The sequence below is a fragment of the Myxocyprinus asiaticus genome, chromosome 6 (assembly GCF_019703515.2).
Source record: "Myxocyprinus asiaticus isolate MX2 ecotype Aquarium Trade chromosome 6, UBuf_Myxa_2, whole genome shotgun sequence".
Classification (NCBI taxonomy): domain Eukaryota; kingdom Metazoa; phylum Chordata; class Actinopteri; order Cypriniformes; family Catostomidae; genus Myxocyprinus; species Myxocyprinus asiaticus.
In genome coordinates, this window is record NC_059349.1 from 31,393,311 (window position 1) to 31,458,743 (window position 65,433).

Below are 65,433 nucleotides of genomic sequence, written 5' to 3' on the forward strand. Positions count from 1 at the left end.
GAAAACAATGATGAGGACGTTCTTGTAAGCATGCAGACACAATATGAGTCCTATAGATATATATCTGATTTATACTGTTATTTATTTATTTATGTACTTATTTATTTGTCTACCTATGTATGATTTATTTTATACGGTTTTGATTCAGTTCAGTGATCTGTCATGCCACCCTCATATTGTGAATATGTTGTACTGTATGAATAAACATTACATTTGCATACATACGATGAACAATGAATCAATTCTGGAAACTTTTTTTGTCTTTAAATGTATTAGAGAATGTGTGTAAACAGTTTATTGACAAATGCTAAGATTCACAGAAGGGCAAGATATGCGCATGTGGACTGCACTTATTTCTTTCTTTTCAAGAGATGTAATAAAGACAAGGTGAAAACTTTAGAAAGCAAGCATGAGATAAAAATATCCCTAATTTCATTATTTTATATTAATTCAGTCAGTGACTTCACACGCAGCAAACTGCATATGCACCTCATAAGGACGCTAGTTTCATGTCTAAATGATCTAAAAATATGTCAAGTAAACTTTACACATAACCCAGCAAATATTTTGAAAATACAGTGCTTATTTCTTGCTAGAAATGGAGTCATAAATTGGGGAAAAATTGAAAAACTGGGCATTTCAAAATGAATAACTTTCACCTGCTCCACCAGACACCATGTTTATTCTTTTAACCAAGTAGCAAACTACACACATAGGAGTTTTGGAAATCAAAGACAGCATAGGTAGATGTTGTTATGTAGATGTTTTTACTACTAACCGATGGTAAAACATTTGTGGAAGGTTCTTACAATACGCGAAATGGACATATATTTATTTAATTATCCATGGAACTGCCAGTCTGGCTGCTCTTTTCATGTGCAAGTGATATAAATATCAAGAAAGTTGTCCCTTCTGCTTAAATTGTTGACTACTTGTTAAACAACACTAACTTATTAATCAGGTCACAAATGTAAATAAATAAATAAATAAACAAAATTAGGGCCCTATTTCCCAAATGCACAGTAAGGCTAAGCAGATTGTAGAGATCATTTTGTGCAAATCATCTCCCAAAAACATCCTCACTAAGTAGTAGCCTATACTTGAAAATTGTTGTAGATCTACGACCATTGGTCATCGTAATGAGACAGACCAATCTGAGGGAGCAAAGAAGCCACCGAAGCTGCACCTTTCTGCTGCGCGCTCTAATACTTAAGGCAGCACTAAATTTGTGTCGAGTAAAAGTCCAGAGAGAAAAAAAAACAACAACAAAAAAAAAAAACAAAAAAAAAAAAAACAGAGACGTGGCTTTTGTCGCATTTTCGCTTGTAACTTCAGTGGATGCAGTGGATGCTCCCGAAAAATTAAACAAGTCCAGGTACGACACGATCCCTGATAAGTGGATACGATAAATCTAAAAATAATTTTGGAGAAGATGCAACGCTACCTCAGATACTCTCTCGCTCGCTCTCTCTCTCTCTCTCTCTCTCTCTCTGTATGTATATATATATATATATATATATATATATATATATATATATATATATATATATATATATATATATTTTTTTTTTTTTTTTTTTTTTTTTATATATATCTTGGTGGAGGGTCTCTGGTTAAAATGGACCAATCCCAGCTGTTGTGGTCTGCGTTGACTCGACGCGTTGTTAAATTTTTGGAGAGGTGCAGGACCAGGAATGCCTTATAGCTCGGCGTAGGTTCGACGCTCAAGTAAAAATAGGCCATATATACCAGTGAGCCTCCTATAATCAATAGCTTATCCTTGTCATTTACATAATTACACACACGGAAGGTGAAAAGATAGGACTTCTGTGTCCAAGCAGTCTCCACTAACCCTAGGAAGCTTGCCTTGCACCTTTTGAAATGGATTTGTAAAAAAAAAATAAAATAAAAAAAATAAAAAAAAAAGGCTCATGTGAAGGGTAGACCGAGTACAGTTGTAATACTTTTTTCTTTTTGCTGTACTGCACAAATACGGAGATTAATAAGCATGCCATTTTTTCACATGCGAAAGCCTATCTTTATTTGTCTACTAACAAAATAAATGCCAAAAACCTGCGTATTCATTTTTCTACCATTAGTGTTTGAAGACAATAAGGGCTTTTGTTACAACTGTGCCCAGGCCAGGTACACATGCACACACATGCAAACCAACCAAAATACTAATCATATTTTAGGACTAAAAAAAAAAAAAAACACTGCACTTTTACACTGCACTCTATCTATCTATCTATCTATTTATCTTATTGTATTTGTTTATTTTTTGCTTATTAAGCTTTCTGGCTAAATAAAAACAACAACAACCACAAAAAAATAAATAAATAAATAAAAAAAATAACAAACAAAAAAAACTCTGCTGGACGCCACTTATGAAAACACCTCACTAATCTGAAACAGCCTGCGGGCAGCCATATTCTCAGATTAACGCAGGAAAAATCAATTAGTCTAGGACGTAGTGAATCAATAATCTTCTTAATCTCCGAGAGGATAAACGTAATAATGTTTATAGGCGATGTTTTACGCATTTGAGAGGATTATTACAGAATCACACGACTTTATCGCTTATTGTCGCTACATTCCCTAGTTCCAGATCCGTGAAACCGATGCTGTTAATCTAGGATCAAATATGAGTCGTGAATTGATGGGTTTAATCTAAGTTAACTAACTATTTAAGTATCCAGAATTCTGTTATTCGATTAAGAAGCATTAATTCAGTGGATACGCCGAATCTGACACATCTGTTTTTATTTATTTATTTATTTATTGCTGATATTGCAAGAATAAACCAGTGACTTTCTTAGAAGTTAGAGAACAATAGAGCCCCGATTAAACGTGTTGATGTGACACTTAAGAAAGAGCACTTTATTTGTTCATTGTTCTGAATGAAGGAATCTCTCCACGCACCACGACTGCCGTTCTAATTTGTCTGGCAAGCTGGAGTACGAGCGCTCAGTGTGCTGTTGCTGCTCCTGTTGCTCTGGCGCATGTGGCTGGATTCCCAGGGATCCCCAGTGTTTTGCAGCTTGCGCTTCTAAACATCTATGACCCTTCAAAGAGGCTCCTGTCGTAAATGGTTGTCTACCAGTCAGTCTTTTTGAATACCAGGTCACTAAATGTAAAGTGTAAGAAGAACGAAAGCCACTTGACAGGCGCATGGACAAAGTGTGGTGCCTTTTATCGTTTTACATTATCCAACCCCCAATACACACTTGTACCACGCACGTAGCTATTGTTTCAACAATTGTTTGCTATTTGTTGTTGAATTATGATATATATATATATATATATATATATATATATATATATATATATATATATATATATATATATATATATTAAAGGTCATAGATTAACGTAGAACTATCAAACCCTTATTACTTTGTCATTGATTGATCATTTAATCTGCCATTTTATCTAATCCTTCGTCTAATCCTGTTTGACACTAGAGATTACACAGATTAGCGGTAATTCTCCAATGAAATTCTTTGACGTTTTTTCCTTTCATTAATCCACGTTTTCTTAAATAACTCAAACATTATTATTATTTTGTTATTAATATTTTAATTTTTATTATTGTTGTTATCATTATAATCAACAATTGTTTGGTTTTCAAATAATCTATTTAATGCTTAAACAATTTTGAACGTGTCATTTCTTGCCCTTTGTAGCCTTTTCTGGCCTCGTGAACTAATGCATAATGATCAATGAAAAAAGACGTCTCATTTATAATGCTCATCGTTGTAATGTCTGTTCAGAAAATCCATGTGTTGCTATTCCCATGCAAGCCCAATGTCTGCAGCGCCCACAGCCGCTGAGATATGTGACACTGGTTAATTGATATCGCAAAAGTGACGGTCACGGTCCTGTCTGCGCTTTATTAGAGAATGACTGGCTTTGCTAAACAACCGGTGGGCGCTCAGGTGCCACTTGTGTCGCTCCACAGTGGACTCAGGTGCACCGTTCGAATGTATGTGCACTTTATGCACTTTAAGTGATAAGTGACCTATATAAATTATTTATGTTATATAATCTGATGAAAAACAATATTGGACTAAATATTTTATTTGTACCTCTTCGATTTGTAAACTTTCTCCATCCTCCAGTTTTATATATATATATATATATATATATATATATATATATATATATATATATATATATATATATATAATAAATTCGTGTTTTAGCATGCAAGCTGTACGGCTGCTCTGTTCATTCACTGCCGGCAGTGGGTCTCTTTGAGTGCAGAGAGCGCAAGTGGTGTGATTCCCACGAATTGTCCCTCGCGTTGCAGCTTGCAGCGGGGTGCAACAACCATACACTCACCAGACCCTTTTTTTCTCTTTTACTAACAAAGTGACCCCCCTCCATCTTTATTTGAATAGCAGAGAATAAGCGTTGTTTATGGGCTCCAACCAGTTAGCATCTCAGGTACCAGCATAATTTGTTGTGAGGTGTCTTACAAACCTCCTCATTGGCGACCACTGTGAGGCACCCTCTTTTAGTGCCAGTACCAGCCCCCTAATAAAACCATACCCGCTGCCTGTCGTTTTTCCGCTGGTACTTTAATTCTTGTTTGTTATTCAAGGACTTCTATAATGATGTCTCGTGTTAAAACAAACAAACAAACATAAAAGAACCCACTTTATTTATATGCCCAAAACTCACTAGTTTCTATAGGAAATCTAACGGTAAATGTGCGCCGCTCCCAAACTTTTACCTAATCTTCCTTGTATATGATCCTTTATTTAAATCCAATTGATAAAATTAGTTAGTAAAAAGTATGGCTAAGACAATAAACGTTATTTTACTATGACAAGCAACGTTTTGATGTTTTTTTTTTTTTTTTTTTTTTTTTTCTGAGACAATTCATATGTTTACTTTTTTATTTTTTTAAATGACTTTTGATTCTTATTTCTTGTTCTTTATTGTTTATTATTATTATTATTATTATTATTATTATTATTATTATTATTATTATTATTATGTATCTTGTATTTTTTTAATCATTTTTATGTCATTTGATTTTTGGATTGCCATTGTGTATGAAATGTGATATATAAATAAACTTGTCTTGCCTTGTATTTTGTATTTTAAGTTTTACGTTAACATTCAATTCAATTTAAAGCTGTTCTTCTATTCATATATTAACGGTGGTTGATAAAGTTGATTAAACATGGAAAAAAAGCACAAACTTGATCACTCTTTCCAGAAGATAACATGGACACAATCTTCACTGAAACACTGCACTTTGATCGGCCTACTTGTGAAAACACCTGTTAGAAATAACAGCCGCACAATGCAGTAAATCTGCACATTGAATTGGAATGTTATCTCGGCTAAACGATAAATAACGATAAACTTTTTACATAAGAGAGACAATCATGTCATTTGTGATTCTGCTAATATCTCTTGTTCATTTCGTAGACTTATTCTCAATTTAAAATCTTAATTCAGTGTGGATCATTTTTATGTTTGTTTTCCTTTCAAGATGTTTCTTTCTGCCTGTTTTAGAACATGTATTGTCACAGATAAGTTTTTCAGGGTGACTACGGGTTGTTCTTATTGAAAGCTAAAAACACCCCCGCTTTACCACTGAAGCTCTCATCTTTTTCTAGTGATTGTTTCTTGAGCAGGCGAGTGCTATTCTTTACCCTTTCTGTCTCTTAAATGACAGCTCTTTTCACTGACATCACTCATACACCAATGCTGTATTGTATGGATCTAGTGGACAATCAATGAGGCTTTAACATAGCTGCATGACTTGATAATTAAGAGCCCAATGGAAGGGGCTATGCTGCACGCGAATGGTGAACGCTTGAATAGAAGACGTGGTTACCTGCTTAAAGATGAGCCTCAAGGTGACAGGGTCAACAGTACCTATTCCCTGACCCCTTAATTACACGTGATATCTGTGTGCACTTTATCCATTAATTCTTAATGGTAGAAAGACAAACGGGCAGACATAAACAACATTTAAGTGAGTACACACCATGTCCCTTAACCACTCTGCTATTACTTATCTCTCTCTCTCTGTCTGTTTGTTCAACATCTGGGGAACTGAGGAGTTACCCAATTCACATAAGAACTGGAAAATTGATAGAGAAGTCACACATGCAAACTGGTTATATTTGAAAGAAATACATTTGATATATTCCTGCAGTGCAGTTATATAGGCCTAATAACATGGCGGGCTTTTATGTATTATTTCTGTATTGTCTCTAAAATGTTTAATTTTCCAAAATCACATAGCCTACATATTTAATTTAAGTCGATAATAGAGTGTTAAACCTCCCATTGTCTTGGGGTCATTTTTGACCCAGGACAGGTAGAATACGTTACAAATATCGCATAGTTTTTGGTACTGGAACCAAACGGTGTGACTTTGTCAAAACGATCAAACCAAACCAAATAAATGGAAAATGTATTTTTTATATATATAATTGTTTTAGAGGTCAATTTTGACCTGTATAGGAAGAACCTGTTGTGACCTTTTACACTCGGACTTACTGGAAGTTATACAGCTTTAAATCGTTTTTTTGCACATCTATGAATCAAATCTGACCTCAAAATATTCCACATTTTTTCAAATTTAGCCCCCAGTTCAATACTGTTCTCTAGCTTCCCAACCTGCTCCACTGGGAACTGCATCTTTCCTACAAATTGCATACTTTGTACACATGCACATTTATTCACAAACACAGAGTATTTTTACAGTTCTGAACAGGTAATATGTTATGTTTACTAACATGATTTTATATGGTAGAGTAAAAATTACGGCACCTTCTTAAACCCCTGTAACACTGTAACAATCTATTTGACATTAGTGGGAAAGAATGGATTTGTTGCAATGGATGTGCAAAGTGGGCACATTTTGACTGCCGGAAAAGGCAATAGAGGTTCTTTTGTGAAATTGTAAACAAAATTGTAACTCTAAAATATACATTGTTGATTTTCTAAAAGCAGAATGATTCGGAAGATTTGTGTAATGTAGTTCATTTGTTATAAAGTGCCAACAGTGATTGAAATAGATGTAAATTTAGACATCCTTGGCCAAGTTTTGCCAAGTTTATATATAAATATATATAAATCTTTAAACATTGTTATTTCATTAATATTCAGTGCATATAATGTTTTCCACTATCACTATACACTTTAGGACAACGATATAACAGATTTTTCTAAAGGGGGGGGGGGGGGGGTCTTTAGTGCCATTGTACACTAATCAAGAATTTATGCATTTTGAATGGTTTTCAGTATGGTTAAAAAAAATATCCGTATAAAGGAGGGTGCAGTTTTTTTTAAGACAATAGGAGTGTTAAATAATATAAAACTATTGAAAACAGGCAGGACAGACAGCCTATAGGCCTACGTGTTATTTTTGTTTTATTCATGTTAAACTGATTCTGATCACTTGGTTTGACTAGGACATAGATGGATGGAAAGAATATTTTTTATGATACAGTTGTCAATATGGGCAGTAAAAAAGTACTCCCAATCGCTTTGTCGTCAATTTAGGACCATGTCCTGTCTATGTTTTGGGCTCAGGGGGCGTGTACTGGGGGGGTGGCCTGTAAATATGCCTTACCCTAAGGTGAGCTGCCTCAGCTGCAGGCGCTGGGGATGCTTAGCGCTGATTGGTTGGCTCTTACGGTCAATGGCACGCGACTATGGATGTAGTTATAAGAGTCCTCGCGTGCCGCCTTTCAAACTGAACCAACTCTTGAGCATCAACAGGAAAGATCGAAGAGTCGGCGATTGTTGTTACTGGGCAACACCAACACAGCACAAAAATGGACAATGTGTTGGATCCATTCACAGGCTTAGATTCATTCTCCTCCCCTTATTTCGACGACGATGACTTCTTCACGGACCAGTCGTCGAGGGACCACTTGGACACAGACGAGTTTTTGGACGAGGATGTCGACTTTCTCACAAATCAAATCCAAGAATATTATAAGGACAGTCGGATATCACAGGATGGAGATTATTGTGATGTTGGCAACTTCTCTTTTTCCTCTTCGTCTTCGACTTTCTCATACGGATGCGCTGACAGCACCTCGGAGCTGTCCCCTCACAGAGGAGACGGTCCCTTATTAAAGAGGCGAAGGCGCATGAGATCCGAAGGAGAGATGCAACAGTTGCGTCAAGCTGCCAACGTACGGGAGCGACGGAGAATGCAATCCATTAACGATGCTTTCGAGGGACTGAGATCTCACATCCCTACTTTACCATACGAGAAAAGACTCTCAAAAGTTGACACTTTACGACTTGCAATAGGCTATATAAATTTCCTTGCAGAACTTGTGCAGTCTGACATGCCGATCCGGAACCCAAATAGTGACTCTTTAAACCAACCCAAAAAAGTCATAATTTGCCACAGAGGAACAAGTATGTATAATTATCATTATTATTATATTCTTTATTTCTATTATTATTATTATTATTATTATTATTATTATACTAAAACAACTCTTTCCTAGGATCCCCATCTCCAAATGATCCGGACTACGGGTTGCCTCCTCTCGCGGGACACTCTCTTTCATGGACTGATGAGAAGCAGCTAAAAGACCAGAACATCATTAGAACAGCGAAAGTATGGACACCAGAGGACCCAAGAAAGTTGCACTTGAAATCATCTATAAACAACATTGAGAATGAACCCCCCTGTAATTTCATTTCCTAAAGCAGTGCCGTTATTGTAACTACTGAATACACGTTGTGTACAACTGAATTGTGTGGATATATTTTGTGTTTTTGTAACATATTATTATCGTGACTATCTGTATTTCAGCTTTTCAGTCTGAATTGAACATAAAGCCATTGGCAATCATTTTGTGTCGTACATATTTAATTGTTTTAATATATATTTTTCTTCTAATTTAATACGGATTGTATGCTAAACAAAAAATATTTTTTTATACAAACGAAATGCGTAAAAATGCGTCTATATTTATACTGATGACTTAATAAATTTGTCTATCTTACTTTCATGTGTTTGTATCTTTGACTTTTATGGAAAATAAAACATGATATATAAACCAGTTCCTAACACCAACATAGACCCCAAAAATCAAGCTTGACATGAATTAATTGTAACCTCCTGTCCTGTTTGGTTACAGACTGTTTGCTCTAATTCTTCATTTTTAGTAGGGCGTGGTTAAAAAGTCTGATTCAAAATTAAATTAATTTGGGCAAACAGACATCATGTGGTACACAATTTAATTATGATATTAGGTATACACCATGATAGCATAAATATGACAAAAAAATTGAATATGATAAATATGATGATGACAGGCCATCCTTTTTTTGCATAACAATGAGGGGACCAGAGTCAAATCGTGCGATTAACTGTAACTAAAACCTGATTTTTTTTAATAAATGTGAGGTGTGACGCTTTTGATATACTGAACAAAAGCTGACTGTTATAATTTAGCATTATGGAAATTTGACGGACCCTCGCTGTGACTCTGACAGTTTGGGTGAATAAAATAAATAAATAAATAAATAAATAAATAAATAAATAAATAAATAAAATGGAGAGGAACGAGTATGTTTAAACGTGTGGGACCAACTTGTTAAAAGAGGCATGACGTTTCCTTGTGCCTTGGGCAGTTGGCCTGGGTACACTGCAGGTGCTCCAAGGCAAAACATTTCCCATGGTATCCACTTGTGTCCTGTGGAACCATTTGTCTCTACGTCAGCTCTCGCAGTTATTAAGAGGTAGCCCAAACACATGCTCATGTCCACATGTCCAATGTAAACTCGCGAAGAGCGCTTGGAGGCCAATATTACTAATGGACTGGGACTGGGATCACAGGTATTTATTTAATACTACTATTATTTAACGTTTCAGTTAAACGTATAATGTAATGTTTGTTCTTAATTGTAGGGTACGCTGTATCCCATTATTAATACATACACTGTCACAGTGTATGCAATGAGTTAATTATTAAACGCATTGGTTAACAACGTCAAAATAATAATAATAATAATAATAATAATGTTTACGTTATTTATTTACTACCCTACTGTGTTTGTTGTTGCCGTGTGAAGTGTATTATATGGGGACATCTATTTGGTATTAGTGTCAACAATATTTTGCAATCCCCACTAACTTTCCTAATTAATTAAATTAAATCTTAACTGATCGACATAATCAAACCTTTCCACGTATTACCGCCTCATTAAACGCGTAGATTACTACTGTCTAGGGCGCAGGACTAAAACCGTGTAATCCCATTATACTCATTAGAAAGTCAAATGTTAGCAAGTCAGACTTAATCAAGACAAAGGACCCCAGACGTCTTCTGGCGATTTCAGCTAGACTATTTACCCGTGGTAACATTTCAATTTGATTAGGGGAGGAGGACAGAGACAAAAATACTGCTATCATTGTATTTTGGCAACTCATGCTACTCAAAGAGAGTGTTTTCAAAGCAGGCACAGTACAAAACCCTTAAAGCATCTTTTGGAAGAGCGCCGATGGAGCGGAAGAAAAAGGCTGATGCACTGAATCTTTTGAGGGTTCTATTTAGTCACTTTGGGGTTTTGGCTTGGCAAAGCTTAAATGCACCCATTTATTGCTTGTCAGGTTTATACCCATTATTTTGTGTTCCAAAGACCCACAGACCCTTTTGAAAAGTCACCATGTGGTAAAACAGTCCGCAACTGTGGATACTCATGGATTGGTAAATGGTATTGTGTGGAGTTCTAATAACGTATAAAAATGCACAAGTCAAATTGTAGTACAGGGCGATCTCATGTAGGCTATGCGCAGTTTGAAATGTGCAGTTTAAAATCAAATCAAATGAATGAATAAATGAACAAACAACCGGAATTATCCAATTAAATAAAGTTTTGCCTGTGTGCGTCAAAGCAGAAAGCACTATTTTTTAGGAATACTTTAGGAAAAGATCCTGCAAATCTGCCATCGCCACCATCATCATAAATGTTAAGCTCATTATGTAGTCCACACCTAAATATCAAGAAAAGTGAAATGATCCTGCTTGGTTTATAACTATCAATGTCATCTTTTTTATATCCTACAATCCGCACTAAGCCTAAATGAGTTACTGGGAACAGCGCCTATCAAGATTCTCATAAGCTTTAAATCTAATCATATTCGGATTATCGCCGACCAAAAATATGGAGGATAAGGCTGCAAATCTTTGAGTCTTCCGCGTTTTCATTAGTGAATGGCAACAGTGGCATTGGGGTGCCAGCTGCCAGCATAAACAAACACCAGTTGATTCCCCTTTACCCAAACCTTTTAAAGCCTTCTAAATCCCGCATGTCCAAGTCGCCTCTGGGGGTACAGTGATCCTCAACAACAAACACTATTTGTCAAAAAAATATTACCTCTGGAGGGCACAGGTGCGCGGGCTAACAGGTGCTTGAATCTGGGTGAGAAAGTCAGGCTCATCAAGCACCCCGGGTACAGGGGGACTTTGTTGCCAAAGGACAGACTGTCCATGCATGCGCCCCTAGTTTTTACACGATGCCGAGGCTCCAGACAATTGCAATGATATCTTTGTTGCAAAGACTGTGTCCTAGGCTTTAACAAATCCGTCGCTGTCGAGTTTCTCTTCTATGCAAGTGGTATTTCAAACTTGCTCATTTTATGCGTCTGGGTCCTGGACAGCAGCTGCTTAAAACAAGCAAAGAGAGAGGCCCGTCTCCGTCTACAACGCCTCCAAGACGTGTTGGCATGGTACTCTTGTCTTTAATGTAACATTACCCTTTGTCTTTGCACAATATGGGAACAGTAAAGCATAACGTGTGTTATTATAAAACACAATTTCAATTATACACATAGGGCTTCAACGCGAGCCAGCAAACAGTTTTGTTTAGCCCTCCAAGTCCACGGGCTACAGACGCATTGCCTTGATCAAGCCATTTAATTTAGGTCCACCAATTTTTCACGTACAGAAAAAGGACTGAAGCGCTGCCTCCAAAGGACATCGATGGCTTTGCCATCACCTGGCGTTTAGAACTGTTCAATTGAGACAATGTGGGGTAATGTGAAGTGAGTCCGTTAACATAAGGCCCTCACCATCTCGCTCCATTGCTTTCTCTTGTTAATACCTCATTACCCGGATTTAACAAATCCTCAATTGCATATGTTTGGTGTCTCCATATTTTGATCCGTACGATTAAGCAGATGTTACGACTGAAAACTGAAAAGTCCAAGGCTACTCATGTCTGAAAGAAGAGCGGGACTAACAAAGAGCCTTGGAGAGCTTCAGAGAGACATTTACGACCAACAAACAGACTTCAGCCTGCTCTGTTTAAGCCATTGTGTCGTTTTTTAATAATTAAGGTTAATAAGAATAGGTTTGAATACTATGAATGCCAGGACCACAGGTCCGGGGTGACATGATGAATGAGGTGCTTGATTTTTGCCAAGCTTGAGAGCCCTGCTCTTGGACCTTCAAGCTGATAGAAAATATTGTCATTTCTTTAATTAACAGCATGACTTTCATTCAGAACATAGCCGGGTGGTGAAAAGCTTATGTTGTAATGAAACACACTGCGTGGTTGCTGCAATGCCTCAGAAAATAAAGAGCAAGTCAATGCCCATGCGCGCTTTGGTTTGTGCGCACGTAGACTACTCCATCTAAATCAAATAAAGGGAACCTTTCCAACTTTTAAAAGACCACGTTTTACCTTTATTATTGCCTTTGCTGCTGTATCCATTAAGCATATGGTGCGAAAGCAGCAGCCTTTGTACTGACAAAACCCTCGACACCGCAACCGGTGTCTATTGCGAATCATTTAACTTTTTAGCAGCCAAACAGAACCCAGGGAAACAAGTGCACAAAAGCGCGCACGCGTGCAGGATTTTAAAGAAAAATAAAATATTGTTCAATTAAGCATAAAAAGACAGACTGACCCCCTCAGCTCCTCATTTTTCTTTCTAACAAAAGACGCCAGTTCCTTCCAGAAAAAAAATACTGTTATGCCATGACATTGGACCTGGCAAAAAACATCACCAAGGCATGCTGAGTTTTTGCGCAAGGGACGCATGGGTTTCAAGAGCCAAATGGGAAGCTGGCAGGGATTGCTCGTTTGAAGGTGGACTCCCACTCATCAAGCCCCAACCAACTTGAGAAAAAAAAAAAAAAAAAAAAAAAACACACAATTGCTTGATTTACCTCTTCAATTTCATTCAATAATCGACCCACATTCTTTAAAAGTGTGCAAGTATATGCATATTAAGGATCTTTGGATATGTTGCTCTGAATAAGCATTGTTTCTTCTAATTAAAAGTTGTCTGATATTCTTAATAGCTCGATAATGTAGAAGTATATTCTGATGTATACTAAATGTCTTATTAAATACTTACAGGTCCCATCTGTCCAGAGTTATCATAGGATACGTGAAACAACTACCCTACCGTTTTACCTTAAATGTATAACTTCAAGTTACTTCATAACACTGTTCGGCAAAATACCTAGTAAAATTCATTTGATCTAATGGCGAACATAATGATGAGCGCATTAATATGATCATTATTAGGCCTATATTATTGTTGCTGTTTCTGTAGTAGAATTTGATTTGGTGGTTAATCAACGCATTCATGCATTTTCTTGCGACTGAAAAAATGGTGTTCTGGTAAGTCACGGTCAAAACAAACATTAAGAGTCTCTGCGCAAAAAGTGCAATAGTCTTACTTCTAGAAGCCAAAGCTATCGGTAACGTTTGCTATTGTTAATTGCTTTTAAAAGTAGGCAATTATGCCAATAGTGGTAAGATGGGCAAAATTATTTAGCCTAATCCTAAACTCGTAACACTTTACGATAGCAACAATAGTTGCCTCTATTGCGTGGTGCGTTTCCCAAAAGCATCGTTAGCGAACTATGGTCGCAATTTTCATCGTTACCAACATAGTTCAACGATTTGGCGTTTCCCGAAACCGAAGTTCCAACGAACATTCGCTAACAGCGTCGCAAAGGTGTGTAGTTAGAACTACAGCTCTTTACCTGTGGTTAGAAGCATAGTTCCTTGTTAGTTTGTGGTGTCGAAGTCATTGATTTCGCCGCGGCTGGGGTGTGTTCTATTCAGAGTTATTACCCCTATGCCCTATTCCCTTCAAAGACTTCACCAGCCACATTGCGAGCTTTGAAAGGATTGAAATTGTGGTGCTCAAAGTTATTTTTATTGGAAATTCAGTTTGAAACTATCTTCTCCCTTCGAAGTGCCCTCCGAAGGCATTATTTATGACGTTTGGAACACACTTTGGCTTCGTTTTCGCGTAGAAAAGGTGGGTTATTTTATTATTTACAAGCGAATATCTGTTACATTTTCCAAAGAGAAATTTCACATATGGCTTTATATGTAAAACACAATATGCATGTTAATGGTTTTCACGGGTATAAAAAATTATCTGTACTGTACATACAGTATATGCAACATATCTGCAGTACTTTGAGTATAGTGTCAGAAAAGCGCTATGTAAGTGTAAAATTCATGGTAAAATGTAAAATTTGCAGAGTAAAAAACATAGGCCAAGGTAGGAAATTACACAAAATGTTTATTACAAGTTATGTCAGTCAGATGAAATAATAGAAAATACAGTAACCAAACTGTACTGAAAAAAGAAAAAAGTAACCAAACATTTTCTGAATAAAATGTTCTCTTCTGCTCCTGCAGGATGCATTGTGCCTTCATGTGGATTCAGTGGATCATCATCATCATTAGCAGCAGCATCTTCATCATCAGGGTTTGGGAGTAATGAATACATGTAACGGGATTACGTATTTAAAATACAAAATATAAGTAACTGTATTCCACTACAGTTACAGTTTAAATCATTGGTATTTAGAATACAGTTACATTAAAAATGTATTTTGATTACTGAAGAGATTACTTTGCATTTTATTGTCATTTGTTTCATTTAATATTTAGTCCTTTCAGATAGAAAACATTTCTACATATAAATGATGCGATCCAAAGTTCCTTTGAACAGCGGTGAAACACTTTCTTATGATGTGTTACATTCATACAAGCAGACAGAGAAGTTTGAAGTAAGTTTGGAGCAGAAGAAATAGAAATAAACCTTGTGTAAATTGTCAGCTTTACGCTAAGATAAAATGCTATTTCTAGCCATTTTACATGCACATGTTACCAGGCACGATCATATTTTCTTATCAAGAAAATTTACGTTGGATCATAATTTCTTTTTCTAGATTTTTTAGGGCAAAAATCGTATTCTTGATAATAATTTTTGTATTGTTTTCTTGTAAAAATATCTAAAAATCCTTAAAACAAGATCAATTTGATTGATCTTGTTTTAGAAACAACACTGCATAAGATATTTATGTTTTTCAGAGAATGTATTTTTAACGTGTATTTTGTCTTACTGTACTGGCAGAGTTTTTATAGTCAAAACAAGTGAAAAAAAATCTACCAGTGCTGGAGAAGTAATCCAAAGTATATAGAATACGTTACTGACCTTGAGAAATCTAACGAAATACGTTACAAATTACATTTTACAGCATGTATTCTGTAATCTGTAGTGGAATACATTTCAAAAGTAACCCTCCCAACCCTGTTCATCATCAGCACCAGCATGACCCCCCTCTTCCTCCTCAGGAAGTTGAACAAATTTCCGTGACTGAAATGTTGTGACTGGATTTTTTGAGGAGTTATGGGGAAAGGTGTTCATAAGCTGTAACAGCAAAGGTGTTACTGCTTTCACAGCCTTGCTGACCTAAGACTTGCTGAGCCACAGGCCATCACCAACCACCTCCATAAAACTTCCCACAGCACAATAACACAGTGCAGCTAAGAACTGCACTGCTGGACTTAAGGCGTAGTTTCTTCTTGTGGCCCTCTGAAGGTGTGGTTTCACAACCTGCAGCAATTCAAGGATCTTGGTCCTTGGAATCCGGAATTTTCTTATGACGTCGTCATCAGATAGAGGGTCAAGCGGGGAGAAATTTGTACTTATGTAGGCATTTATATACACTACCTGACTTCTGCGTCACCTTCTGTGCTCAGGCTGTAGGATTCTTTGTAAAGCCGCCATTGTTGAGCATTTGATACACACATAGATACTGTATTTATTAGGAGAGTCATTAATACACCTGCATCTGAGGAATGGATAGAAACACCTTGGTGGCTAATAATCATCTAAATTAACTAAGCTAAATGTGAGTGTTTCCTCAATGATTTGTGACAGTAATAGGGGCACAGCTTAATTTGATTATCTAATTATTGTATTCATCTGTTAATGGGTTTTTGGTTTTAAAATAGGCTGCTTTCATGCTGTTTTTTTATTTATTTATTTTTTTCATAGTTTTCATGCTGTGGCTTGGGGAAAATGAGAAGGCCTCTTTAGAATTGTCTGAGGATTTAAATAAAGGATGTGTTTTGTGTCATGTTTGGTTTATATTATCCTGGCTATTATCTTGTGTATTGAGATAATCTTTACATAGCCAGCTTTAGTTACTTGCCTGTTGAAGTGTATGTGTTGGTGGGTCATCACCACTGCAAAACAATAAAGGTTTGTATTTCATTCCATACATAGGATTCTTAATCATACTTACAGTATATAATTTATTATTGACATTATTCTGGTAGTTGATAAAGAAGTAATGATATTGCATGACATGATTCACAAAATAATTGCTTACATTTGATCTGGCATTCCAATGCTACTGTGATGCACCAAGTCACAAGTATCACCTATTATGTGCTCATTTCTAGAAGTTAAACAACTGGATGAATTCCCAGTGTATTAGAAAAGCACTAACTCAAAACACATGTTAAAAAATGACAGAGTATTTTTGGTCATCAAATGGGATATTATATTTTGTATTTAAATTCAGATTGTGAAGTATTTTAACTTCTCTGTCACTGAAAAGCAACTTGAAAATCGTATGTTTGCTGCAATGCAGCACCACACAGATTCACCAGAGCCCATTTGCCAGACCAGTCTGTATCTTTCACTCCATATATATTTTATTCTATATCTTTCATTGTGTCAAGAATAAAAGTGGCGTTCTTATTGGTTTTTGAAAAGTGTGCATATGTGCCCCAGAGGTAAGACGGAAACCCCACTATTGCAGCTCAATGCTGCGAGAGGTCGCGATGAAAACAAACACACCAGCACCATAGGGGCATGTGAAAATAAAGCGAAACAACGGAGAACAGAAAATAACAGAAGTAGTCCTCAGATGCCATGTTCGCTATTTACAGCAGCGTCAAGGGGAAATAACGTTGCTATGGAGCTGCTTACTGACCAAACCGTTTGTATACTTTTGTAGAGTACGCCACTTACAACGTGCATATAAACATAAATGTCTATTTCGTGTCTTAAGCAGTTTTTTCACAATAAACCTTCTGTCCATGTAAATGAGCTGTTAAAATTTGATATCCATTCGATCTCTGCAGAAGTTATTACTCCACCCCCTGAGTAACGTCATTAATGAGACCTCCACATTGTTGAACCAACGTGGTTTGAACGATGGACGTGCGACATAGTTACTAGGGTTTCGGGAAACAGTCATGACTAGTTAGTTTCTCTAACGATGCATCGTACTATGGTGGTTAAGCAGTGAGATACGTCGTTGTACGGGAAACGCTCCCCAGATTGGCCACCCTACATTAGGGACAGCTGGCTTTGCTTGGCCATGGAACCCCATACCACCCTTGGTGGACCATACACAATGACACTGACCTTACCACGGGGAATCCAAAATGTGCCTTTGAATGAATTAGCCTCAAAGTCGTCTTGCTATGTTCATTGTTCGCAAAAGAATGGACTGAATATTGTTCTTAATATGAGAGGCATTGTATCCAGCTTCTGCGTGCCCCAAATAAAATATTACTGCTCCTTTATTCAAACTCTCGTATTTCAAGGCAGGCTTGCTGTTGCCGTATGTGGTTTTCTGTCAGTGCTAAGCTATCCAGACCCTGCCTGCCACTTCATGACAATGCCTGGGTCCCAAACATTTATTGATGTTCTTTGTTTTGTATGACCCTATCACCAAGAGATTTTTGGTGATGGTTTGCTATAAGCTAAAATTTCTGTAAACTTTTTCCCGCTTGCAATAGGCTAGATCTGGGAGGGTCCATGAGGTTTGTTTTTTTAAACAAATGCAATAAAAATAGCCTAATTTTTAATAGATGTATAGCCTATATCTTATTAACATGTTCTGATTTATAATAACATAGTAAGATCAAATTTGAATTTTAAATTGACTTTTGCAAAAAGGCAAGTGATAGGCTACCTGTATGTTTGTGTATGGTTCTTTTGACTCAAATGCAGTAGGTTCCATATTTGCTTATGTAGTTTTTAATTTATTTTTTTTCTAACATCAACTTGTGTCCTAATGTCCAGGTTTGCTTCGCGCTGATAATTAATCCACTCTTATTCAGACTTTATACCTTCCGTAGAGACAGAAATGTCGGGGCTAAAATGTGATAAATTACAAATATGCTAATTTCTTTCAGTGGCGTTGTAAGTGTGTCTATCTGAAAGTGAATAAGACCTTGCAGTCAGTCTGCACGCACTCAGGGAGCTCGGGACCCCAGGGCGCAGATCAAAGCACCCCATTCTTTTTCATCCCTGGTATTCTCCCACAAACGATTTTGATACAATATGTTTCCATGATGCACGTCATGTGCCTGGGATGCAGAACTCGTTGCATCTTAGCTCAATGAGTCGACTGCCTTTTGTTCGAAAGGATGGACTTGAGAAATTTTTTTCCCCTAGTTGCCAGGCTTCTAACATGTAAAAGCATGCATCATTTTTCACCAGGTCTCGTTTTAATATTCACAAAAGCAAATCTATGAAACAGACCTTTCACTTGTTTGCTGGCATGAACCTCACTGCTGTCCAACTGATTTCTCCTATTATAAGCATTTCTCAGCAGGGAAGTATTTGCAACATAAATGCAGCTGTAAGTTACTTCACACAAATAAATAAATGAAAAATCGACAACTTTATTTTAGAGTAAAGATGTCATTAATTATTTATTTCTGTGTAACTCAAAAAAATACATTATTTTAAATTTCTTGTAACTTAGAAGGCATTCTTTTGGGAACAACAAAAGAGGAAATGACTAATAGTGCGATTTAAAAAAAAATTGGGTAAAAAATTAAAATAAAAAATAGTATTTTTGATTTATACACTTGTCCAAATTATTTTGTATGTCTCTTAAAGTTAATTCTGTATTAATCAAGTACCCTTGACAACCTCAGCACTCAGTAAAACTTTCAACTGTATGTACCTCAGTTGAATCCCGGCTTTGAATTAAAGTATAGCTGTGGCAGAGGGGAAACTAAAGGCATAAAAACTGTGGCTCAGTGTGACTTGACCATACGTTTAGAATGATTGGCTGAAATGGCCTTGGGCCAGAGCTGGGAAAGCTTCCAGGCCAGACTCCCATTAACCCTCTATGGTGAAACTCTGCTGGAATCCAACACACCAGCCATCACCATTTATCCACCAACCAATGAAACTAATTAATTTCTGGAGTTCAGCTAAAAATCCACTATGTTGTTTTACAACCTTAGCCTGAAAATAGCAAACATCTTTAGTGCAATACCCCCTCATGGGATTGTTTTAGCTAATGATATATATATCTGACATCGGATAGTGGTCTCTGTGGTAACTAGGTTGCAAGCAGTTTGGACCATGCTGGCCTGTTCAGTAGCACAGCAGTATGGAAAAGTGGTTTTGTGACTTTGGCAATGGACCAGTTATTTGAAGATTACAAGGAATTAGGCCATAATCACATAATCCCTGAGAAAAGGGTCACGGCACAGTGATCAGGCTGATCAAGTCATAACCCAACAACGATCCATTGTACATGACAGATAGTTAAAGGAGAAATTGGTAATTGATTCTAAGCCTATCCCTGAGGGTCAGTGGGGTCTGGTGAGACCAGAGTTTGGAGAACAGCTCCACAGGGGTTTGCCACAGAGGGACACCATTTTTATAGAACTCTAAAGCTTAAGGATAACTCACCATCTGATTCATTAGGTTCTATAGATTTAGAAGGTCAATGGTACTACTGTTAATGAGTTCATACTTAACTTTTTCAAGCAACATCAACTCCTTCATAACTTGCGATCCAAAAAAAAAAAAAAGTAACAATGGTGGTAGGTGCTACAGTGTGTACATTCTGTACATTGTGAAGAAGTGAAATAAAGACGGAGAGAAAGAGGTTGGGGCAGAGCAAGACTGAAATGGGTTAGAGAGCCAAGATCTTATTGTTTGGCTTCACAGCCATTGAGAATGCCTCCAAAGCTTTGCATTCCACTGGTTTTGTGCTGTATGCGGCATGCGGAAAGCTAAAGTCTAATGGAGCACTCTTTACTGCAGCAGAAGAATGCATACGGTTACTCATGTCTACACTTCTCCAACAGCATTCAGGCTTAAGAGCTGGAGTAGGCTGAGTCCATTCAAAGCACAGTCAATAACAGTCAGTTAAAGTCATGATAGCCTTTGTTTTTGTTTTTGTTTTCCTAATGGGATCTCTGTGTGGCTTTACTATTGTAGAAATCTAATGAATTTACTTAAAGAGATTTTAAGTTTTCTCTTTGCATTGCTTGAAAGCATGACAAGCAGGTTGAAAGCCATTTCGAATCGTGATATCCTCACTGACTAAATTAAATGACTTTTGTTCAGATGTATAAAATAGGAACTATTGTGTAAATGATTTATTAGTAAAAGCAAGACAATTGAGGAAATATAATAAAAGCACACAGATCAATATCCATGGGACTGCATGAGATTTTTAGTTCTCTCTCTCACCAGATCTTTCCTTCTTTAGATTTGCAACATAAACAAAAACATTATTGATGTACAATATGATTCAAATTCATCTCATCACCAGATCATATAATTCCTTTCATTGTTCATTTTTGACTTTACAAAACTTTTATATAAGAACAATTTGTAGATGAACTGAAGATGTACTGTGTATGATTAAGACAGTCTATTTTAACTATGGTTTCACTATCAAAAGACTTGTGGACAAGGAGTGTTTTAAAAGGTGGTTGCCTGTTCAGAGGGGGAGAAATGGAGTCAGGGAGAATTCTTCATACTTCTCATCAGCAAGGGCCAGTTGGGATTCTGCAATTAAATCAGTATAACAGCTTTCACAAAAGAATGAAAATTATAAGTTTGCGGCAGTGTACAGTATTACAGCCATTTAATGGAATATCAGTAGTAAATCATACATTTCATTTATATTATAGCATCTATAAATTGTGATGAAGGAACAGTGGTTTTTACCATCCTAAGTCATTTTTTTGTACCAATCAAGTGAATGTGAGTACTGCCCATGGGAGGGGCAACATGACATTTCCCTGGCCGATTCAAAACAGGTCACGGACCCTCCATAGACACCAAGGCGGTGGGAGGGGGAACTTAACCACACCGTGTAACTGAATCAAACCAGTGGTTACCCCTTTTCAGCCCACTGGAATAGCCATAACAATACCATTCACATTGCAGCAGAGAAGACATGCTCCTTTGAGACTGACTGAGAGGCTTTTTATCAACTGAGGGGCTTACAATTTAGAAAAAAAGAAAGAAAAACAGAAAGCTCATTTTGAACTCAGTTTTTTTTTTTTTCAACATGTTTTAATTATTTTTTTCTTTTTTTATCTAAATATGAGGTAAAAGGCGTCTTAGTAATTGATGATGACTGAGTATATCGTTTTAAGTGCAAAGAAAAACTCAGGACTGCCCTAATGGTGACCTAGGCCTTTCAGGTTGCTTGAACACATCAGAATTGCCATTGTTGAGGTTGATTAATTGAGTCTGATAAGTTACCATGAATGAAGATTGTTACAGAGTTTAATGTGGTGGACCTGGGTTTGTAAATGCCTCTTTCAAATATTTCTGCAGCAAAGCATATGGCTCAGACGTATTAATGAACAAAAAAGAAAAAAAAAAATCTACATTTATTATGGTTGTGTGTCCAAGCAGTTTTGTCCCCCTTCTTTTGATCATTTGCACAGTGACTTTGAAACCTTATGCTCTTGCCGTATAAAAAAAGGAACATTTAAACCTTTTCCTAAAAAAGTTAGATTTTAACAGCAATGAAACATGCTGCTAAGCAAATCTGACTAGCTTTTACAATGTTTGTAATGTGGTTAAAATGATTAATGCTTAATATATTAAACATTGTGTGTGTATGTGTGTGTGTGTGTGTGTGTGTATCTGTGTGTACTTACTTAGCTATAGTTTAGGTGCAATTTTGTATGCAAAAGTGAGCCAAATCGGACAAATCCTCCTTTTGGAGACATTTTGGGACATCCTCACTTTGAAAAAAATCCATCTATAAATTAAATAATGATTTTTAAAATTCTAATAAAGCAAAACATTTTCTGTTAGGTTTAGGGTGTGGGTTAGGATTAGTTCATGGTAATTATAGTTAGCTTTATATACAAACAATAGGAGTTTATGTTATATCCCTATTTAGATAGCTTAACAACGTGTGTGTGTGTGATTTGTGGCATTGTACCAAGTCAAACGTATTGGCTGTAAATATGCTTAAATCATAGGTGAGAATATCTGCAACCAAAGTACATATTAAAAATTATGCTCAGCTAACAAGACAGTGACATGAAAAAACACACGAGTGTCCCCCTCAGGCAGGCAGCCACAGCTCAGATGTCTAAATAAGAGCTTGTAAGTTTGCCATACAGGCTTGAAATTATTCACGCCACCTTTGATTGGTGACTCAGTGAATAAACAATCTGCTGTGTGACAACAATGTTTGCAGACTCTTTCTAAGTCTTTCAACACCCTCAGTAGCCGGTGCCTTATCTCCAGTGTCTTAATTATTGGGTGTCAGTGGTGATGTATGGACCAGATTCCCAAGGTTTAGACAGGGGCTGGCTAGCTGTTGTAGAGGTCACTGGCCAGGCCCTCTGGACTGAGGACCAGTGACCCCCCCTCCATGCTGACCCACTAAAATCTACTGCATTAGAGGCCCTTTAGACATCTTTATCCAGAGCACAGGCTGCAAGAACATAGCTTTTCTCAAGTGCTTAAATTATATATTATATTAGATTATATAAACTGTCAAATTAAAAAATGTGTAGCTCCGTCTTTTAGCGGTGTTAGTACATCTAACCATTTGTTTACATTTTTTCCTTAGATATAAGACTGGAAGCATGTTTTTTACATTTATTTATTACAAACATGATTTCCATGAAATAAAAAAAAAACAACAACTTTAGAACAAAGTCAACAAAACACATCTATTGTCTGTGATTACTAGCCTGTTGAAATCCCCCGACAAGACAGCTGTGTAATCTGGCAGTTTGATTAGTTAGCTTCTGTGCATCAGATATTTGTGTCTGAGAGTTTCCATATTGACAGAGTGTATTAAGTCTTGTAGTTATCTAGCTATGTCTGCTAAAATCATTAGCCTAGATCCCAATCATCAGAAAGTCAATAATAGGCAAGAGAGAGATTAAAAAGTAGCTGAGGCAAGACAACTCTCTCCATCATTTCTCCTTCCTATTCCTCATGTGTCAGTGCTAATATGACAATAGCTCACAAGGCAGCCTTTCAGATTGATGTCTGGTCAAATCAATATCTTTAAAAATGTATTAAACATATTCTTTTTGATATGCTTCTAAATTTGAGGGCAGTTTTTAATGTTATACTACAGCTGAAAGCAAGCTAAAGTAATTAGAAGTTGTAAAGTTATTAATCTCTGTTACTGTCTCTTTCAGGTGGACATGGAGAGTGCACTAACCTGAGCCAGGGAGAGCATCAGCCCTTTTCTTCTTACTCTGTAGACTGAAGTCAATGGTCCCACTCGCCCTATCCATCCTCTGCTGGCCTCCAGCACCTATACTTGGCTAAGAGCAGAGGGCCATTTAAGCTACAGAGCTCAACACAAATAAACCAGAACTGTTTCAATTGGAAAGTTCCTTACCAAGGGTGTCACACTGGTACAGCACAACTTTTTAAAGCCACGGTCTGCTGTACTCTTCTGCTGTGGTGAAAAAGGAGCATCCATCTACAGGAAAAAGACAACTGAAACTCTCCAAGTTTCACACACACAAAGACACAAACACACATTTGCTTAGCTAACTAAATGAGGACATACCATTTATTGTTTTATATATATATATATATATATATATATATATATAAAGCTAATTATAATTATAGACCAATCTTACCCCAAACCCTAACACTAATGCTAAAATAAATACTTTTACATATTTATTATATTAAATAATTATTTAAAAAAAGAAATAATAACATAAAAAATATTCCTTTTATTAATCAATTGTTTTACCAAATGATTTTTCCTTAAATGTCCCTAAAGAGAGGTTTTGTTAGATCTAGCTTACTTCTGGGGACAAATTGACCCCAAACTATAGCGAAGTATTTACATACACACAGACAGACATGTATGCTACAAATATAACATATTCATGGCAAACATTAGGTACACCAACAGGGGTGTCACTCGTTGTTGTCACACTGAGGCATTCTCAGCTGTGTGTAATGTGTAATACTTGTGTAATAAATGACATCCGGTAGGCCTAAACGAGGTAATCTGAGTTGCGCTTGTCTGCTGCTAAATGGGGTGTGGGGAGCAGAGCAAAACAAAAATCAGCCCAAACTGATGCATATTCATCAGCCTGCACCAGATGAGGCCAGAGATGAGGGGCTTAATGGGCATGCACCTGTTAAAGTCTGTTCTGGTTTAACCTCTACTCAGTGGCGGGCCGTGCATTTAAAGTCTAGGTCTTCAGTGTGATTCATGCCATTAAGAAAACCCAGTTTCACAATGAATAAGACACCCTATGTCTTTAGGCATCATATATTATGTCGCAGCTAACTAATAATACCAATTGACATTTTAAAAACACGTCCACGCACGAAAGCCAGAACTTGAAACGACACTTAATGCTCAAGCAAGCCTAATTTTAACTGCAGCATGACTGTTTGTGAAATGAACAACTCCCGAACAGACATTCAAAATCATAATTTTTCATATGAATCTACCAAGGAGGTCTATAATACCTGGAAAAATCTATCTAATAATGTTTGCGATTTAAATGTTGCTTGCAATAAATTTCATTTCGTCAGGGTACACGGTTATGCTGCCTTCCATTCAAGTTGGATGAGGGATATTCCTACTTGATATCTCCGATCATAAATGCATTCCTTTCCCCGATATTCGGAACTGCAATGCTCCCGTTAGCTTAGCAACAAATATTTATCAATATTACTTAATAAAGTGAATGTTTATCACTTACTTTGTATATCTCCCTGAGTGTCATCATTTTGTGTGACATCATGCCCCTGCATCTCGGCGAAATCGGAGTTGAGAATTTCTGCATGAGCCTACAAGTTGTAATTCTGACTTCAAGATGCATTCCATTGCACTTTTCCTAGTAGGAAGTTGTAAAATCCGAGTTGAATGGAACGCAGCACTACTTTTCAAAACTTGATCCGACACTGAATGCTCCAGCAGCCTAATTTACACTTAGAAAACTCCTGATGTTGCTATAACAATGCAAAAAGCACTTACCAATTTACTTGAAGTGAAAATCAGTCCTCCTTTCCTGTTTAAGAAATTAAGCAATCACACAGTCATGCAGAACATCTCGGCTTTTTAAATCTATAAGGATCTCTTTCTCAACGGCGATACCAGCAGTGATGTCAGTCGACTGTCAGCAAGATCTCGCGCTCTTCACTTTCAAATTATGTACATCACTTAAAGCGTGATTGCATCACTCATGGCCAGCTAGAAGGCCTCGACTGGGACATATCCTAAAGATCACACCCACCAAGAACAAATAAATCAATCTGATTGGCTGATGAATCTGACAATCTGATATTAGATGCCTATTCATTTCCGCTGTTGAGGGATTCCGCAGAAATTCTGAAGGCCTGATGGGGTGGAGCTCAAACTCACGCACTGCTTCAGGCATGCGATTTGTGAAACAGTTGTCATGCTTTGCTTGTAAGCATCAAGGAATAAATTCTGACTGGATAAACTTTTCATTTTTCTCTATTTGTTTGTAGATTAATTAAGAGTGGAAAGTGATTAAAAATACATAGCAAAAAGGTGATTGAGAATGAAAGGATGAAAAATATTTATTATTTGGCATGTTAGGCCAGCAGAGAAGGCTTTTCTGGCCCTGAGAATTCGCCACTGCCTCTACTATATATGTGCTCTGTTTGTGTGTGGGACAGGCCACAGGTGCAGATTTCATTATGGGTTACATGATTAAAGCACCTGTCCTCTATTAATGTGGTAAAATTGAGAGCTTTGATGAAGGAAAAGGCATGTTTTTGTCTAACTCAAAACTCACCTACATCTGTAGTGCAAATATAATTGGAGAGCATATTCATTCAAAGGGATTTGTTTATGGTCAGTTGACAAAAATGTAGTGCTTCAAGAGAATCTACTAACCCCAAAGCTGACTGAGGCATTGTGTAGAATAGCTTCTTGCCGCTGCAACGTCTGCCTTAAGAACATCTCATCCTTGATGGCATGGAAACTTAAGAGAGAAATGGTCAATGTAGCATGACTCATACAGACTATTGAAACAACATTTTGAGTCACACAATTTTGCTGTGTACCTCTGTCTTAAAATCTCAAACTTCTTTTCCCACACCTGATTAGAGATGCACAACTGCTTTTTGAGCCTGTTAACATGAAACAGTAAAAGACTGCACAAGGGAGAAAAAGTATGTAACAATGATCTCTGTCAAAGTTTAATAATACCTTTCAATCTCATTTTTCTGCTCTGCCTCAGTCTTTTTTAGTTCTTTTAATTTCTGAACCAGCTCTGTATTCCTAGCTACCTGAAGGGAAAAAATGCAAATCAAGATTAAGATAATCTTATGCATGTGCATATGCACCATGACACCAATGTCTTCTTCAAAAAAGAGAATGGTTAATGTACCTCCATGGTTGTGTGTTCTGTCAGCTTCTGCTCCTCAAATTTCATTTCAAAGGCTGCTTTCTGACAACATGAATATCACAATGATCACAGCCAAACACATCTTACAGTTCCAACCATGCATTACTGTATGGTGTTTGTGTGTCAGTAAAGGAGGATAAATAAATGTTACTCTTATGTATTTGCGTTTTCATTACAGTCCATCTTAAAGGGGTAGTTCACCCAAACATGGAAATTCTGTCATAATTTACTTACACTCAAGGTTTTCCAAACCCAAGCAAGTTTCTTTTTTCCATGGATCACAAAGGGGGATGTTAGGCAGAATATTTGGGACTGAGGGCCTCAGTCACCATTCACACTCACTGTGAATTTCTTTCCATACAGTGAAAGTAAATGGTGTCTGAGGCTACCAAAATTCTACCAAACATCTCCTTTTGTGCTCCATGGAACAACGAAAGTTATATGGGTGATTAAATGATGACAGAATTTAATTTTTGGGTTAACTATCCCTTTAAGGATACTATTCTACTGAATCTAGCAACACACTTTATCTGCCTGTCCACCTTGCCTCTGAAAAAGGAAAATGGCTTTGGAGCACCATCTTTGCTTTATCTTTTTTCCAATGGAGATTTAAATGGAGGGCCATATTCTGTGTATCATAATATCAATCCATCGCTCACAAAGGGACATTTTAACACCAAATGTCCACTTTGGGGGCATGTCCAATCAAGGCCTGACAGCTTTGTCAGGAATGTCATGTTGGTTGATTGAGTGCATACGCTCAGAGCAGTGTGAAGGTCAGGTCACCTCAGGTCAGCTCGGACATCCACTTTTCCACCCATGTTCCCCCAAAAGGCTTAACAGAACATGGGAGTCCCTTTTAAAGTTTCTCTTAGTAAAAGTGGGTGCCAAGTGTGTTTTTAGTCTAACCCAACACAGAAAGGGTCGGTCCACCCTTTTTCTTTCTTCCTAATCAAAGAAAAAAGAGAATGGGAGAAAAAAGTTTCCTTGCCGGAGAGTTCAAAGACCCATTATGTATAAAAGGGAGTAGGCGTAGGTGTTGATTTGTGACACTGAGTTAGTGAGTTGTGTAGGGATTCGTGAAGCACTCTGCATTGAGCACAGACACTAATGAAGTCATGTAACACATGGTCTGTTTCCTTATTAACTGTTTCCATTTGATGGATGCAGGATGAACGTGTACTTTTCTTTCCAGCAAATATTTAATTAAAGCCATTTAAACAGATAAATTAATTGTATTCCATGTACTACATGTTTGGATAGATGAGAATATTTTTTTATTTTTTTTTTTATGAATTAAAAAATGATTAAATCTTGATTCTAAAGGATAGAGCTCCTAACCATTCAAAACTGTAATCACTTTCAAACACATATTTATGGAATGACTGTTTGTTAAGGCAAATAAATAAACTTGTGTGCACATTGTATCTAAGCTTGAGTCACTGTCTATACAGGGCCAGGCACACGCCAGTTTTGATCGAAGCTTGGGCATTATAAAAAAAAAGATAAGGGTTCCGCACATTTCCGTAATAGCTAGCCACTACAGTGGCCAAGCTCATTGTAAGGGCACCCTTTATTAAGTGGACTTTAAACCGGGCCTATTGTCCACTTCTATTCAGAAGTACCCCACACCCACTCTAGCCTGTCACGGTGTTGTGTCAGCTGCATGCCACATTCCACCCTCTCCTAGGTGCTGCGGCTGGGGATTCACACTGGCTGCCTCCTCTGCCACCTCTATGTGGTCAGTATGTTGACAGAGTCATCGTCCCCATTGCCCTGTTTTAACCCCCCTTCCCCTCCTCCCTGACGGAGCCTTGACAAGCCATGAATGAGCAAAAAAAGACGAAGGTGGAGTATATGGAGACTTGATGCTTTGGATATGTTGATAGAGGATCAGCTACACAGAGAGTTTAGTGTTTATCTAAAGATAAGTTTGATTAGCACAAGAAAAATGGTAATATTAATAGGGAGTGTCAATGACAAATCATTCACAGAAAAAGAGAACGCAAATGACCTGCAGGTCTATTGTTGCAATAAATGCAAAAAATAAACAATAAAGCTGAAGTATGTAACTTTTTCTCCTATCCCAGCTTAATATGCAGGACAACTACAAGTAGGTTAATTTTGTCGAAAACTGTAAACACGGTATCAATTACACGGCGCTATTACAATTTCTGTGTTTGTTTTGAGTGACTCGCTAAGATCTGCCCCAACAACGTGACTCAACCAATGGCATGTGTTGGGGGCTGGACTATCTGACTGTTTGAACAACCGCAGACAAGGGTATATTCAGAAAGCTGTTTTGAAAACATTGTTTATTTTTGCAATTCCGTTCTGTGGCACTAGTTTCACACAAATTACATTAAGTTTTATATCTCTAAAACACACTGTTTCAAAAGCATAGCCAAAAGACTTATAATCTATTAACATGATTTTAGTGTGATAAAATCAGGTACTTACCGGCATTACAGTGTTTACCAGATTACAGGGTTTACTGCCATTACATCGTCATGACAAAAAAGGTTTAACATTGGATATAACTATACACATATAAGGTTAGTAAGCAATTTTATCACATAAATGTTTATGTCTTGTGGCTTTACTTTTGAAATAGAGTGAAATACGCATTTTCCTCTTTTACTTCCATTGTAAGTGCCTTACAGTAACTGCGATTTTCACCTATTTTTGGGTGTACCATCCTTTTAATTTTAAGAAATGAATTTCAATTCAGTTTGTGAGCTTGTAATTCATTCTCAAAATAAGGCATATGGGATGTGTTTTCGTTGAGAAAGGACAAGATCATCATTTCAGATAGTGTTTTTTTAAAGAAGGGAGAGGGAGCCGCCTAACATCACACAGGGCTGTTAATGAATGCAGGTCAGTATTGGTGTGGGTTGTAGTTGAACCCCAGGCTCATAGCTAAAATAGATATGACTTAAACACTGCATGTGCACCTTATCCTCCGTCTTTGCTTAAGTATTCTGATGTCTGGGGTGACGGAGGAACCGTGCTTTGGCCAAGAGTTCAGGACCTTCAAATATCCTGAGACAGATAGCTCGCCACCAGGCTGTGCTAAAATCCGTCAGGTCTGTGCCGTAACTAAGGCATGTTCACTGAGCATGTGTTCAGCTGCATCTCATACACACCTCTTTCATGCGTGAGGTTTCAATGCATTCCATTTCTTTCTCCATTTCCTCTTTTAACCGTTTTATCTGCAAAGGAAAATAAAAATGTTATCTCAGGATCAGCAGACGAGACTCTATATGTGGGCTACACTTGCTTACTCACAAACAATCCAAAAGATCTGGCCACTCAAGGAGTACATCAGATTTGCCCAGATTTCTTTAAAAATTACACATTTTCTCTAGAGATTCACTTTTACTGTTGCAAGATAGTGAAGTAGGGGAGACCAGGGGCAATCAACCTTTTTGCATGCTTTCATCCAGTCGATTAATATAAAATCTTTTTTTTGGGGTCATCATCCCTGGGAGATCATTGGAAACTGAAGTAGGGTTGTCTGTTTAGATTAAGTATTTCTGATGAATCGTATATTAAAATCAACGATAAGTCCAACCTGTCATCGCTGCCACTGATAAATGATAAACTGTACATTCTTTACACTACAGAACAAGCCTACGTGAAAAGAGGTTCATTGTATGCAATAAAATGTGATTTTAAAAGTGTTTGAGTGTAATTGTAACTAGAGATCGACCGATATATAGTTTTTTTTATAATCGGCACTGTTAACAGATTTCTGGAACTATCGGTTATCGGCAAAAATCCGCATTGATAGTCTTTCCCTGTTGCGTCCGGTGCTGGAGCGGCTGGGAAGGGTCCGCTGTCGTTATACAGTATGAGAGCGACCTCTTGAAATAAAAACTATCACTTCACTGATGTCTTGTGGTGTTTATTTTGACACATGAGACTATACTCTGCATGGAGCAGAACACTTCAGATGCGGATTCAAAACATCAACAATAAAAGGTATGTATACAGTACATATTGTCATATCATTATAAAGTAATTAATTTGTTGGCTAGATGCTGCATTAGTAGAGAATAGCAGTATGTTTGCCGACAAGGCTGAGAGGATGCTAACATTAAAGCTAACCTCAAACGGTTAGAACAATGTGACAAAAATATACGCAACTCCTACCCAAATGTTTAAATGTCACGATTGTTACCATCTATTACCATCTATTTGCAATCTGTTCATGTTTAAACATCCGTTAGCCAGCTAAGTTGCATATTTAAAGCTAGTGACGTGAGGAAGTAAATTAATATTTTCATGCAGCCGAGAGAAATGTATAAACAAATCAGAAACGCGTCTGATTTCAATAAAAAAAATAAATTATCCTCACTGCAATACGATGACTTCAGATCGATCACATTCTTATGCTAAAAAAAGGCTAGACACAGCGCAACAAATACAGTTTAACAGAAAGCAGGTGTCTCAATATGCTTTTAAAGTTCTTTTTAATTAAACACATCATCTAAAAAAAAGTGCCCCTGCACGAGACGCTGAATAAACAAAAACAAAGGGAAACATAGACGTTCGTCTAGCGTGCGTTTACATAGAAAAACAAATGGATGGTTGTAAAAGCGTTCGGTGTGAACAGCCCCTTACAGTTGGTGGAGGTCTTTGGCCGTTGCGTCTTGCTCTCTTAGAAGCGTTTCCCAGATTAAGCAATGAGTTGTTTAAATGCTTTGTCAGGAAAGATGTTCAATTTGGAAATGTCTGTCTCGAGATCCTTGCGTCTGTTCCAGTCTGTTGTGTTACGTCTGTTTGAACAGCCCCTGGCCTGGGCTCATAGTCTGAGCCGCTTCGCCACCGAGTTCAGCCGAATACCACTGCTATCTGTGAATATTGCTACTCTACATAAAACTGTAATGAATAAAAAACAATGTGGTGTTTCGCTGTTATTATGAGTCTGGAGTAGTAGGAATCAGTGCAAGTATAACACCATGTGAACTGTCTATTGAAGCGTTTAAAACGTTTTTTTCTTTTGACTTAGCATTTGAAAATATGGACTGACTAAAATTATTTATTTATTATTTTTATGCACATTAGATGAAAATGAAATTCTCTTTTTTAACAGCCAGGATAGGAATGTTCTATGCAATAATATAATGGTGCTGGGGGCCTGGGTAGCACAGTGGTAAAATACGCTGGCTACCACGAATCCCAGGGCGTGCTGAGTGACTCCAGCCAGGTCTCCTAAGCAACCAAATTGGCCCGGTTGCTAGGGAGGGTAAAGTCACATGGGGTAACCTCCTCGTGGTCGCTATAATGTGGTTCGTTCTCAGTGGGGCCCGTGGTAAGTTGAGCGTGGTTGCCGCGGTGGATGGCGTGAAGCCTCCACACGCACTATGTTTCCGTGGCAATGCGCTCAACAAGCCACGTGATTAGATGCACGGGTTGTCGGCCTCAGATGCGGAGGCAACTGGGATTCATCCTCCGCCACCCGGACTGAGGCGAATCACTACACGACCACGAGGACTTAAAAAGCACATTGGGAATTGGGCATTCCAAATTGGAAAAAAAAATAAAATAATTATAATAATAATAATAATATAACCGTGCTGAATGGTTTATGTATTTATTGCGCCCTCTTGTGGACTAAGGAAACAACGTCAATTTAAAAATCAGCTGACTTTAAAATTTTAATATTAGTTAATATACTGTATATTAATATTGATATATTTATTTAATTTAAAAAAGGACAATACATTTTCATGGTTCAGTCAGTACTGTTTATGTTTGTAATAAACTTCAGCACTATTTACTTTGTGTTATTTTTTTCATTCAGGATCAATTTTAAAAACTATCGGTTGATTAATCAGTTAGCGGCAGGTACTGCCCAACCTAGTTATCGGTATCGGTAAAATCCACTATCGGTCAACCTCTAATTGTAACAATAAATAAATATTCACCCACAGTGTCTCACATAAGAGCACACCTTTAAGTAATAATATCATTGGTTTAATACTTATTACTGAATAGTTTTCACCTTTATATGATACCAGTTCTTTTTAGCTGTCAATAATAGTGTGTTTAAAGCAAAAGTCTAAGTGGATTATAACTGGAGATGTTCACATCAACCATCAGAATGGGGAAAAATGTGATCTCAGTGATTTAGACCGTGGCATGATTGTTGGTGCCAGACAAAAAAATGGCTAGTTAATGACAGAGCTCAGAGGAGAATGGCCAGACTGGTCCAAGCTGACAGGAAGGTGACAGTAACCCAAATAACCACACGTTACAATAGTGCTACGCAAAAAATCATTTCTGAATGTACAACATGTCGAACATTGAGGCAGATGGGCTAGAGCAGAAGACCCCTCTTGGTACCACTACTGTCAGCTAAGAACAGGAAACTGAGGCTGCAGAGGGCACAGGCTCACCAAAACTGGACAGTAGACAATTGGAAAAACGTTGCCTGGTCTGACAAATCTGGATTTCTGCTGATGTACACAAATGGTAGGCCCACTGCATATATATATATATATATATATATATATATATATATATATATATATATATATATATATATATATATAAAACAGAAAACTGAGGCTGCAGTGGGCCTACCAGTGTGTTTATGTCGCTATGTTTTCAGTTTAATGTGGTGTTTGGATTAAAGTTTTTGAATGTGCATCCGGCTCCAGCTTCCTCCTTTCCTGACCGAACAGAGGTCTTTCACACATTAGTTAACAACATTAGTTAACATTAACTTACAATGAAAAATACCTTTACAGCGTTTATTAATCTTGGTTAATGTTAATTTCAACACATAGTAATACATTTTTAAAATAAAAATGTTTATATGTTTATATTAGTTAATGCACTTTTAACTAACTAAGAATGAACAACTGCATTTTTATTAACTAGCATTAACAAAGATTAATAAATGCTGTTGAAAATACATTATTAATTGTTAGTTCATGATTCCTAATGCATTAACTAATGTTAATGAATGGAGCCTTTTTGTAAATTGTTACCTAAATTAATAGTCTTAGAATAATAAATGTGAAACTGCATTATAATTACTATATGTTAAATCCTTTTTACAAAAATTTATAGATCAACAGATGAGTCTTTAACTAAATTATGTTAATTCAGTGTCGAATTTTGAAGAGTAAATATTTCAATTAAATTATAAAAATGTTATTTAATAACTAGTGTTACAATTGCCCCCAACCGCACTGGTATTATGAAATCTTGTATGGCTACCAGCGACGCTGTCACTCATTATAACTTTTAACCAAAAAACTAGAGATAAAACAGATTTTTCATTCAATTCAAAAGGCAGAAGAAAAAGGTAAGGTTTTTTTTTTTATTATTTATTTAAACTTTTACCCTTCTTCCTCTCAGACAGAGAACTCTACTGCGAATGTGCTGAATAAGTGTCATCATTTTAACTCATTTTGTCAGTGAAAAAATGTAGTGTGTTACAACTGCCCCTGATCTCCCCTACAGTATTCTGAAACTTCAAAAGTCACCAACAAACTATGCTGTTGACCAGTGTGGCTGTGTGGTTAAGGGGCTGTTCATTTGGGTGACTTTTCACAGAGGCAAAGCATACACACAGCTGAGCTTCACACTTCACTCTGGCCTAGGCTTCAGCCTTTCATTATAGGTCTTTCCCAGAGTCCTCTGGAAAAAAAAATTCTACTCCACTGATCAAAGTCACCAAAATAAAGTGGAGAAAATGTCGCTTTTTCAAAACGTAATTTTTTCGCTTTATATTTTTATGCATAGTCACCACGCTAGACCTTAACATTGGAGTTTGTTAGTCACAGCACAAAAGGCAGGCTCAACAAAGGGTACAAGACTGAAAAGAGGCCAATCTGAGCTGCTACACTAAATATGGATAATCCTTTTCTCCCGGTGGCTCAAACAACATTAAATAGGTCTTTATTAGTGGTTTTAGCCAGGGCTTCTACATGGAGACTGTTTGGACACCACCTGCTCCATTAGCCTCTTTCCTGGTCCTACAAGGTTTTGTGTCCACTCAGTACTAAGTGAAGAGCTGGAAGAACATTACTGATCTGAAACTAATATGCCTCTCTATTATAAGACACTTTGCGAAAAAAACAAAAACATTTATGCAACAAAAGTGAGTAAAAGAATTGTATCATGAAATAATACACATCAGCATACTAGGAAAAAAAGTAAAGATTCAAATTACAGAATATTTATATTATTTTCTAAATATTGTTTTTCCATTTACCATCTATTTTTCACACATTTTTTTTTCTTTATTATACACTTCAAATTACATAATACTTCTTTCTTTCTTTATTTTAAGAAATGAATTACTAAATTAATGTTAACAGCAATTTTCTTTTCATCATTTAATTTTCAGCCCTGATCTTTCTTATAATAGTCCAACTCATTACTTATCCTTTTTTTAGATTTACACTGCTTGCCATAAATCTATGTAATAAAAAATAAAATAAAACATGTTTGGCTAATTGGGCTGAAACGATTAGTCAACATTATCGACAACGTTGGCAATAGAAAATTGTCAAATTTTTTTGAAACTGCACCCGACTGAGACACACTGGCACGGGGACACTCAACCCTCAAGCGTGCAGGCTTAATGCAGCTAGATTATAACGTGATGGCTCACGACTTATTGAATCATAATATACTGTGCATTTCTTAGCGTGAAGAAAATTGGCAATATGCAGCTTTATTAATAAGAGAGAGTTTGTTTTTTTGTGAGTTAAAGATGGATTAAAGTGAACAAAAAGGTGAGAGAGGGTAGTCTTCACCCCATTATACACTGCAACAAAATACATTTTTCATTTGTTTTAGTTTTGGCTTGTTTATCAATATAAATATTTAATACTCCTTTAAAGCAATGTACATTTACTTTAGCAGCTATACTGCAGAAGAAAAATGTGTTATCGGAGAATGTTGAATATAATATAAAAAATACTAATATTTTAAAATATCTAAAATTCCTTTAAAACAGATGCATTCACCTGAGAAGCAGCATATAAGATATTTAGACTTACATTTAGAGAACAGATCTTGAATAAGTATATTTTGTCTTTACTGCACTCACAGAAGTATAAATAAGTGACAAAATACACTTATATTTAAGACACATTATCTAAAGCAAGTCTAACTATCTTATATGTTGCTTCTCAAGTAAATGTATCTTGTTTTAGACAATTTTAAATTGAAAATAAGACAAAAACACTTGATACCAATAGGATTTTTTGCTGTGAATTTCTTTACTGAATTAAACTTAATAAAAAGTATTTTTTCCCTTTAATTCAGTGAATGTCATTTAAAGGTATTTTTAAAAGATAATTTTGTCCTCTTTATTTTTAGTAAGTGCATTTAATACAACCTTTTAAGTCGGGGCACAAGTTGAATAATCGTTTAAGAGCTAATGACTAATCGTTGCAATAATCGCCAAATAGTCGAGTAATCGTTCTAATAATCATTCGATTAATCGATTATCAAAATAATCGTTTGTTGCAGCCCTACTGGCTAAATACAAAAAAAGCATCTTTTGGCAACAAGTGGCAACAGTAAACATCTGTATGTGTATCTTTTTTTACTCTGTTAAAGATCTGTCCTAATACGAGCGTTTGATTGCAGGGTAAATTATGCCAACTTTGACAGGACCCTTGCTGCTTGTCTCCCAGCAACTGCCAGGCCAGAGGGAGACTTTTAACCTTCTATATTCTGTGTGGCCGGATTCAATGGCTGAGTACCAGAGAGTCTTTCACACTCTTTTTACGTTGTCTTCTGAGTCCATATTTAAATTTTTCCCATTGTGTGGCAGACTTGGTGCATATTGTTCCTTGCAATCAACCGCAGACGCCGTGTAAAAAGATACTTGCTTACTACTGCCTGAATACATTTTTGGTCTGTAAAACCGTCTGTATTTTTAGTATTTACATGAACAATTCTGCATTTTGACAATATTTTTAATTAACCTATATTGCACTTATTAGTTTTGATGGTAAAATAAAGAAATAGGCCAACATTTTAGCACATGACTTATGAATACAAGGCAACAGTCCAACTTAGAGCTTATTCAAAATGCAATACAAAGCGCTCTGACCACATGGTTTCTTACTGTAGTTCAATAATATAAACTCTGGCATGGCCCCAATTTTAACACCACACAGTGCTATTTTACACACACTTCATCTTTACTGCACAAAAGATAAAACACTAAATAAACAATGCTATATCAATACGTGTCAAAAACACTGTGCCACCTCCATTCGCCAAATGTTTTACCACTATCAACATGCTACAATGTCAGCCTTGATGCTGAATATCCTAAGCTGTGCTTGATCACATACCATAAAATAATTTATAGTCCTCTCTCATGCACCAGTTGCTGCACTGTATTTAATTCATGGTAATATGCTCCATTGGCATGCTTCTCTCTGCTCACAGAACTAACACACATACATCATTCAAAATTATGAGGGAAAACATTGCCTGTGCCAAAAACCTGACATATGCTGCCATATTTATCTTAGATGTCACACAGTAACCATTTCTGGTAAGGAAAATTATTTCCTGGGGGCAATACAGATTAGAGGAATACTTTAGGAAGGAGAAATAATGGTCATGTTGCTGCTGATCTGGTTATAAAAGCAGTTTTTAAATACCACTAACCTAGAGCTGGATGAACTCTAAAGAGTTAAACTCTTAAAATTAATATTTACATTTTAAGGTAAAAAAAAAAAGAAAAAAAAAAAGTCAAATTCTCACCATTTCTTTGCCACGTTCCCTTTCAAGGCTTAACTGCATTTTCAGTCGCTCATGTTCAACTGTCAGCTGAAATAAATGGAAATGAAGGTATAAAAATAAATGTATTGAATATTATTTGCAACTCATAAGTGTGTTATTAATTTTTTTAGACTTCCTTGTGAACTCTATAATACCGTTTGCAGGGCCTTTTTGCTGTTTTCAACCTCCGATATTAGCTGTGCCAAATCTAGGGCTACAAATAAACAAAGAGAGTGCATTTATTTATAAGAATGTGGACAGAAGAAAGGCAGTATAGAACAATAGAACGACAGATAGACAGAATGCTAAAATGATGGATGGCTGGCTGGATGGTGTGGCAGGGTGAGCAAGAGACAGACACAGTGGGTGTGGCATCAAGCCTCGGAGAGGCGTTTATTGGAAATAATAATAATCATATAATGCTGAAAATGGGGAATAATAAGGTATCCATGAGGGAAAAGTGGCCAAAATAAAGGGGGAATCTGGCATCCTCGCGATGAAAGGGGCAGTCGTGTAAGGATGAGGAATGTCCATAGGAGGATCCAGGATGTGGGCGGGGTCCGGAGGCCACACCCGTTCGCCACCATGGTCCATGGCACTAGGGGTGGCGGCATCACAGCGGCCTGTCTTCCCTGGAGCCGTGGCGGACGGGCATTCATGTGCGTCGGCCACTACACGTACTCCAATCCCCCGGCGAAGCATCTAATTAGGCCGGTACCCTTCCCGCTTTGCTCCTGGATCTGCAAGGATGCCACTGTGTGCACACAAGGAAATAGAAGCCGGCTCCCCGAGAAGAGGCGCGCTCTGCGTTATTATGGCAGCATGGATGAGGCTCCATTCAATTCAGGTGTGCCTCATCATCCGCTGCCCAAACGAGGCTTATTAATTATGCGCCTCTTCTCTTTTCTTGCCCAACTCCCGTTGTGGGCCTGGCTGAAAAACGGCCCCAAGAGTCAGGGCGACGATGACGAGAGGGAGCGGCGTATCGTTCCACCACTGACAGACAGACAGATGGATAGACAGATAGAACGATATAGAATTAGAACGATAGAACAATATAGAGAAATATAACGATAGAGAACAATAGATTGATAGAACAATAGAACGTTAGATAGAACAATACATTGATAGAGAGATAGAACGATACAATGATAGAGATAAAACGATAAAGAGATCAAACTTTAGAGATATAGAACAATACAATGACAGAGAGATACAATGATAGATAGATAGAACGAAAGATACAGAATGACAGAACAATAGACAGAATGACAGTTTGATAGATATAGAACGATGGACAGATGATGGATAGACAGATATAGAATGACAGAACGATAGAACGATGGATGGATGGATGGATGGATGGATGGATGCCTACAACTTTTCAAATTTTTTAGAGAAGATGATGTGAAGAGGAAAAAAGGCTGGTTTTGGGAGCACAATGACAGGACATCCACTTGTCATTGTTTATCTAATTTCTTCTTATAGGTCAGTGGACTGAAGCCCAGCCCTGGCCTGAATGACCTGCTCTGGCTCAGGGTCCTGACAGGCTTCTGACCTGGTGCATTGCTGTTGACATGTCCACTCAACCACTAAGTTCAAGGGCCAAGTGTGTGTTAGTGCCCAAGTGCTTTCTTTCCATTTAGAGTTTCAAGACCTGGGCAACTTTTATCTTTAGTCACAGCCAATGCAAAACTTTTCAGCAGATGGTTCTTGACTTTCTGAATGGAGATAATATAAAAGAGGTTTATGTGTGATTAAAGCAGACAACACATTACTTTGTGTAATTAGGAGCATGTAAAAAATAGATGGCCATGTGTAATCACAAACACGAAAAATATTCAGACGGTTACCCAAGTTACATATGCAATGAATGAACATCAAACACTATGAGAGATAAAGACCTGACCCTTGAGAATACACCTGTTTTGTGTTTGCTTTCTCCTCACAGACTCCCAGAGAGTGTGAGATGATAGATATGATCCGACAAGTGTCCTCAAACATTGCACTCTGAATGTTAACTACCTCACACAACTGGGACAGATAAGGGAATGGGTCTATATTTCCAAAACCACCACTCAAGCCAGGTTTTTTTTTTTTTTTTTTTCTTCACACAAACCCAATTAAAAAAGTTGAAATCTTACTTTTTTGGATGGTTTAACAAATAAACAAGCTAAGACAAGATACGTTACTCAGCCTCTGTTCTTTGTATTCCAGGGCTTGTCGAATTTCTTCAAGTTCAACGTGCAACAAGTCAATGTTATCTTTCAGCTTTTCATTTTCTGACTCCAGTCTGTTTTTCTCCGGGTCCTCCACTCCCTCTGAGGCGATCTGAAAAATGACACAAGTCCTTTTTAACTTTCCCTTTACGGTGCAAAACAAAAGCCACACCGCTCAAGCTGCGTGGCAAATATGAGTGCCATTCAGGCACAAAGCAATCGTACAACTTTCTGCCTCCTACCATTTCCCCCTGCATAATAAAAAGAGAGAAACAAAAAAAGCAACCACACTTAGAAGAAGGCCATTTTTTTCTCTTCTCTCTCTTTGCCTTTTCTTCACACTCGGAAGACGGCAGTACATTAAATACAAAGACCATAATTCATTGGGACATTTTTATTGACAGGAATAATACATATTATACTGTTTGTGTGCCCCTGTCATTCAGGTCAATTTATTCTGGAAGTCAAGGCAGGCAGCTGGGGCCTATCCACCCACATTCTGGTCCCTACTCTCTAACAAGCTCGGTAGAGCCAGGCTGGGAGGCCTGGGGTGTGAGGGGGGTGACTGGAGGATGGCTGAGCAGCCCCAGGGGGTTCACAGAGAGCACAGTTTCCAGGGGGGGGGCTTGTTGCCTTTGTACTATCCCTCAGTAGCAGCGATGCCAGTGTCACCAGGATCACATCACATGTCATTGCGCTGAAGTTTGCAGACTGGGAGCCGCATGGAGCCCATCAGGCTCCTGTGATATCCACGCAGTTGGCCCTCTACTTTGTACCGCAGCAACCATTCATGCCCGAACATTAACAAGACTTTTGCATGCCTGTCACACTTAAGATTGTGCAGGCGTTCAAAGGCTTTCAAACCTTCAAGGTTTTTTTTTTTCTCTTTCTCCACTCTTTCTCTCTCTTTCATTCATAAGGAAAGCAGAAAGTACATTGCAAGAAGAATCATAAAGAAGTTTAGATTGCTAAAAGTGTATTTGATGTTTGATGCCTTCTTTTTTTTTTGGCATGCTTGGAACTACCTTAAACAAGTCATTACATCAAGTCATAGTGTTGTTTTAGTCACACAGAATAAACAACTGTTATAATGCTCTTATTTATGATAGTGCAAACCCCGACATCTTGCATATGGTTGGCAGTTGTTTACTATGGATTAATCCAAGAATAAGGAGCCATGTGTTATGAATGTGACTCCCAGAGTGTGACGGTTTGATGATGATGTACATGTCATGGACCAGAGGATTTACTCTGTCACTAATAAGAATGGGCATCAGAGCATCCAGCATGGCAGAAATCTGACATCAACATATGACTCATGCAGGGCGGTCAACATCATAATCCAAATGTCTCTGCCAAAACATCACCCACCCTTAATCCTTCCCTCCCTATTTCTGCCCTCTTCTACTCTTGACTGTGAAGGAGTGTCTTATAACTGACAGCGAGCTTAATCTGAACTTGTTAATCTTCCAGGTTCTAAACTTGATTTTGCAAAAGCAGGAAAATAATCTAAGATATGATGTACTCTAAGGAACATCTTCCTTCTCAGTTTAAACACCCCAACCTTTAACTCTGGCTCCACCATCTGCATCATTAACAGAACTACAGGTGATTAGCCATGCATCTCTCCTGTGGGCGTGAGAGCTCTCATTAGCACAATGAACAAAGCTCAAACTCCATCGGGCTGCACTCATTTGTTACAGTTTGAGTGGCAGGTTTTGTATGGCTGTTCTCTCGGCCATCTGCCTACACAAGCAGCCATTTTGGTTGGACAGTGCTCAGGCGCTAAGGGTATGAGATAACTCTCTCAGGTGGAGTAAAAGGGGCAGTCTGTTAAAAAGGCCAATAACGATAGACGCCTTAATTATTGGTACCTTATAGCTCATTCATATTCCATGTAACCCCATTCACAAGGTCATAAAGGTAAGTAATTGATTTCTGTGGAATGCAAGAACCTTCTTATTAGTGTATAGCCATGGGGTCGTGCCACTCCCAAGTGCACTTCAGGCCATAATAGAGCAGGCCACTAAACAATAATTACCATCTTGCTGGTCAATAACAACACAAGCAGGATGATATTTATGTAATCAAGATGAGAGAATCATATTGACATCATTCATGCTAAATGCATCATTGGCCAAGCAATGCTTCGAACATAGCCTCATTAGAATTCGTCACAATACAATGTGGTGTGGTGGTGAATTCATACCAATTCGTACAACAAGATTTGTATGAAAACATACAACTTATACATCAACCAATCACATACACTAAAATTGTCCCTTTCTTCTGTATAACACCTCAGGCCTTTTAACATTAATATCATGGTTATGGTTACGCACTGGGTAGGGTAAGGTGTAACACAATCTATGGTTAGGTTTAAGGATGGGGTTTGGGTTAGGGTTAAAGTTATGAAAACACAGTTTTGAATGAACATGGACAAACGCCACATTGGGAACTACAAGGTAGAGGTCTGCGCGGGATAAATTTTTCAGACCCGCTCCCACGAGATTCTGTCCCCCTCCCGCAAAAAAATATGTCATATTTTGTCCCACTCCCGCCCACAACTTTCACGTTTTGTCCCACTCCCGCACACAAAAGCCCGCAGGTAGAAGTCTACGCAAATTCTATTGTCCTGCTCCCGTAAGATTCTGTCCCGCTAATGCCTGCTCATAGATGCCGTAGGCTATTTTTCCAATTCCCACCCATAAAAAAAAAAAAGAGAAAGAAAGAAAGAAAGAGGGAGAGGGACAGAGAAACACGTTTCGTTAACACATTGCCAAATATCTTATTTACCTGTGGTTGGTATCAAAATTTTGTTTGTACCTTTCTTTAATAAAGCATTAACATCTATAACACTAAGGGATCTGCCTTCATGATCAGACATTTTGCCTCAGAGTGATACTTTCCTGTGGTCCTCATGGAGCATGAGGAAGAATTTGTATGAACAATCCACCAACCCTATGCCTGTAAATTGTTTATTTTTGTTGCTCTTGTGCAATAAAAGAATAACCCAAATAATATTCTGTACCTTAAAAACATCAAATACATTTGAGTAATTTTTATTTTATGTTTAGATATTTCTATTTTGCGGAAGTCCCGTGATTAATTTCTTTCTCCCGCTTCCCGCGCACACATCGATGTCTTCCCGCTCGCAACCGCACTCTGTTCTGTCGGATCCCCCGGATACCAGAAGAGCTCCGTGGAGTGCAGGCCTCTACTACAAGGACACGAAGGAAGTGTCTCTCATTGGTCGGTGTATAGTTTGTACGTATTGGTATGAATTCGCCAACTCGTACTATTGTGAAGAATTCTTGTGAGATCTGGTTGAATGCCTCAGTGCAAATGCTACCATCCAAATACAGTAAATAAACAAATAAATAAATAAAACAAAATTGTACATGAAGTAGGAAAATACAATTAGTTGTTATAAAAGTACAAAATTCCTCTACATACATAGAGGCCTCAAATTTAAACAGATTAAAGTTTTCTAAAAGGACATTAAAATATTGTACACAAGTTTTTCTGTGATGAATGCAGTGAGCCTGTACCTCATATTTCTTCAGCTGTTCATTCATGTTCTCTATCTTTAGGTTCTTCTCTTGAAGCTCATTCAAAAGATCCTTTACTCTTTCATTTGTGTCATCACAAACCAGCTCAATCTCTTCTTTAGTCCTGTAAGATTTCTTCCACGGTAAAAGATTCCATGGTAAAGGAGTAAAAGATTCCATATTGAAAAATTCATTGTAAAATGGTGTGATACATGATATTTGCCATGAATAAACTTCGGAGCAACAAACTATATCAAGTTAACATTTTGATATTTTTGTTGATATTCCAAATTCATTCTCTTTTTAATCGTACCTTATAGCTGGCTCTGACAACCTGCATTGCATCAGAGAGCTGCTGCTGGAATTTTCTCCGAAGAACAGATATTTTCTTAAAAAAAATAAATAAAAAAAAAAGACAGCAAACTAAAGTGAAGGTTCATGCACTGGCATAATCATCATCAGAATAGAAACAATATTGGATCTCTTGATTAGAATAGAAGCAGCACTCATTGTGAATACAAACCTCATTGTGGAAGTTTTCCAAACTCTTGATTTTATCATTCATACTTGTGTAAAGAGCATCAGCCTCTTGCTGCAGCTTGGTCTCATACTGAACATTTATTATTTTCAGTTTCCTTTCAGTTTCTCCCTTCAGAATATGCATTTCCTGAAATACAATCAAATAATTTAAAACAAATAATAACAACATTACAAATGACTGAATTCTTTTAGCTCAACTTCTAGTGACGCCAATGTGGAGGATGTACAAATTGATCAAATCTACACCTTGACTGCACTGAAAGTCACTTTAGATCAAAGCATCTGCCAAGTGATTAAATAGTAATAAAAACAAAGACTTGCTACAATATCTTTTAATGTGGTTGCATATGGAATATCTTCTTTTGGCTTTCTTGACAGGAAGGAATTAAAAATTTTTATTCTAAACTAAAAAAACATATTTTTATAACATTTTGTGGTTCCATCACAATATTATGGAGGAAATCTACGACATGCATTCCTGTATGAGTGATGGAAATAAACAATAAAGCAATTAAGCAGCAATCATTTTCAGTGTTCTTTAAGCATTAGGAATCATGCATTTAGGAGAATATTTCTTTGGTTGCGACTTGTGAGCCTAGTAATCAATATGTTCAACTCTGAAGGCTAAAGGACACATGAGGACACATTGTGAAGGCACTGTTCTTCACAACAAAGCCGCCATATGCCCTCTCAGCAGGTGACCTAGCCAGCCAGCAATGAAGTCACTCAGGGCTCAAGTTGGAAGAATCTTGAACTAATACGATGAAAAGCCAGCAGCATGAATTCATTCATGGAGTATATCTAGTGGAATGCACTGAGAAAGTATCTGCTTTTTGTGACTCGTTTAATACAAAGACAAACTTGCATTCATAATGATGGCTGCATATTTTATCAGCTTACTTCTTTTTCTAAAATTCCTCTTCCTCCTAAATTAAGTGCTCTGTTCAAAACTTAACATTGGTAACACTCAATGACACTTAAATGATGCATAAGGAGCTGTTTTTCTAATGATATATAGTTACTGTAGATGTTACTGTACCCACCTTCATAAGCTCTGCAGTGTTGGCAGCGAGAACCTTTACATTTGGCAGCTCTGACTCGTCAGTTTGGACACAGGCATCTTTTCCGAACATACCTGTCCTCAGCTGATTTGACAGAGCATATCTTGTGGAGGGAAATTATGGCGTTGAGGAAGAAGTTCTTAACCACTCTTGAGTTATTTAATATTAGCTTATCTTGGGCTAATATGTAACTATCAACAAATTCGTGAGGGGTTTCAGTAACTTTATAGCTTGTTTACATTTTGTGGTGAACTGTATGTATACTGGCATGTTTAAAGACCGAGCTCGACGTGAAAGAACATCTTGTCTTACCGACGTATTTCCTCAATCTCTTTTGAAATAAGCGCGTCTTCCGCTTCATCCGCAATGCTGTTAATTCTATTTTCAATAACGTCCATGAATCCAAAGTACAGGTCAAAATATCGCACAATATTTGAAGACAGATTTCGGCTAAAGACGGTTGCCATAACAACAGAAACTTAACAGGAAGTGAGCTACTCTGATGCAACCAACCTACCGTATTTTGAGCTTGGACCACTGATCTATCAGTGGTTTGGACTCAGATTCAGTGATTTCACATGATAAAATGTTGACCTGTTTGTTTATGTATTTTACATTTTATAAAAGAATATTCCGGGTCCAGCTGGCTACAATAATAGACAAAATTTGTGGCATAAAAAAATTGACAAAACATTTCTTTCGTCTCGTCATCTGCCCCCCATCGGCCCAGTTTGGCCACTAGTGTGCAAGTAGACTGCGAGTGTGTGTTTGACTTTTGATTGCACGTTGGGACACTTGTAGACTTATCGATATTGGTGCTGGTTGTGACAGCTGTTTTTGTCTTTTCACTCAGCTGAAGACTGATTGTTTCTGGTAGCAGTGACTTATATAGCCTACTTAAATAATAAATAGCTGAAAATGTTACCCCTCTTTTCATTTATTAATACAGTACTGTTTGTTGGAAGTGTATTGTGCTGTAGAAAATATGTAATTTTTTTTATAATGTTTTTACTGTGTGAAAATAATTGTAAAAGTGAATTATTTTGACTCATTTTGATTTTCAATACTTTGCACATGAAAAAATGCTTTACTGTAAAATTGCGTCTACCATAACTGCTGTAAAACATAAGCAATTTCTTTCTACTTTGTTTCTCAACTCACTGCATAAAACAATTAAGTCACCCCAAACACGTTATGTAATGTTGAATATATTAATGTATACCAAAATAAATATATGCTTCACTTAAGTTTCACTATCTGCTTATAGGCTAATAAATAATTTATATTGAAACGCTTCCCTTGACGTCATCATGGCGAAAATACACCGATCGCTTGGATATGCGAGGTGTGGGCTCCTGAACTTGATGAATTCTAGGATATACTTATCCTGGAAGACCGCTCCGAAGCAGTATTCGCACTAGTGTGGATTTAGTGTGGGTTAAGTGCACTGAGCTTTGGCATGTTTTAGACAACGGACGGTCTTGAACACTTACTTCCTGTCGCGTGCACGCGCACTCAATTGGCCAAGACCGCATTTGTGGGTATTGGGACAGGACCTCAGGCTACAATCCTGACTTTAATAGATTACGCGCTCGTGCACATGAATAAGTGACGTTTGCAGCGCACAACCAATCGTGTCAGAGAACGCGTTTCACTTCTCGCGAGAGACTCAGCGGGATTTACCTCTCTGCTGCAAGCTGATGATTATGAAAATTATAATTTAATTTAAACTGTGCATATATATATATATATATATATATATATATATATATATATATATATATATATATATATATATATATATAAACAGCTATGACCTATATCAATGATAAAGTGAATTCATATAGGCCCACAACAAGAACACACAGACTTAACCATTTTAAAAGCTTAAATTTATTTAAAGTATAAAAGCTTTTATATTATTTGAATTGAAAATTGTATATATCATTTAAAACTATTACAATAAAATATAGGCTACTAGTGATTACAAAACGAATAGAGACTATAAAGATGAATATTCTCCCTAAATTTTCCTTTTTCAAAATCTACCAGTTAGTATATCAAAAAGTGTTTTAGACAATGGAATAAGCTACTTTGTAAATATATATGGGATAATAGGAAACCTAGAATTAGTCTGAAAATTCTTAAGTTGGCAAAAAGTTTTGGAGGACTAGAATTCCCAAATGTAATAAATTATTATAAAGCTGCCCAAATTCAACCTATATTGATTTGGATGATCGAAGAATCTAAAGTGAAATGAAGGAAGATGGAAATTTATCAAATGGGGAAACCTATTAGTATATCCCTGTTCCTACCCAAACAAACTAACAAATTTAAATCAATAGATAATATTTGTATTAATAGTAATTTTAGAATTTGGTTAGAAAAAAAAAGAAAAGAAAAATAGTAAATTAAGAAAGATAATAGTTAATTTACAAGAAATTGCTAAAGATCCTGGTTTCATGCCAAATAGATTAGATAATACATTTAAGTTTTGGGCAGACAGAGGTCTGAAAATTTATCACCAACTGTTTGCTGATAAATGAATGGATACCTTTTCAAACCTAGCAAAAAAGTATGAGCTTCCAAATTCACAATTTTTAATTATTTACAGGTAAGAATATATTTATTAACAGAAGTTAAAGTAAAAGAAATAAAAAAAGGAAATGTATACATTAATAAATTATATAATTGATACATACAATACAACTATTCCAATAAAAATGTTAGGAATTTTAAAGAATGCACTTGAAAGAGATGTATACAGGACATTCTGAATACAATTATATGTAGTGGGAGGATTAATTAGAAATAAAGATTAGTCAGCAAGACTGGGAAGAAATATCATATAATACATTCCACACTACTCAATCCAGTGTTTTGAGGGAATATGCTTAGAAGACACAAATGAGATTTTTATAACACCTGTTATTTAAAGTAAATACAATAGCATGGCAAAGGGGGATTGTTGGAGGAATTGTGGAGAAAAAAAGGCTTATTAGTCAAATTCTATACAAGTGCTCTAAACTGACAACATATTGGAATGAAGTGGTCAGACAGGTTAATTTAATATTTAACTGCACAATAGAAATACATACAGAAAACCTTATTTTGGATAAAATGCCACTGTCCTTAAGAAATAAAACTGAACAAAACATACACTACCGGTCAAAAATTTTGAAACACGACTGAAATGTTTCTCATGATCTTAAAAATCTTTTGATCTGAAGGTGTATGCTTAAATGTTTGAAATTAGTTTTGTAGACAAAAATATAATTGTGCCACCATATTAATTTATTTCATTATAAAACTAAAATTTAATAAAAAAAATAAATAAATAAATAAAAAATGTTTTATAAGTTTTATAATAATAAAGAAAAGCAGCCAATAAGCGCCCAACATGGATGGGAACTCCTTCAATACTGTTTAAAAAGCATCCCAGGGTGATACCTCAAGAAGTTGGTTGAGAAAATGTCAAGAGTACATGTCTGCAAATTCTAGGCAAAGGGTGACTACTTTGAAGATGCTAAAATATAACACAGTTTTGATTTATTTTGGATTTTGTTTAGTCACAACATAATTCTCATAGTTCCATTTATGTTATTCCATAGTTTTGATGACTTTACTATTATTCTAAAATGTGGGAAAAAAAAAAAAAAAAAAATATATATATATATATATATATATATATATATATATATATATATATATATATATATATATATATATATAATAAAGAATGAGTAAGTGTTTCAAAACTTTTGAATAGTACGACCCTGAGTTTGGGTGGTATTCACCCCTTTCCATAGCAATTTTGAGCTTTTAATATTTTAAAAACTATTCTTTTTTGCAGGTATCAAATTAGCCCAACATATTATGTTTATATTTTCAAAGATATTTTTTGCTATGGCTAAAGAGGGTAAATGAAAAGCAATACAATTTTAAATAAAATACAACACTCTATCTGCTGAAAATCTACATTTAGATTCTCAAATAAATAATATCACGAAGAGTCGATTTTGTGGATTTCTAAGATCTTATTTGTAAAGTATGCTTTAAGAGACACGGGGAGTGACTTGATTGCGTCAGAGATGTCATTTTACTCACAGTTGGTTCAGCATCTGTTAGCGATCTGTAATCCAGAACAAAACCTGCTACGGAGCAGGTTAGCCGTGTAGCGTAAATTGCTATGGCGATGAACACTGCTAAAATACTTTCATGGTACTTAAAACCTGGGGTTGAGCCAAACTAAACTAAAACTTACCTGGCAAGCCACCGAAACCGGCTTCATGGTACAGGCCTAGGGATGCTTGTGCATCAGATGCTGGAAATGTCCCGCCCCTTACTGAAATTGAAAATATTACTGGTTAGCAAACATCCACCAGTGCCATCAACTGCGCTCTCGCAGCTCCGTGCGCGTTTAGAGAGAATCTCTGTACACTATATACTCACACACACAGTTCACTCAACGGTGCTGTGGCATTGCGTTAGTAGATTGAAAAAGTTCCGGGTCAAAAGACTACTCGTTGTTCTGTTGGCCATACCTATCATCACTTATTTCAGGTGCCATATGCCTGCGTATGCCCTAGACTATACTACTGGATTTAATGTAAAAAAAAAAAAAAAAAAAAAAAAAAAAAACATTGTCCCGTTCTATCCTTTTGCAGTAATAAAGATGGATATAACCAGAGCTTTTCCAGCAATTGGAGCTACAAGGTTAGCAAAGCAATGCATAACGTCTCAGTTATGTATGTAACCTCAGTTCCCTGAGATGAAGGGAACGCATCAGGAAGCTGACGATATGGGGGAGTGTCCTTCTATACAACCTAGTTGAAATCTTTCTACAATAACGGCAATGCTAAAATTGGCTATGGTGTTTAAGTCCTGCCCTTTTAGGCATGAAGCTGTCTGGTATAAAAGCGGGCATGCAAACACCATTCCTCAGAATTTTCTTTCTGAGGACAAGAGCACATCGCTCGCATCTCAAAGAACTCTGAGTCTGTAGTACGGCCAGCTTACGCAATGTCTCGTTCTCTTTGTCTCAGGGAACTGATGTTACATACGTAACTGAGACATTTCCTTACGACAGGAAGCTGATGCTATAGGGAACAGAGTCTCATCAAGCCGCACTACATGACATAAACTTCTAGAGAGGAAATATGATGCTGCAGTCCCACGGGACTGCGACAGACATGAGTATGTCGCAAGTAAATGACCCTCATGGTGGGCCAGGAGGGGAACACTCAGAATGGATATATGAACTATACTCATATAGGATGAATTAACCCCTTCACGAACCCAGTCGGAAAGGAAGTTTATTTGTAATGAAAGTGCCTGTGACTTTTAGGAAATAAAACGGTTTGAATATATACAGTTGTGTAAAAATCAGGGAGCCCGTACTTAAAAAGAGGAGCATAAGTATATGTTTGGCCAATGAAATAGCAAGCGCTCTAGACAGAGATGACTTGCAATGAGAAAGATGTTACGTCTAGGTTGTAAAACCTTGCGAATGTGTTTTAAGAAGACCATCCTGCTGCAAAACATATGTCTTGTAAGGACACACTGTTCGTCCATGCCCATGAAGATGCCACACCTCTAGTTGAGTGTACTTTAACACCTATTGGGAAATTCACACCCTGCGACTCATAAGCCAGGGCGATCGCATCAACAATCCAGTGAGAAAGTCTTTGCTTGGAGACGGACATTCCTTTTGTGTGTCCTCCATAGCTCACAAAGAGCTGGTCAGACAGTCTGAATTGGCGGGTGCACTCAACGTGTGTAGCACTCGCAAAGGGCATAACAAATGCAAGGACTGTTCCTCATCCGAATTAAATTGAGGAGGGAAAAAGGCTTGAAGGTGAACCACCTGCGCTCTGAAGGATGTGGTTAGAACCGTAGGCACATAGCCTTTTCTGGGTTTGACAGTGGTTTTTGAAAGACCCGGATTAAACTCTAGACATGAATTGTCAACTGACAGTGCTTGCAAATCACCGACCCATTTTACTGAGGCCAAAGCCAGCAGTAATGTGGTCTTAAGAGAAAGCACATGGAATTCAACATAGTCCAGATGCTTGAAGGGAGGCCCCACAAGCACTTTTAGGACCAAGTTAGGTCCCAAGTTGGGACTGTAGCCTGGCGAGGGGGATTTAGCCACCCCGCCCCCTTAAGGAATTATGATTAAATCATGTTTGCCTATAGAGGTGCCAGCTTCAGGTGCGTGATACACAGATATAGTCGTCACATAAACTTAGAGCATTGACGGAGTGAGCCCTGATTCCAGTCACTCTTAAAGAAATGTATGAATGTCAGGTTTGGGGCAGTTCACTGGGTCTTAACCATGTGAAAAGCACCAATTAGTGAACACATTACATTTCAGTGCATTAAGGCGTCTCGTGGATGGTGCTTTAGCCTGCAAAATGGTGTTCATAACCGACTGAGCAAGTTCTGGCTCATCTGCTGTGCTCCATTCAAAAACCCCACATGTAGGCTGCATAGCTCTGGCTGGGGATGCCAAATCGTGCCTTATGTTTGAGAGAGAAGGTCTCTCTTCATCAGTATTTCCCATGGAGCCCCGTCTAGTATTTCTTCCATCTCCAGAAACCAGGACTGATTGGGCCATTTTGGTGCAATTAACAGGACTGTTTCCATGTCCACTCTGACTTTGCTGATGACAGAATGAAGGAGGTGCACCGGGGGAAATGCATACTTGCGTTCCATCGGCCATACATGGGCCAGCGCGTCCTGGTGACTTATATACGGCACTACCGTTGTGCTGTCCGAACGAATCAGAATGTGGTGATTCACGATGTCAGAATGAAAAGCTCTCAAAGCTAGAAAGACAGCTAGTAGCTCTAGGTGGTTGAAATGCCACACACGTTTCACACCTGTCTAGGTGTTGAAAGTCGGGCAACCATCACAAACTGTGGCCCAACCTGTGTTGGATGCATCTGTGGTCAGCACTTTCCTTATGAACATTTGACTGAGCATAACGCCCTGTTGGTAGATGGCATGCGCTGTCCATGGTGCTAGAGCAGCCAGACAGCAGCGACTCACCGCGATGCACATACGCCTGAGGCTCCAGGCGCAATGTAGAACATCACTTGAGTCAGTGCTGGAGAGGTCTCATGTGTAACAGACCTAATGGTATGACGGTGGATGCTGCCGCCATAAAACCCAAAATTCTTTGAAATGACTTCAGTGGTAATATTTTTCCAGTTTGAGACAAACTCCTAAAAAGGAGATTTACTGGCTGGGGACTAGTGTGCTTTTCGCTCATTTGACATTAGACCAGATTTTCCATATGGCAAAGCAGCAAGTCTCAGTAGTGCCTCTGATTGGCTTGTAATAACCAGTCGCTGAGGTAATTCATAACACGCACACCATTCATTTTCAATGGGGCGTGCGCTGCATCTATACATTTCGTGAACGTGCGGGGAGCAACAGACAGACTGAAATGAAGGACTTAAAATTGATACACAGTTCCCTCGAATGCAAATCTAAAAAGCCGCCTGTAAAGCGGTGCAATTGGTACATGAAGTATGCATCTTTCAGATCTATTGACGCAAACCAGTCCCGAGGACGGATGTGCAATAAGATCTGTTTCTGTGTTAACATTTTGAATGGACGCGTTGTGAGCGTGTGATTCAAGCGTCTCGGAGCTAGAATGGGCCGAAGCCCGCCATCCTTCTCCAAAATGAGGAAATACCGGCTGTAAATCCCGCTGTGTGTGTCGCAGTTTGGGGCAGTCTCTCGTGTTTTTTTGCGAGGAGACTGTGAATCTATGCGCACAACACCGGCACATCCTGTGGTCAGATTACAGATTGCAAAGCGCCGGTGAAGCGAGGTGGCCAGCGTACAAACTGAATTGTATGACCATGCTTGATCTTTTTAAACACCCAGTCTGACACACCGGTGAGGACTTTCCACACATTCGCACAGCAGGACAGCAGGCTTATTAATTCACCTGAAACAACCTCTATCGCATTGTGTATTTTGGCCTGTAACATCGGCACGTCTTCGAACAGAACTGTGGATGACAGAACATCATTGAAACAGGGCGGCCAACGTGTAAACTGGATCATATAACCACGTTCGATCATTTTTAACACCCAGTCATAAATGCACGTAAGAGCTCGCCATGCATCCATGTAACGGGACAGAGGGCAATCTGGTTTATTCATTGTATGATATAATGCACCGCTCACCACTGGGAAGCAGTTGTGCATAATATGTGGCCTTTGAAGTGGGAAAGCTCTTTATTGAAAAAGTATGAGCTTCTTGTGCATGTGCAACTAGCGCTGTACTCTTTTTTCATTCTTTGTTGCATGTGATTGAATGTGAGATATTGAACAACACTTTGAACAACAATATTCCTTTCCCGACAAACAGCAGTGGGGAAGAGGGGAACAGCATTGTGCGTCAGGAGTGCTTTTGCTGCATGGGGGGGTTTTCCCATTCTAGGGCTTGCGCTGAGGCAGCTGCCTTCGTTTGGGCCACAGCTTGCATGGCTTTACCAGTGGCTCGGAGGTGACATTTGGCAGCACTGAGGCAGCAGGCATGGGGTTTTTAGCTGGGCGCTGGCCCGAGACAGAGCAGGTCGAGCCGGTTGTGATGAAGTACTGCTCCATTTTGGCATAAAATGTCTCATAGCCTGTGAGTGTTGCTGAGTCGTGACATAGCACTCAGCAAATCTATCCACAGAGCTGCCAAAAAGGACGGCTGGAGACACCGGAGCATTAAATAGAGCAGCTTTTTCTGTGTCACGCATTTCCGTGAGGGTCAGCCAGATGTGACTATCTAAGACCACCAAGTTGCTCATTGACTTGCCAATGGCCTGTGCAGTGACTTTCATGTCTCGCAGCACTAAGTTTGTAGCGGTGCGGAGCTCTTTGAAAGTCTCTGGATCATAGCCTTGCTCGTCCATTTGCTTGAGGAGCTTAGCTTGGAAAACTTGGAGCACCTCTTACACGTGGAGTGCTGAACCAGCTTGGCCCGACACTGAGTATGCTTTTCCAGCCAGTGCGGATGTCAGTCGACATGGCTTGGAAGGATTAATGGGGTGTGATTTCCATGCCCTGCTACTCGCAGGGCAGAGATGTTCCACTACCGCCTCTTCCACAGTGGGTAGTTGGGTATAACCTTTGTCTTCCCCGTGGTCCACTTTAGTGAAGATAGTGGAATCGCTGAATAGGGTGTATACCAGGCTTTTGTCAAATCGCTATGAACTTCCGGGAAGAACGAGGCAGATCTGCGGAACGAGGTCGATTGACGGCATCCGGAATGCAAGAATCATTCATCAAGATGAGATTTTTCAGGTTCCCTGGAGGAGACCACTTGAGAATGAACTCTTCGACCACCCTTGAAAGGACGCGAAGCATCTCCTTGTTAGTAGCTTGTGCATGCTCCTTGCCCTCGTTGGGGGAAAGGGCAGCAACATCCTCCATTGACCACTCACCAGATACGACATGACATCATCCCCAGCATCAGAACTGCCAAACGTGATGAGGTTGTGCACTCCAGCAGAGGGCAGTAAATATATATATATATATATATATATATATATATATATATATATATATATATATATATAAACACAAAGTCACAATAGCTTATAAGGATACAACACTCCTGCTGAAGTGCTGTGGGGAATCAGGATGCTGAAGTGGTCCGTTCACCAGCGAAGCTTCAAGCGGCGAGGCAGAGTAAATGTTCACTGGAACACTACAGGGGAGCGGAGAGTCCATGAGGATCCCACCTGCTGACTTGTGTATGTCGACGGCGAAGTAGTAGAAGGCTTCTAGACGAGAGATTATTTGCTGTCTTTAAGGAAGAAAATTCTGAGGAGTGGTGTTTGCGCGCCCGCATTTATACCGGACAGCTTCGCGCCTAAAAGCCAATTTTAGAATCACCGTTATTAAAGCCAATTTTAGAATCACCGTTATTGTAGAAAGGTTTCAACTAGGTTGAATAGAAGGACACCCTAAACAGCTGGTGTGTGGTGAGAGTACTGGCGCACTATGGCTGCCGTTGCATCATCCAGGTGGATGCTGCTCACTAGTGGTGGTTGAGGAGAACCCCCTGTTCACTATGTAAAGCGCTTTGAGTGTAGTATCAGAAAAGCGCTATATAAATGCAACATTCATTCATTTATTCATTCATTCCTATTGGCTATGGAGTGAAAACTAGTAAAGTGGGACAAAGAGAAATGAAAAAAATAGAAAATTCTGTGATTATTTTCTTACTTTTTTGTCGTTCTTCATGTCGACATTTTTTCTTCTTTGGAACATAGTTTCACACCTCTTTTCCATATAACTACAGTTTATATTTTATAACGACCACGACTGTCGACCTTCCGTGGCAGCTCTCATATGTCTGTGTTCTGATATGACACACAATTCATGTATTTCTAGGGGAATATTATCAGTGAATAACAACTTAAATTTCAGTCTGTTCAAGACTTATCACAAACCTATCATATGACCCAGAAGACTTGGAATTTAATGCAAAGATCATATTGACTACTTTTATAGTACTTTTATGTTTTATATTTATTTGTTTATTTTTCTTCCTTTGTGTTCAACAGAAAAGATAATCACTTTCAGGTTTGGAACGACATGGGGTGAATAAATAATGACAGAATTTTAATTTTTGTGTTAACTATTCCTTTAATCTTAGCCGTCTTTATAATTATGTGCATATGCTCCCATTATTAAAATACAGCATCCTAGACTAGAATGTCTTATTCCAAAATTAATGTTTTTTATCTTATTAGCACAGACGTCTAAGCCCTCTATGTTTATCACAAGAATAGCATCTTATTTGTCATGTTAAATATTTAAGACATTGTGTTTCTTAAATGTGTGGCATGCCAAGGATTGAAGAGCAGGACCAGTGTATGGTAAAATATACTCAAGGAAAAACATTACACTACTTTTAATCTTCAGGGACTAAATGATTTAAGCTTGGGAAATAAAACTCAACAGCTTGTTAACAGAACAGACATTGACAAATGGAATAACAAGTGAAATTTTAAAGCCTATCACCAGTGATTAGCTCTAAACAATTCACCATGACAACAGATGACGGGTCTCTGTTTTGATTAAGCAATTTTGGACAATGAAATTCATATCAGACTAAAGACAGACAATGGATTTCAAATTAACTGGTTTTACCTCCTTAATATATATTAAGGGGGCTATTGTGCACTTTGATGTCACTAATCACAAAGCCCACTCTTCATTTTCAGACTAGGAAAAGTCTATTAAAATAGATTAGTCTGCCGTAGTCTGTCTAGATGGCATAATCTCTTCGAGTCTGCTTAAACAACATAATCCCTTATACTGAAATATACTCCCCTGCATGGTGTAAGCCCTATCTTTAGAGAGGTGGTCACAACAGCAGACTCTAGGTATGTCCCCTCCCCCTCATAGACAGCGTTGCTTCTACTGTAAGAGTCTGCCCTGGAGGCAAGGCAATATGGCCCTTTAATTAATCAGTTTAGCCCTTCTCCGTAGAGTGTAGCCAAATAGTGCTGTTTTTAGTTCTGTTTTCACTGTTTAGAGATGTCTGATCTTCATGTTGTGGGTTTTCTAAATTGGTTTGTTATTTAATTCCAAAAGAGAGCAGAAAAGTCTGGAATTCATAGTCCTTAAGATCAATAGCATATGCATCAATAAATTTCAGTCAGACAAAGAGTGGCGCAACCGTTTTGGATACGCTTGTTTAACCCTTGTTTTCTGTTCTTTTCGGGTGAATTCTCATACTGTTAGGCGTCAAATTTGACCCCAGACAATAATGTGTAATTTTATAACCTACTCATGTAAATTTTTCAAACAAATACAATATCACTCACTTTATTACTTTATTAACTATGAAGTTGTGCAGTCTTTTTTTTTTTTATGTGTGTGTGTGTGTGTGTGTGTGTGTGTGTGTGTGTGTGTGTGTTTATTTTCATATAAAATAAATAACATTTCACTTCAGTGAAGATCTACATTACTTAATTAAATATTTGTCATGCTTTAGAGGCAGATTGCTACCATCTGCTGGAAAGTTTATTTTTTATTTTTTTATTTTTATTAAAATGACATGAAATTACAATTATATCCAGTAGATTGCTGCAGAGGTCCACTCATTTGCCCAGTTGTAGCAAACTAGATTTTTTTAGATCTTAAGTTATGCATTTGGATATATATTTGAACATTCAAAAATCACTATTTTTGTCAAAGTTTAGCATTTTTTATGTGTTTTGAAATGTCAATTTTTGCAATGATCCCACATTATGATTACTGACCATGGTGTTACAAAGAGAAGACTTAGAGTAAGATTTTTGTTACCTATAATTTATGTCAAACATCCCAATTCCCAAGAGTAAATAAAAAATAAAATAAAATAAAAAAGTCAACAAAACCAACAGCAATAAACGATAATTCGTTTTGTGTACAAACAATACTTTTTGCAATGGAAAAATTCTGAAAATTCAGTGAACTGAACAGCAATAATGAGCAGCAACAAATACATTATTCATAAAAAACAACCAATAAAGGGTAAAGAACAGTATTAAACAGTGAAGAATGATACTAAGTACGAGGACTTTTTTTTTAGGTTACAAATGGGTATTTACAAGGGTATTATGCTATAAATGTGGTTTATGAGGACATTTCTAGTGTCCCCATAATTCAGATCGCTTAAAAAACATACTAAACAATGTTTTATTGAAAATATAAAAATGCAGAAAGTTTTCTGTGAGGGTTAGGTTTAGGGGTAGGGTTAGGGTTAGGGGTTAGAATCTATAGTTCATACAGTATAAAAATCATTATGTCTATGGAGAGTCCTCATAATGATAGCTGCACCAACATGTGTGTGTGTGTGTGTGTGTGTGTGTGTGTGTGTGTGTGCAGGTTCAACCTCCATTGTGGGGACCAAATGTCCCCACAAGGATAGTAAAACCTGAGATCACCTACATTGTGTGGTCCAGCCAGCGGTCCCCATGAGGGAAATGGCTTAGTAAACATACTAAATGTTTTTAGTATGTTTTTTGTTTGTTTGTTTGTTTGTTTTTTAAATGTAAAAATGCTAAAAGGTTTCTATGAGGGTTATGTTTAGGGGTAGGGTTAGGGGATAGAAATTATCGTAAGATCTGTATAAAATCCATAGAAGTCTATGGAAAGTCCCCACGATTATATAAAACAAAACGTGTGTGTGTGTGTGTGTGTGTGTGTGTGTGAGAGAGAGAGAGAGAGAGAGAGAGAGAGAGAGAGAGCACATGTGCGTTCCACATTGTGGATGTGTTATAGTATCACTCCTTCATTTATGTGTGTGTGTGTGTGTGTGTGTGTTCTGCATTGTGGTTGATTTATTGATTTTATTTGACAAATAAAATAAATTAAAAATGCTTGGCTTTTATCGTCTCCCCCATTCATTTCCTATGTGGGGTCAAATTTGACCCCGAACAGTAAGAGTGTGAGTATTTTTGTCACACATCACACCACCAGATTCCAGCCCACTTTTGTGTGTGTGTGTGTGTGTGTGTGTGTGTGCGTGCGTGTGTGTGTGTGTGTGTGTGTGTGTGTGTGTGTGTGTGTGTGTGTGTGTGTGTGTGTGTGTGAATATAGATAGCAAATGTAGGAATAGTCACCAAATTTCATGCCACTGAGTTGAAGGAAACCATGTTCTTTAAAGCAGCAAAGTTCAAAAGGGGTCAAAATTGACCACAACAGTACATAAGGGTTAACACACACTTCTTCATGAAGAGGTCTAATAAATGTTTTTAGTTTATTCTTTTGTCTGATAGTCCTTTTCAGTTCAGAACAGTGAGTGATGTTTTATTGAAATGCTAGTACTTCATACCAATACAACTTATTTATATTGAACATATTGTGATATCGTGAATATCTACAAATATATTCTCATATTTGCAAAACAATAGGTCAATATATTCAGAGGATGTGTGTCAATTTCAATATGTGTGGTCAAGTGCCTGAGCACAATTTATGATTAAAACAAACAATGGAATACTTTATTGACGATATACTGCCTAATTACCAATTATTTGTACAAATGTGTGACAAAATGAACTTAAAATGCTTGTAGACAATAAGCAATAATATTTAATATTAAATTTTGTTTTAACATTAAGGCTAAACATCAATAGAGCATAGATTTTTTTATTGAAACATAGATTTAGTTTTTCAATATTTTTTCTTAATATGTATACTTCGATCCAGAGTTTTCCATCTGTTAGCAGCTATTGTAGCTACATTTAGAAACTGGTCTACATTGTTCTGCACCAATCATTAGGAAGCCATAACTTTACAGAAAATGGAGGGAGAATTTTTTTAAGTCAAGTTAAGCAACAAATTCCCCAAGACATGGCCCACCAGACAATGGAAATCAAATCAACCTTAATTCTTTAAGTCTGAAACAGCACTTTGCAGAAGCCTTGGGGCCCCAGTTCTAGCCTGCATGGGCACTGCATGGTGAAAGGGGTGTTGTCACACTATGGACTCTATTCATGGGGACACTGTGGAAGAATCAGACTAATCTAATAGAGTGTAATTGACCAGAACAACAATATTATAATTAATTTTAATTTATAATTTTTCTTTATTTATCACACATTATATATTTGCACATATACAGTGAAATTCTTCTTTTTTTCACAAATCCCAACTAGGCTGGGGTCAGAGTGCAGGGTCAGCCATGATACAGCGCTCCTGGAGCAGATAGGGTTAAGGGCCTTGCTCAAGGGCCCAACAGTGGCATCTTGGCAGTGCTGGGGCTTGAACCCCTGACCTTCTGATCAGTAACCCAGAGGCTTAACTGCTGAGCTACCACTGCCCCAATATTGGGATTGATTATATTGGTATGATGACACTAATTAATGTAAATTATTAAAATGCCTCACGAATGTATTTATACATTGCACATTTATAGATGTTAACATGACACTCTACAACAGAAATGAATAAATGATCATCAACAGACCCTTGTTAGTATGCACGCAGGGGTTCAGTTGAATGGGAATTCTAGTATTTGCCATGCCAATTAGAACAGTGCTATAGCAAACCGTTCATTTTAAGATGATTCCAGCTCATTGTCAAGTCAGGAGGCTGATCTGACATCACTATTCTGGTGGACTCTTTTTAAAAGACTCCTTCGCCAGCTGAGGAAGTTTAACCTGCCACTGGAGCTGCTGACTCAGATCTACTCAGCCATCATTGAATCAGTCCTGTGTACATCTATAACTGTCTGGTTTGGTTCAGCCACCAAATTAGACTGAAGGAAACTACAACGGACAGTCAGGACTGCTGAGAGGATTATTGGTGCCCCCCTGCCCACCCTCCAAGACCTGTACGTCTCCAGAGTGAGGAAACGTGCAGGTAGAATCACTCTGGACCCCACACACCCTCCCCATCTTTCTTTGAACTGTTTCCCTCTGGCCAGTGCTACAGAGCACTCAGCGCAAGGACAACCAGGCACAACAGTTTTTACCCTCAGGCCATTTACCACATGAACGATTAAACTGCCTTCAGGACTCCACCATAGTGCAATAATGTATAAATATGTTATGTACATATGTAAATTCACTCATATTTAATTCAATAACTGTACATACCCCTACCTTGCACATATATTACCACTTCCACATGTACATATGCCATTCTATGTTACATGTCCTATTTTATTGTATGTCTATTTATAATCTTACCTTGTTTTATATTCTGTGTCTCACTGTATTGTTCTGTGTGCACTTGCTTGTTTCTCCTATCACCAAAATAAATTCCTTGTGTATGTGAGCACACTTGGCCATTAAGCTCATTCTGATTCTGATTCTGAAAAAATAGAATAAAAGGCATAGCACAATTAAAAGTGTCTCTTTGTGCGTTTTGCTGCCCTCCACTGGTCTCAACCTGCAAAGAGTAACATGACTCATGCAAAGTCAGACTCTTTTAAGAGCAATATTGTATTAAAATTAAATTAATAGAGAAATCAAAATAATTTTCTCTTTTTAACCTTTCTTCTCCATGTCGAAATAAATATTTTGTTGCTGAGCATTGTGTAGTAGATTGTAACATTACAATATAAAATAATTATTGATGTTTCTCACAGTTATTTATTTATATGGCCAAGTCCTGTGTCTGCAGGGTTTAATTAAGTACAACTTAATGTTTGGCTATTCAGACACCCCTAACCCCAAAACATTATGATGTACAAAAGACCCGTTATTTTTTTCTGTGCTGAAAGCAGAATTGTTGACTCTTCATTTACATACTTCCTAATTAATTTCTTGTCAATATGTATACAGAAGTAATCACAGTAATCTCCATATTTACAAAACTGTGGAAAATAGGTCAGCAGGTTGTCAGGCTTCTTCTTTTTTTTTTTTTTTTTTTTTTTTTGTCCCAGCAGTCAGAAATGGGCAGCCTGCCAGTTTATTCACATGTACTATTTACATTTCTATCATGGTTATTAATTATTCTGATTAGCAGTAATTATGTAAATACATTTACCTTAAAATTTGAATATGACACAATTAAAAAACAAAATGTAAAAAAAATATTATGTAACAATTGTGCATTTAAAATTGTTACAATGTACATAACATTGGAATAAATAAACACTTTACATTTCTGTAAATTTATATATTTATGCATATAATGTATGGAATATATTTTGCACCGCAATATGTTTTGTTTTTGCTGTTTTGGAGTAATTCAATAAATGACTGAGCACTTATGATTGACCCATGCATGTCATATTTATTGAAAGCCACAAAACACAGAAGAAACAATGTCACAGACTTTAGATGAACCCCATGGGGTCTAATCAGAGCCAGATTGGTTAGGAAACCAAAGCAAGACATGCCAGCCCCCAGAGAACACACCACTGGGAGGGTTAAACACAATATTATGAACAAATGGCCTCTCGTGACATAAGCTAAAGCTTCCCTTCTATATAAACAGAGAAATTAATTAGTTAATTAATTTGTAGAGTTGGCGGCATATGACAGAGGATCAAAATGCCATATGGCACAAGTTTGATTATTTGTGATGCTTTAGTCTTACCCTGGAGAAAATGAGAAGAACTATACTGAAATAAGCTATACAGGAATAATAACAAATATCCTCTCATCATTGGAACTAAGGTTTTATTTGATGCTTCTGATATTATCCATTCTACAAAATGTGAATGGATATGCTTTGCAGAATATTCGGAATTGCTTTGTATGGTTGTTTTCTCTATAGAGTGCAGTAGCTGACCAGGTATGACATTAAAATTCACTCATTCGTGTGAAGCTCTTTTCTAAATACTTGCCCTTGTTTTGTTAAGCTTGTAGTGAATTTGAATTGGCTGTGCTGTATATTTGGAAGCAAAATGCATTCATTTTTCAAATGTCATGTTGTTTAAACTAAATTAATGTAAGAATATGGGCTATAAAACATGCATATCGAGAACACACGTAAAATTAGCCTGTCATTCCCATCCAACTCTGTAACTTTTAAAAATGACTGGTTGTGTTGTGATTTAATAGAGTATTTCAATGAAAGTTTATAGGAGACTTTAAGAAATATGCTGAACGTTTATCCAGTATGTTAATAATATGAACTGGACACAAAAATGAAATGCATAATAGGATTTACCCAGTACTTGTTTTTTTTTTTTTTTTCATAAGTTAATATAGGCCTACAGTATGCAACATTATTTTGTCCCACTGTGTGATGCATGAGTTGGAAGGTTCTGATATTTCTCAGTGAATGCCCATCATACCTCTGGGATTTTGTAATCCTGTTAATGCTCTTAGATCAAACTGTGCCAGGGACCTGCCCAAAGAGCTGAGATCTGCTAAAAACGAATGGCTTTTAATCACAAAGGAGGTCCTTTTTTCTCTGCCAGTGACTGATTATGAAAACAATGTGTGCCAAGAGGTACATAATTGAAATGTTGCTCATCGATAGACACAAGGGTTTTTACTGGGACATTTTAACCCTATAAATCTCTGTGTATCAAATACGATACACAACATTTGACAGCTCCTGTTTCACTCTCTGTTTAAGCTGACGAGTCAAACAACCTATGGGATGTAAGTTTCACATGTTTATGGCTCCATCTAGTGGTTATTTTTTGAAGAAGTAAAAAAGTGGTTAAAATGGCAGCAGACTTGCGCTAAAAGTGACTATTATGTTGGGATAAATTACAGCTTATTTAAATAAAGTAAAAGTGACAGTAATGATTATATTGTTACTGACATTTTAAAATGAGTATTTGCTGAATATAAGCAACTTGTGCTTGGTTACATTTTTATTATTTGATTGAAACCCCTCCTTTGAAATCCATGTATCACATATTATACAAGAGGCTTTTGGGGTATATCTCTCAATCACCATTACATTCCATACATACCATTCCAAAACAATCTGAGCTTTGATATTTCTGGCATATACAATTTTTAAGATATATTTTGTCATGGGTACTGGGGAAACAGGACCAAACGCAGAGCAATACAGTCAAGTGGATTTATTAAACAAACACGAGTTCTTTCTTCAAACACAAAGTCAAGCTCAGGCGACAGTTTCCCCGGACACGCAGGCAGAAACGAAGAATCTTCCTCCAAAACGATCACCGGCAAAGGCGGCGGCCAGCGAGCACAGAAGGAAACTCCTCTTCTGGAACCACCAACGCCAGCTCCAACTGTACAAGAGAGCACACAAACAACAGCGTGCAAACACACAGTAGCCCAACAGTTAACACACACACCACCGGAGGGCGCACAGCGGCAAATCGCGCACAGCGATAACCCACCGCCCACACAAAACACGAACAAGAAACACAGGGGTAGATGATGTCATGGTCCTCGTCAGACAAAACCCAACCTGATCGGTTGAAAGGACCATGACATCACCGGTGAGTGCACGGCGGTTAACGGTGGTTAATAACCAGACCCGTGCACTCACACAAAGGGGGAACACAAAACACAATGTATAGCATGTATGGGCTAAGAAAACTTAAATAACAAATGTCCTATACAAAAATAAATTGCTAGGCTTCAGGAGGATAATGACTTTTAAAGCCTAATGATTCAAATACATGTATGATTCATAAAAATAAATAAATAAATAAGTGCAATTTATTATTATTATTAATTATTTTTTATTTTTACGATTTCTTTTTATAGTTTGTCTAATGGTACTAAAAACAATTTAATGTAAAAAAGAAATTAGAAATTGTCTGACAATTCTTTCATATGTCAGGTTTTACAGGGTTAAGAGCGAGAAGAGCAGTGTGTCAACAAACTACAACTTTGAAAAACATACAAGATTTATTAGACAAACTACATTTTAAACTCCATTGATTAAGTTAATTAATGACCACACCATATAAATTACATTTTTAGTTTGTATTACACAAATAAGGCTAATATTTAACAAAACTGTCAATATTTCATGTACTGCAAATGTTTCTTTGTTCGTGATTGCAGATCTTGACTCAAGTTTTGATTGGCACTTGCTGTTATAAAACTGACCTTACCTACACAAACCTTGCCTAGATTTTTTTTTTTTTTTTTTTTTTAGAAGAGCATCTTTACATTAAAAAAAAAGAGAACATCTATTTCCACTGTCATTTTACTCCTTGGTCTCCAGCTTGTGTGAGTCACCATCTCTGGCTGGGTCCGATAAGCTTTGATTCTGACACATGAATAATAAAAATAAAAATTATCTCATTGTTTACTCACCCTCATGCCTTTATTTCTTCTGCTGAACACAAACAAATATTTTTAGAAGAATATCTCAGCTCTGTAGGTCCATACAATGCAAGTGAATGGTTACCAACATTTTGAAGCTCCAAAAAGCACATAAAGGCAGCATAAAAGTAATCCATAAGATTCCAGTTGTTAAATCTATATCTTCAGAAGCGATATGATAAGTGTGGGTGAGATCAATATTTAAGTCATTTTTTACTATAAATTCTCAATATGCACAAAGAATGTGAATCGCCAAAAACAAAAGAAGAATGTGAAAGTGAAAGTGGAGATTGATAGTAAAAAAAAAAAAAACGACTTGGACATTGATCATTTTCTCACCCACACTTATCATATTGCTTCAGAAGACATAGCTTTATACTGGAGTCTTATGGATTACTTTTATGCTGCCTTTATGTGCTTTTTTATGATCTTTCTACAACATACAGTATAAGTCACCCTACTAACTCCATTCATCTAGACAGACTGATTATTTTAGGCTGCATATTGTATCATTACTCAGGATAGCTTAGTTCACTGCAAGATTTTTAAAGAGATATGTCAAAGTCTTTTCAGGTTAATGATGAGACACCCTGTAT

General features: G+C 37.4%; 2 protein-coding genes across 2 annotated transcripts; one reads left to right on the top strand and one right to left on the bottom strand.

The window, feature by feature from the left end:
• Positions 1–7,753: 7,753 nt before the first annotated feature.
• Positions 7,754–8,949, top strand: LOC127442506 (pancreas transcription factor 1 subunit alpha-like). Its single transcript, XM_051700592.1, has 2 exons — positions 7,754–8,409; positions 8,502–8,949. Exons 1-2 carry the CDS (start codon positions 7,812–7,814, stop codon positions 8,702–8,704), a joined length of 801 nt encoding a protein of 266 aa, XP_051556552.1. The 5' UTR covers positions 7,754–7,811; the 3' UTR covers positions 8,705–8,949.
• An 11,857-nt stretch (positions 8,950–20,806) lies between these two features.
• On the bottom strand, positions 20,807–45,497 carry LOC127442543 (uncharacterized protein C10orf67, mitochondrial-like). The gene is made up of 16 exons (XM_051700652.1): positions 45,412–45,497; positions 45,082–45,202; positions 44,022–44,165; positions 43,824–43,886; positions 43,499–43,633; positions 39,921–40,059; positions 37,884–37,942; positions 37,711–37,776; positions 30,102–30,167; positions 26,938–26,997; positions 26,757–26,836; positions 26,612–26,677; positions 26,442–26,529; positions 23,940–24,023; positions 23,757–23,862; positions 20,807–21,112 (listed from the first exon to the last, which is right to left on the bottom strand). Exons 1-16 carry the CDS (start codon positions 45,495–45,497, stop codon positions 21,045–21,047), a joined length of 1,431 nt encoding a protein of 476 aa, XP_051556612.1. The 3' UTR covers positions 20,807–21,044.
• Positions 45,498–65,433: the final 19,936 nt, after the last annotated feature.

Coding starts and splice junctions, on each gene's coding strand:
- LOC127442506 (XM_051700592.1), top strand. CDS start 7,812: ATGGACAATGTGTTGGATCCATTCACAGGCTTAGATTCATTCTCCTCC. Junction 8,410..8,501: donor AATTTGCCACAGAGGAACAA/GTATGTATAATT, acceptor ACTCTTTCCTAG/GATCCCCATCTCCAAATGAT.
- LOC127442543 (XM_051700652.1), bottom strand. CDS start 45,497: ATGGACGTTATTGAAAATAGAATTAACAGCATTGCGGATGAAGCGGAA. Junction 40,060..43,498: donor AACAGCTGAAGAAATATGAG/GTACAGGCTCAC, acceptor GTCATTTTTCAG/ATCGCCTCAGAGGGAGTGGA. Junction 37,777..37,883: donor GCAAAAAGGCCCTGCAAACG/GTATTATAGAGT, acceptor CATTTATTTCAG/CTGACAGTTGAACATGAGCG.